The sequence below is a fragment of the Somniosus microcephalus genome, chromosome 3, assembly GCF_052327205.1.
Source record: "Somniosus microcephalus isolate GS21.2 chromosome 3, FLI_Smic_1.0, whole genome shotgun sequence".
NCBI lineage: Eukaryota > Metazoa > Chordata > Chondrichthyes > Squaliformes > Somniosidae > Somniosus > Somniosus microcephalus.
In genome coordinates this window covers 50,315,923-50,388,011 of record NC_140989.1, presented here as the reverse complement: position 1 = coordinate 50,388,011, position 72,089 = coordinate 50,315,923, and the positions used below count along the sequence as shown (strand labels likewise).

The 72,089-nt window shown below is 45.6% G+C and overlaps 2 protein-coding genes across 2 annotated transcripts; both read right to left on the bottom strand.

The window, feature by feature from the left end:
- Positions 1–21,954: 21,954 nt before the first annotated feature.
- Positions 21,955–25,389, bottom strand: LOC147121046 (uncharacterized). Its single transcript, XM_085980373.1, has one exon. It carries the CDS (start codon positions 24,547–24,549, stop codon positions 21,961–21,963), a length of 2,589 nt encoding a protein of 862 aa, XP_085836499.1. The 5' UTR covers positions 24,550–25,389; the 3' UTR covers positions 21,955–21,960.
- Positions 25,390–37,747: 12,358 nt separating this feature from the next.
- On the bottom strand, positions 37,748–39,798 carry LOC147121045 (uncharacterized). Its single transcript, XM_085980374.1, has one exon. It carries the CDS (start codon positions 39,791–39,793, stop codon positions 37,748–37,750), a length of 2,046 nt encoding a protein of 681 aa, XP_085836500.1. The 5' UTR covers positions 39,794–39,798.
- Positions 39,799–72,089: the final 32,291 nt, after the last annotated feature.

Here is a 72,089-nt window from a genome sequence, read left to right as displayed (position 1 = left end):
CCTTCCTAAAGTGCGGTGCCCAGAATTGGACACAATACTCCAGTTGTGGCCGAACCAGTGTTTTATACAAGTTCATCATAATTTCCTTGCTTTTGTACTCAATGCCGCTATTTATAAAGCCCAGGATCCCGTATGCTTTTTTTAACCGTTTTTTCAACCTGCCCTGCCACCTTCAACGATTTGTGCGCATACACCCCTAGGTCTCTCTGTTCCTGCACCCCCTTTAGAATTGTATCCTTCAGTTTATATTGCCTCTCATCATTCTTCCTACCAAAATGTATCACTTCGCACATTTCTGCGTTAAACTTCATCTGCCACGTGTCCGCCCATTCTACCAGCCTGTCTGTGTCCTCTTGAAGTCTATCCCTATCCTCCTCACTGTTCACTATACGTCCAAGTTTTGTGTCATCCGCAAATTTTGAAATAATGCCCTGTACACCTAGGTCCAAATCATTAATATATATCAAGAAAAGCAGTGGTCCTAGTATGGGGAACACCACTGTGTACCTTCCTCCAGTCTGAAAAACAACTGTTCACCACTACTCTCTGTTTCCTGTCACTTAGCCAATTTCGTATCCATGCTGCCACTGTCCCTTTAATTCCATGGGCTTCAGCTTTGCTGGCAAGTCTATTGACGTAATAAAACTCACTACGCACTTGGTTTGAGTATAAAGCAAGGCTTTAATCAACTTGTTTCAGAACATGGAGGTCTAGTTGTGCTTCACTGGTTCCTGTCTTATAAAATGTCCCAGGGGCCCACGCCCGAGTATTTATACTTCTTGGACAGCGCCACCAGCTGGCTGCCCAGTGTTATTTCATGAGTAGTTTCTTTATAATGATGAGATTTATAACACCTATTATGTGGCATTTTATCTAATGCCTTTTGGAAGTCCGTGTACACCACATCAACAGCATTGCCCTCATCAACCCTCTCTGTTACCTCATCAAAAAATTCGATCAAGTTAGTTAAACACGATTTGCCTTTAACAAATCCATGCTGGCTTCCCTTAAATATATACTATGCTAACAGGTGTCTCAGTAAATTAAAATGCGCTGTTTAATAAACACAGAAGTGTTATACCACGTAATGCTGAGTATATTATTCTGCCAGTATGGTAAAAATGTTAATTTAAGGCCACCAAGTCTAATTGTGAAGTAAACAGAGTCTTAGGTCATTCAGAGTTTAATTGTTGTTTTGTCAGGGAACCTTGTAAATTAGAATACAGACCCTCACGTCATTCTGAGTTTAACTGTTATTTGATCAGGGATCTTTGCAACTAGAATGTGTTTGTCAGTTGAAAAGCACACAGCATTTTAGGATTGTTTTGCACCTGTCATAAAGTGCGACATCTGAAGCGTGGCATTTTTACGTGCTTACATACAGTTTTTATTATATCTGTATCTATTATAGAATATTAAAAATAATATATCTGTGTGCGCAGAGAAACTTTGTTATAAAACAAAATAATCATAAAATGTAAAATAACAACAGAAAATGCTGCAAATACTCAGCAGGCCAGGCAGCATCCGTGGAGAGAGAAACAGAGTTAACGTTTCAGGTCTGGGACCCTCATCAGAACTGGAAAAAGCTGGAAATGTAACAGATACTAAGCAGGTGCAGAGACGGGGTGGGGGGGTGGGGGGTTTAGGAGGGGAGGAAGGAATTGAAAAAACATACTATGAAAATGTTGCAGATGGGAATGGCAAAATCATACTGCATGAAAAATGGGGGCAGGGATTATTATCTGAAATTGTTGAACTCGATATTGAGTCTGGAAGGCTGTAAAGTGCCTAATCGAAAGATGAGGTGCTGTTCCTCGAGCTTACGTTGAGCTTCATTGGAACAATGCAATAAGCCGAGGACAGAGAGATCAGAGTGGGAGTGAAGCAGAGAATTAAAGTGACAGGCGACCGGATGATCCGTTGAATGTGGAGGCTGGTGGGGTGAAAGGTGAGGACAAGGGGAACCCTATTGTGGTTCTGGGAGGGAGGGGAAGGGGTGACAGCAGAAGTGCGGGAAATAAAACAGACACGGTCAAGGGCCGTGTCAACCACAGTAGAGGGGAATCCTCGGTTGAGGAAAAAGGAAGACATGTCGGAAGCACTGGTATGGAAGGTGGCATCGTCAGAACAGACGCGGCGGAGTCGGAGAAACTGGGAGAATGGAATAGCGTCCTTACAGGAAGCGGGATGGGAGGAAGTGTAGTCCAGGTAGCTGTGGGAATCGGTGGGCTTGTAGTGGATGTTTGTCGAAAGCCGATTGCCAGAAATGGAGACAGAGAAGTCAAGGAAGGGAAGGGAAGAGTCAGAGATGGACCATGTGAAGGTGAGGGAAGGGTGGAAATTGGAAGTAAAGTGAATGAACTTATCTAGTTCAGGGCGAGAACAGGAAACGGCACCAATACAGTCATCGATGTACCGGAAAAAGAGGTGAGGGAGGGGACCTAATTAGGACTGGAACAAAGAGTGTTCCTCATATCCCATGAACAGGCAGGCATAGCTAGGGCCCATGCAGGTTCCCATAGCAACACCTTTAATTTGGAGGAAGTGAGTGGAGTCAGAGGAGAAGTTGTTCAATGTGAGAACAAGTTCAGCCAGGCGGAGGAGGGTGGTGGTGGATGGGGACTGGTTGGGCCTCTGTTCAAGGAAGAAACAGAGCGCCCGAAGGTCGTCCTGGTGGGGGATGGAGGTGTAGAGGGATTGGACATCCATAGTGAAAAGGAGACGGTTGGGGCCAGGAAACTGGAAACTGTTAAAGTGACGGAGGGCGTCGGAAGAGTCGCGAATGTAGGTGGGAAGAGACTGGACAAGAGGAGAAAAAATAGTCGAGATATGAAGAGATAAGTTCCGTAGGGCAAGAACAGGCTGAAACGATGGGTCTACCAGGGCAGTCCTGTTTGTGGATCTTGGGAAGGAGGTAGAAGCGGGCTGTGCAGGGTTGGGAGACTATGAGGTTGCCGGCCATGGAGGGAAGATCTCCAGAGGAGATGAGGTCAGTCCCTCCCAGAACCACGATAGGGTTCCCCTTGTCCTCACCTTTCACCCCACCAGCCTCCACATTCAACGGCTCATCCTCCGCCATTTCCGCCACCTCCAACGTGATCCCACCACCAAACACATCTTCCCCTCACCTCCCCTTTCAGCATTCCGAAGGGACCACTCCCTCCGTGACACACTGGTCCACTCCTCAATTACCCCCAACAGCCCTTCTCCTTCACCTGGCACCTTCCCGTGCAAGCGCAGGAGATGCAATACATGCCCTTTTACCTCCTCCCTTCCGACTGTCCAGGGCCCCAAACACCCCTTCCATGTGAAACAGTGATTTACTTGTACTTCTTGCAATTTAATATACTGTATTCGCTGCTCACGATGCGGTCTCCTCTACATTGGGGAGACCAAATGCAGATTGGGCGACTGCTTTGTGGAACACCTCCATTCAGTCCGTAAGGGTAACCCTGAGCTTCCGGTCGCCTGTCACTTTAATTCTCTGCTTCACTCCCACTCTGATCTCTCTGTCCTCGGCCTATTACATTGTTCCAATGAAGCTCAACGTAAGCTCGAGGAACAGCACCTCATCTTTCGATTAGGCACTTTACAGCCTTCCGGACTCAATATCGAGTTCAACAATTTCAGATAATAATCCCTGCCCCCATTTTTCATGCAGTATGATTTTGCCATTCCCATTTGCAACATTTTCACAGTATGTTTTTTCAATTCCTTCCTCCCCTCCTAAACCCCCTCACCCCCACCCCGCCCCCTCCCCCCACCCCCCCATCTCTGCGCCTGCTTAGTATCTGTGACATTTCCAGCTTTTTCCAGTTCTGATGAAGGGTCCCAGACCTGAAACGTTAACTCTGTTTCTCTCTCCACGGATGCTGCCTGGCCTGCTGAGTATTTCCAGCATTATCTGTTGTTATTTCAGAATTTCCAGCATCCGCAGTATTTTGCTATTATAATCATAAAATCTATGCAGTTTCCTTTTAAGGACTTAGGGGCTAGAAATTTGGCTGCTTTGCACCTCCTGTTAGTGCCTGCAGGGGGCGGTAATGGGACGCTAAGGGGTTACCGACTGGGCAACGCCCGCAAACTTTCCTGGCGGTTTTGTGCTGGCACTAACACTTACCGCCTCAGTCTCTAGCACCCCGTAGATCATGATGTCATCAAGGGCGCAGCGCCCCGTTACTGCCCCGGATGTGAAATTCACTCCCACCCACTGCTGCATCGCCAGGCATCAACAAAGGCAGCAACAGGAGGCATTGTCACCTCGGCTGACCACTGGAGGAGCGATAATTAAAGGCAGTGGTGGTCAGATAGGACAAACTTTATTCTTCGCACCAGTCTGGTGCCTGCTGAAAGTTTTTGAAGCCTCATTGCTGTGCGATGACTAAGCCCTCCACTCTTTGAGAGTAATTGGGGCTCTAATGGAAGTCGCGCCGGTCCCCTGGTCCCACAGAACTAAGAAGAAGAATGTTGCAAACCATCATTGGCCCTTCCCTTTAAGCGATGGAAGGAGCCTCTGAGGCCGGTAGCACTGCACTGCACATTCTTCAGCGCTCTGCCGCTACCGCCCCACTCACACACTTTAGCACCCTAAGAGAAGTGGTTAGCGTTTGATTTAGCGCTCCACTTCTCTCTTGGAGCGCTAAAACTGAATTTCGTGGGAGGCGAGAATGGTTAGCGCCCAAACGGGGCTATACCGAATTTCTCCCGCTTAGAACTTTAAAGTCAACAGTTGTAAACTAGGTACATACCAGTTAAGTTTATTAGTTAGGTAATCTCTCCAATATCAGCATTTGCTTCCTTTACCTTTATTTTTTGGCCCTAGTTTGATCTGGTTTCCAGCATTAGCACCTTAAATACAGAAACAGTCTTGTGTTTATAAGAATCTCTGAGTATCAAAACATTGGCACGGAATTCCAAGGGCCCAGCACTCCACCAGTGTATGTGTGGCAGAGGGATCCATTGTCCAAGGCCAGAAGCCCTGTCCAAAATTCCAGGAACAGGGTCAATTGCAAAGCCAGGACAGGGCATTGGCGTCCGCAACGGCATATCAGCGGCAGCCACCCCAGTTCAACCTGCTCTATCACTCCAAGAATACTCCTGAGGCCCAAATGGGCCAAAGACATTTTTGTTATTATTGAAGTTTTCGTTTCCCACTGCAGCCATTCCAACTCCAGGATTGATTATCTTACTGTAGTGAAGGTTCAGGACCTTTAGAAGGCATTGAAGAGATTTATGCCAGGTCTCCACTGGCATGCGTTCCACTTAGATCTTTTAAGGGCATACGGCAGGAATTTCTTGGGGAAGTCCAGGAACTCCCCTCCCAATACACCCCTTGACGTAGGGGGCTGTGGATGGAAGATATACTTATTCCTCCACCTTCTAGCCAGAATTTCCAGGTCTAGTCAAAATCCTGGTGAAGCGGGATCCGGCTCATGCTTTACTCCCCTCCTCCACCAAGCGTAACTGCCACTTACTATAGTCCCAGGAATTTTGGGCCATTGAGTTTTAACCCCATCCTATCAATTTCACTCCTAGGGGTAAAAATTGGGTAGCTTCGTCGGGGCGCTAATTTTAGCGCCCAGAAAAAGTTAGCACCCCTGCAGCCGATTTTCCCAGGTAGCACCATGAGAGGGAGGAGGGGCGCTACTGGAAGCGCCCCGTGTCCCTCTTGGGGCGCTGCGAGCCAAAACCGCGGCGCTATGTGCCGCAGCGCCACGAGCTGCGACATGTTGCACCGCGGTACTGCAGGCCTTCCTTCCCACCACTGCTAACCTCCCGCTGCATTTTGTGGGAGGCGTTAGCGGCGCCATGCCCAGGCGCTAGTTGATTTGCACCCCGTTAGCTCCCTCTTAGGGTGCTAATGGGAGGCACAAATCAAACGAACTTAGCCCCCCTAGAGTTTAATATTTCTACATACATTTTCCAACAATTGAATTTGTGGTCTTTACATGCACACTTTAGCAGCAGAATAATACCTCATAAATTATGTGGCATAACATTCCTGTCCTTATCAAGCAATGTATTTTCTGATTTACTATGAGCAACATCACAAGGGATTCATTCCTACCTTAAATCACTCATTTGATCACTGTTATGAACATGTATTTCTATGACTTAGGTGTGTCTTAATTACCTTGACCTGTAACAATAGTTTTCATGTGTTGACACACATTTTATTTCCCTGCCCTAGCAAAAATGATTTCAAGGTGAGGGAGTGAGGGAGTGAGGGGGGGGAAGGAGGAATCCTCATCACCTTTGTTATGTTGCTAAAAATACAATGGAATCATATTAGGCACTATAAGAGGTGACTACTGTAATTACATTAATTATACATTGCCCCTCTCCGTATGAGTGCTTTTGGACATCAGGTAGCAACTGCTTAGGCTTGGCTACACTTGTGCCATAGTCAAACAGCCTGCTAGCATTCATTGTCTTGGCTCACACATGAAAAATGGCCATTTGGCGAAGGTACTGGAGAGCCACTGGTGCCCATGGAGCTGTACCTCAGCAATCAAGAAAATGCTCCTAATCAGGAAGATGTGCATGGTTTTAAAAACAAACCTGATATAATAACTTCCCATCCCCAAGTGTGAGGTCAGCATCGTCCCAGAACACAGCCAACATAGGCACTGTTTCATTGCCTACGAATCCATTCTTAAATGGGTTTGGATATAAATACTTCTCATTTGACTGGAAATTCTGAAATTGAATCAGGCCGTTATCTGAAAACTAGAAGGGAAAAAAAGTGCAAGCAGGATTACAACATTTGCATTTCATCATATTGCATTCCTGATTACAGGCTGAATATAGAGAGTAAACTAGGATCTGACTGATATAGGTTAGTTCTTCATTCCCCAGTTTCTATATATTACACATATCTAAGGGGGCATCATAGGTTGCATAATTATAGAGACCATTCAACACAACTACTGTTTGTATCTTTCAACCTTTTTTCAAAAGTATTCACTTGATTATCAACAAATATTCTGTAACCAAATATAAATGATCCAAATTTAAATTAGTTGTATTTTTCACCTACATCTATGATAATTAAAGAAATATGGTAATGGGCGCCCTGGACTAGGGAAGGGAAAATTAGATAGAGTTCCTGCTCCTGATTCCTATCCAATGCCTCTTGCTGGAAAGTGGACATGTGTGGATATAAATGAGGACAGATTTGGGCTTAGTTGTTATGCCCTCACAGTCAAATAGGCTGTCAACACTCATCTGAACACATCTGAAGAATGTCCACTTAGAATAGATACCAGGAACCAGTGCCTGCAGAACTGTGTCCCAGCATGAGTCAACACCTTCAGAAGAGCAGAGGAGAATATATTCCTAAGGCATGGAGAAGGCATAAGCAGCAGAGGGGGAAATGGACTTTGGGTTGGGTCCAGGCACATTTCAACCCGACCTTGAAATTCTGGTCAGGGGAGCCATGAGTGAATTTTCCCACCTCTTCCCTTTGCGACAAGGGGGCATAGCATGGGAAGTTCCCGGGCTTCCCTGGGAAATTCCTCCCTTTATGTTTTTGAAAGGCCTAAGTAGAACTCCGTTCAGTGGAAACCTGGCGTAAGTCTCGTAAGTGAGGCCTTTTGAAGATCTCAAACCTTTACTTGAGTAAGGTAATCCACCCTGGAGGGAATCAATTGCCTGCACTTGTCAGTATGGCTACAGTGGAAGCCAAAGAATTTAGGCCTCTGGAGGACTCCATCCACTTTGGAAGGGCAGATCGGCTCGGGTCAGGTTTCCCTTGCTGTGCCAGCTATGCAAAAAACCCCACCGCTGAAATTTGAGATGGGGGGTCTCTGAGTTTAGATTGTTGTAGAACCTGCCCAATTTTCATTCCATTGAAATCAATACAATGAAAATTGAGCAGGTTCAATAACAGGAAGACCAAATGTTCCACCAGATATTTTGGGCGTGATTTCAAGGTTGTAATCTCAGATTATTAAAGTAAACTGGGGACTTTGTTCTTTTCATTTATGATATTATTTAAATCCCTCAATTAGATCACTGCCTTGTAATGAGAGATCTCCATGATTCTCTGTATAAATCCTTAAGTGGTTCAACAACACTAGCTGTGAATAATTGACACGTGTTTAATTACTGTCTGACACTGAAAAGCTTTAACACAAAATGCAGGTTCCTGCTGAGAATTACTCCCACTTTGATTAACTAATCTGTTTTTGTAAGTTACTGATTACAGTAAAATTTAAATTAACACTCCAAGACCTCTGTATTCTAAAATCAAAACATAATCAAATTTAGAAATTGCTTGATGTTTAACAAAGCAAAACCAAGTCTTACCACTTTACATCCCAATGCCCTGATCCACTGCTCTGTCAACGCCAAGCATTTCTGAAAATGTCAAAACCTCTATACCCATTCACTCAATTCAATTCAATTCAAATCGCTTTATTGGCATGACAAGTTACATCTTATGTTGCCAAAGCATCGGAAAACATTCATGTTTGTTCACAAAATTACAGATCTATCCATACAGTGTATAAACAGATATATCCCTGAGTGTATAAATATACTTTCATATAATTTATATATACTCTTATCTTATCTTTAGTGGTTGTCCCTCTGTTTATGGCAAGCTGTAACATAGTGTGCCGCTAGTGTTATGCAACTTCTCTCTTCCCCTAGTAGGTATGGGAGTTTTTGGTCGTCATTCAATTTTCTGAATTCCGGGCATATTTTTGTAAATTTTGGGTAGAAATTCTCCCTTATGCCCTGATATTTTCTACAAGCTGTGAGGAAGTGCATCTCTGTCTCCACCATTCCCTGACTGCAGTGAGAGCATATCCTGTCCTCTCTTGGTAGCCGGGTCTGCCTGTGTCTACCTTTTTCGATCGCCAGGGCTATGTTCACTAAGTCTGTACATTGTCAGGATTTTTCTCAGTTTGCTGTCCTTTACCATGGTCAGGTAATCAGCTATGTTGTATTGTCTGTTTAGGGCCAAGTAGCAATTGAGTTTGCTTTGGGTTTTTGTTGTTTCTGCCCAATATGTCAGATATTTTTCCTTTTGCTTAGCGACGATTGTGTTGGGTCGAATTCTTTGTGTTACGCTGTCACTGTCCTGGGGCTGGTTATTGTTAGTAGTGTTAGTAGTTACTTCACTGAGTCCCAGGACTAGTTGACTGAGGGTATTCTTCTTTATGGTCAGCTCTTGGCATTTCAGGGCGTCGTAGTGATAGCATTGGGGGTTGCTCATTTGTAGGTGATTCCAAAATTTGGTGGCTCTTTTTTGGATAGTGATTATTAATGGATATTGGCCTAGTTCCGCCCTGCATGCATTGTTTACTGTTTTCCTTTGAATAAGCTCACCAGACATAATAATTTTTCCAAAAGAAAAATGAATCATCTCGATTAGATTCTCTGACCTCAGATCATTATTAGGAAACTAATGAGAACAAATTTAACATTTTACATCTACTTACATATATCCTATCCCAAATTGAATCAAGGAATGGAAATCCCGTGGGAGGAACAATAAAAGGGGAGTTTACATCAGCACCTGAAGCAGATACCTTTATGTCTCCAACAGCCTCACCATGCAGATAAAGTACACTTTCTGTGGAAACAATTTAGATTAGATTGTTGATAAAATTGTCTTATATTAAAATAATAAATACTTCAATACTATATGATTTAATTCAATTATCTACTTGTCAAATAAATTTCACAGATTCAAAGTAGATGAAGCACTGAATCCTGAGGGTAAAATAATAAATATGTAACTGGAATAAAACTTAAATTCTACTTTACAAGGAAATAGTTTTGTCAATAGAAAATAAACATTTTTATGTATTGATTTCACCACCTCAAAGACTTTCACCTCCCCATAGACTTTCACCACTCCATAGACATTCACCTCCCTAGACTTTCACCTCCCCATAGACTTTCACTTCCCCATAGACTTTCACCTCCCCATAGACTTTCACCTCCCCATAGACATTCACCTCCCCATAGACTTTCACCTCCCCATAGACTTTCACCTCTCTATACACATTCAACTCTCCATAGACATTCACCTCCCCATAGACTTTCACTTCTCTATAGACTTTCACCTCTCTATAGACTTTCACCTCCCCATAGACTTTCACCTCTCCATAGACATTCACCTCCCCATAGACTTTCACCTCCCCATAGAGTTTCATCTCTCCATAGACATTCACCTCCCCATAGACTTTTACCTCTCCATAGACTTTCACCACTCCATAGACTTTCACCTCCCCATAGACTTTCACCTCCCCATACTTTCACCACCCCATACTTTCACCACTCCATAGACATTCACCTCCCCATAGACTTTCACCTCCCCATAGAGTTTCACCTCCCCATAGACTTTCATCTCCCCATAGACTTTCACCTCCCCATGGACTTTCACCTCCCCATAGACTTTCACATCTCTATAGACATTCACCTCCCCATAGACTTTCCCCACTCCATAGACTTCACCTCCCCATAGACTTTCACCTCCCCATAGAGTTTCACCTCTCCATAGACTTTCACCTCCCCATAGACTTTCACCTCCCCATAGACTTTCACCTTCCCATAGACTTTCACCTCCCCATAGAGTTTCACCTCCCCATAGACTTTCACCTCCCCATAGACTTTCACCTCCCCATGGACTTTCACCTCCCCGTAGACTTTCACCTCCCCGTAGACTTTCACCTCCCCATAGACTTTCACCTCCCCATAGACTTTCACCTCCCCATAGACATTCACTTCCCCATAGACTTTCATCTCCCCATAGACTTTCACCTCCCCATAGACTTTCACCTCCCCATAGACTTTCACCTCCCCATAGACTTTCACCTCCCCATAGACTTTCACCTCCCCATAGACTTTCACCTCCCCATAGACATTCACCACTCCATAGACTTTCACCTCCCCATAGACATTCACCTCCCCATAGACTTTCACCTCCCCATAGACTTTCACCTCCCCATAGACTTTCACCTCCCCATAGACTTTCACCTCCCCATAGACTTTCACCTCCCCATAGACTTTCACCTCTCTATAGACATTCACCTCTCCATAGACATTCACCTCCCCATAGACTTTCACTTCTCTATAGACTTTCACCTCTCTATAGACTTTTACCTCCCCATAGACTTTCACCTCCCCATAGACTTTCACCTCTCCATAGACATTCACCTCCTCATAGACTTTTACCTCCCCATAGACTTTCACCTCCCCATAGACTTTCATCTCTCCATAGACATTCACCTCCCCATAGACTTTTACCTCCCCATAGACTTTCACCTCCCCTTACACTTTCACCTCCCCATAGAGTTTCACCTCTCCATAGACTTTTACCTCCCCATAGACTTTCACCTCCCCATACTTTCACCACTCCATAGACATTCACCTCCCCATAGACTTTCACCTCCCCATAGAGTTTCACCTCCCCATAGACTTTCACCTCCCCATAGACTTTCACCTCCCCATAGACTTTCACCTCTCCATGGACTTTCACCTCCCCATAGACTTTCACATCTCTATAGACATTCACCTCCCCATAGACTTTCCCCACTCCATAGACTTCACCTCCCCATAGACTTTCACCTCCCCATAGAGTTTCACCTCTCCATAGACTTTCACCTCCCCATAGACTTTCACCTCCCCATAGACTTTCACCTCCCCATAGACTTTTACCTCCCCGTAGACTTTCACCTCCCCGCAGACTTTCACCTCCACGTAGACCTTTACCTCCCCCTAGACTTTCACCTCCCCATAGACTTTCACCTCTCCATAGACTTTCACCTCCCCATAGACTTTTACCTCCCCATAGACTTTCACCTCCCCATAGACTTTCACCTCCCCATAAACTTTTACCTCCCCATAGACTTTCACCTCCCCGTAGACTTTCAGCTCCCCGTAGACTTTCACCTCCCGTAGACTTTCAGCTCCCCGTAGACTTTCACCTCCCCGTAGACTTTCAGCTCCCCATAGACTTTCTCCTCCCCATAGACTTTCACCTCCTCATAGACTTTTACCTCTCCATAGACTTTCAGCTCCCTGTAGATTTTCACCTCCCCATAGACTTTCACCTCCCCATAGACTTTCTCCTCCCCATAGACTTTCACCTCCTCATAGACTTTTACCTCTCCATAGACTTTCACCTCCCCATAGACATTCACCTCTCCATAGACATTCACCTCTACATAGACTTTCACCTCCCCATAGACTTTCACCTCCCCATAGACATTCACCTCTCCATAGACTTTCACCTCCCCATTGTCAGGAATGACCCAGGCTCTACCTCGCCTCGCCACCAGAGGGCACCATGAACTCTTAATTGTTTCCTTCTTTCTTCCTAATCGTACTCACCTGTGCATGGTTATATGCCTGCTATTTAAGTGGTGCTTAGTTTTATGTCCGGTGCTCTGTCTTGAGTTTCACACTGCCTTGTGATCCTCTTGCCAGCCTGCTAGCCTGTATCTGTGCTGTTGTTATTTTGTTTGTTTCTAGTAAAGTCTATCTTTGTGTTTGCAACCTATCCTCTGCCTGAGTTTGCCTTCCTGCAGTTGGGTTCACCCAGTGCCACTCGTCACAGCAAGACTGAGCCAAACATGGACCCAGCAGAGAGGGACCAATGGCCACGACGAGTCTTTGAACATCTACAACTGATCTTGGATGAACTGCGGTGCTTCGCCACGTCGTTCTCCCGAAGCCAGAAACAGCTGGAGGCCCTCGTCATTGCTTTCCATCAGAGCCAGAGTCAGGCGACCCAAGCTACTCCAGCACCGTTACCCACTCCTTCGGTTTCGCTTCCCCCTCTGAAAGAACCCCGATTACCTGCACCCAAGCGCTATGACGGTAACCCGGGAGGATGTCGAGGCTTTCTAACCCAGTGTTCCCTGGCTTTCGAGCTGCAAGCTTCATTGTTTCCCACTGACCGTTCCCGAGTAGCTTACATCGTTTCGCTACTCACCAGCAAAGCACTTACCTGGGCTACGGCCGTCTGGGAACAGCAAACTCCGGCATGTTCAAACTACCAACTTTTCACTGAGGAAATGAGAAAGGTCTTTGATCATCCTGTCAGTGGGAGAGAGGCATCTAACAAACTGCTTTGGCTTCGCCAGGGGGCTCGTAGCGTTGCGGGCTTCGCCATTGAGTTTCGCACTCTCGCGGCGGAGAGCCAATGGAATTCGGAGGCGCTCATCGCCACTTTTCGCCACGGTCTCACGGATGAAGTCAAGGACGAACTGGCTTCCAGAGATTCGGTGAGTGATTTGGAGTCTCTCTTTGATATGTCCATTCGAGTGGATAATCGTCTCCGTGAGAGGCGAAGAGAACGCCGCTCCTTTTTCACCCCACTTCCGGAAACAAGAGCCTTCCCTGCTTCGAAGACATCCGAGAGCCTCCGAGCCATCCCAAGTCCATCTTTGACTGCTCCAGAGGAGCCCATGCAGTTGGGAGTAGCTCGTCTCTCGCAGCCTGAACGTGATCGCCGAATGAGAGAGGGATCTTACCTCTATTGTGGGGAACTGGGCCACTTTCGCTCTTCTTGTCCAGAGTTGGTGGGAAAAGCCAGGGCTCGTCCAGGACGGAGGGCCCTGAGATGAGCGTAGCCATCCCTCCTGGCCCCACTGTTTCTAGGGTCCTGCTGGCATCTTCCCTTTTCTGGGGCAATCAACAACATGATCTTAAGGCCCTGGTGGATTCTGGGGCCGATGGTAACTTCATGGATCTGGGTTTAGCTAAACAGCTCAAGATTCCCCTGACCCATCCAGATCACCCCCTCACTGTTATCGCCCTGGATGGAAGACCCCTGGGCTCTGGAACTATTCACCATCTTACTGCCCCCCTGTGTTTGGGCATGGAAGGACAACATTTTGAGACCATCCAATTCTCCCTTATCCACTCTCCCGAGTTTCCATTAGTTCTGGGTTACCCTTGGTTGGCCTGCCATAATCCACGCATGGATTGGGCTGCCGGCCGGCTTACGGAATGGGGCTCCGCCTGCCACACCACCTGTCTTCGCTCCAAGCCTCCTTCCCAGCCCCAGGAGCCCCCATCTCACTCTGAATTGTCCCGAGTGCCTCCTGAGTATGAGGATTTAAGAGAGGTTTTTAGTAAGGTTCGAGCCACATCACTTCCCCCTCATAGGCCATATGACTGTGCCATTGACCTCCTGCCTGGGACATGCCCACCTAGGGGTAGGATCTTCTCTCTTTCTGCTCCAGAGACCGCCGCCATGGAGGATTACATCCGTGACGCCCTCGCCGCTGGCTTCATCCGTCCGTCCACCTCTCCTGCTGGTGCCAGTTTTTTCTTCGTGAGTAAGAAAGATGGAGGTCTCCGCCCCTGCATCAACTACCGTGGCCTTAACAAGATTACTATAAAGAACCGTTATCCTCTTCCGCTCATGTCGACGGCCTTCGAGCTACTACAGGGAGCCACAGTCTTCACAAAATTGGATCTCCGCAATGCCTACAACCTCATCCGTGTCCGCGAAGGGGACGAGTGGAAGACGGCATTCAACACACCTACTGGGCACTATGAGAACCTGGTCATGCCCTTTGGATTGACCAACACCCCTGCTGTGTTCCAGGCGCTCATCAACGACGTCCTCCGAGACATGCTGAATTGCTTTGTCTTTGTCTACCTGGATGACATTCTCATTTTCTCCAAAACTCTTCACGATCATGTCCAGCATGTAAGGCAAGTCCTGCAACGTCTGCTTAACAACCTCTTGTTTGTCAAGGCTGAGAAGTGTGAGTTTCACGTTTCCACGGTTTCATTCCTGGGCTTCATCATCTCCAGCGGCAATATCCAAATGGATCCTGGCAAGACCCAAGCTGTCCGAGATTGGCCACCACCCACCTCTCTCAAACAGGTGCAACGCTTCTTGGGGTTTGCTCATTTCTATCGGAGATTCATCAGGAACTTGGGCACCATTGCTGCCCCTCTCAACGCCCTCACCAAAACCGCTTCCACCCGGTTCAGTTGGTCCGCTGAGGCTGCACAGGCTTTCGAGGATCTCAAGCGCCACTTCACGTCTGCTCCTGTCCTCGTGATTCCGGATCCCTCGCTCCCCTTCATTGTCGAGGTGGATGCCTCTGATATAGGAGTGGGTGCCATTTTGTCCCAGCGGTCTAACAACAACAAACTGCACCCTTGCGCCTTCTTTTCTCGCCGACTCACTCCTGCAGAGCGAAACTATGATATTGGAAACAGGGAACTACTAGCAATTAAATTGGCACTGGAGGAGTGGAGACATTGGTTGGAGGGGTCTAAACACCCGTTCATTGTCTGGACAGGCCATAAGAATCTGGCCTATATCCAAGAGGCCAAATGGCTTAACTCCCGTCAAGCTCGCTGGGCACTGTTTTTCAATCATTTCGACTTTGTCCTGTCATATCGTCCAGGATCCAAGAATCTCAAGCTTGATGCTCTCTCCAGGCAATTTGATCCACCTGAGCGGGAGAGACAACCAGAACCTATTCTTCCAACTTCTCGAATTGTAGCACCGGTTCGCTGGGGGATTGAGACGCTGGTCAGAAAGGCGCAACAGAGGGAGGCAGACCCTGGCAACAGCCCACCAGGTCGCCTTTTTGTTCCCAACACGGCACGCTCACAAGTTCTGCAGTGGGGGCATTCGTCTCGACTCACCGGTCATCCAGGCACATCCAGGACGCTGGAGTTTCTTCGCAGAAGGTTCTGGTGGCCCACCATGGAGAGGGACGTAAAGGCGTTCGTGGCAGCTTGTGCTACTTGTGCACGAAACAAGAACCCTCGATCCCGCCCCCAGGGTTTGCTGCATCCTCTCCCCATTCCCACCCGCCCCTGGTCACACCTCTCTGTGGATTTCATCACAGGCCTTCCACCATCTCTAGGCAACACTGTCATTCTGGTCATCGTGGATCACTTCTCCAAAGCCTGTCGCTTTCTGCCCTTGCCCAAGCTTCCCTCAGCCCAAGAGACAGCCGAGCTCATGGTCCAGCATGTTTTCAGGTTGTTCGGTTTGCCTCTTGACATCGTCTCTGACCGTGGTCCACATATTCACCTCCCGGTTTTGGAGAGCTTTCTATAAGCTCATTGGAGCTACTGTCAGCCTTTCCTCGGGTTTCCACCCTCAGTCTAACGGTCAAACGGAATGGATCAATCAAGACCTGGAGACGACCCTGAGGTGTCTCGTGTCCGCTAACCCTGCGACCTGGAGCTGTCACATCGTCTGGGCTGAGTACGCGCACAACACCTTGCGCTGCTCCTCCACAGGAATATCGCCATTCGAGTGCCAGTTCGGGTTTCAGCTTCCACTGTTCCAGGAGCAGGAGCTCGAGGTGGGGGTTCCCTCTGCAGAGAAGTTTGTCCAGCGCTGTCGACAGACCTGGAGGAGAGCGCGGCTGGCTTTACAACGAGCTTCTCGGCAACGACGGATCCAGGCCAACAAGCGGCGCAGGCCAGCTCCTTCATTCCATCCTGGTCAGAGGGTCTGGCTTTCTACTCAGGATCTCCTGCTGCGGGTGGAGTCCCGCAAGCTGGCGCCCCGTTTCATCGGTCCCTTCACGGTGTTGAGGAAGGTCAACCTGGTGTCCTACCGTCTCCAGCTGCCTCGCTCCATGCGGATTCATCCCACCTTCCACATGCTCCGGCCAGTGGCCATCAGTTCCTTGGCGCCCGCCACGAGGCCTCCCCCTGCTCCGCATCATCGACGGCCAGCCTGCCTACATGGTCCGTCGCCTGATGGACTCTCACCGGGTTCACGGGGGCCTCCAGTTCCTGGTGGACTGGGAGGGATATGGTCCGGAGGAACGCTCCTGGGTCCCGGACCGGAACATCCTGGATCGCGACTTGGTGCAGGACTTTCTTCGTCGTCGCCATGGACCTTCTGGGGGCACGTCAGGGGCCGTTCCTGCGGGGGGGGTCCTGTCAGGAATGACCCAGGCTCTGCCTTGCCTCGCCACCAGAGGGCACCATGAACTCTTAATTGTTTCCTTCTTTCTTCCTAATCGTACTCACCTGTGCATGGTTATATGCCTGCTATTTAAGTGGTGCTTAGTTTTATGTCCGGTGCTCAGTCTTGAGTTTCACACTGCCTTGTGATCCTCTTGCCGGCCTGCTAGCCTGTATCTGTGCTGTTGTTATTTTGTTTGTTTCCAGTAAAGTCTATCTTTGTGTTTGCAACCTATCCTCTGCCTGAGTTTGCCTTCCTGCAGTTGGGTTCACCCACTGCCACTCGTCACACCCATAGACTTTCACCTCTCCGTAGACATTCACCTCCCCATAGACTTTCACCTCCCCACAGACTTTCACCTTCCCATAGACTTTTACCTCCCCATAGACTTTCACCTCCCCATAGACTTTCACCTCCCCATAGACTTTCACCTTCCCATAGACATTCACCTCCCCATAGAGCTTCACCTCCCCATAGGCTTTCACCTCCCCATAGGCTTTCACCTCCCCATAGGCTTTCACCTCCCCATAGGCTTTCACCTCCCCATAGGCTTTCACCTCCCCATAGAGCTTCACCTCTCCGTAGGGGAGTGCTGGGATGCCCGATCGCGGCCGGGACCCCGCAGCAGGAGGTGAGAGGGGGCAGGTGCTGGCAGGCGGCCCAAAAAAATGGCCGCCCGGCAGCTGCCCTTTAACTATCGCCACCTCCGCCGCAAAAATGCCACCCTGACCCTTTTGGACCTAGCGTTCAGTGGTTGGTCGGGGGCGCAAACCAAGTTTGCGGCCGGGGCACGAGCGGGGCACTGCCCACAGCGATGATGTTATCACTGGAGGCGCAGCACTGTAGGGCGCTAGCAGCTACCGCCGCTGCTAACCTCCCATTGAATTTCCTGGGAGGCATTAGTGGCACCGTGGCCGGGGGGCTAACGGGAGGCGCAAAGCAACCGAATTTTTCCCCCTGAATGTTAAGTGGAGAGACTAGATAAATGGGGGTTGTTCTCCTTGGAGCAGAGAAAGTTTTATGGAGAGATTTGATAGAGATGTTCAAAATCATGAAGGCTTTTGATAGAATAAATAAGGAGAAACTGTTTCCAGTGGCAGAAGGGTCGGTAACGAGAGGACACAGATTTAAAGTAATTGGCAAAAGAACCAGAGGCGACATGAGGAAAAAAAATTACAAGGCAAGTTATTATGATCTGGAATGCACTGCCTGAAAGGGTGGTGGAAGGAGATTCAATAATAACTTACAAAAGGGATTTGGATAAATACTTGAAGGGGGAAAATTTGCAAGGCTATGGGGAAAGAGCAGGGGAGTGAGACTAATGGGAGAGCTCTTTCAAGGAGCCGGCACAGGCACGATGGGCTGAATGGCCTCCTTCTGTGCTGTATCATTCTATGATTCTATAAAATGTACTTAAAAAAATTAAATGTCATTAATTATAGTAGTTTAGTGGTTATGTTATTGAACTATTAATCCAGAGAATGGAGTTCAATCTCACCAGGGCAGCTTGAGAATTTGAATTCAATGGTGAGATGGTATCAGTAAAAAAGTGACCATGAAGCTGTCGAATTGTCGTTAAAAACTCAATTAGCTCCCTAATGTCCTTTAGGGAAGGAAACTTGCTGTCCTTACCTGATCTGACAGAAATGTGACTCCAGTTCCACACCAGCGTGGTTGAGTCTTAACTGCCCTTTGAAGTGCCTAGCAAACCACTTAGTTGTAGCAAACCATTACACTCAAAAAGAAGGCTCGCCTTCTCAGGGAAACTAGGGATGGGCAATAAATGATTGCCACATCCCAAGAATGAATTTTAAAAATTGGATACATTATTGAGCCATTGATGATTACGGTTCCAATCCACTGCTACTTAATTTACCACGTGCCATAAGTTACGACAGCTAATAGAATATTAGCTGAAATCAGTTAAATATACTCCTCTAACAAGTAGAAATTAGATTTAACTTTAACTTCAAATTAAAACACACTTACAATGTCAACAAAACAATCTCCTGTCATTAAAAAACAGAAATCAAAATCATATTTTAAAAAATTCACTACTTCTGTATGGGCTAGAAATTCATCTCCTTACCTACACTCCATAGTGCCATCAAATGGCGATAAAATGGCGGCCGCTGCACTTTCACCAGCTGGTGGCAGGTCCCACAGCGGCCGCCATATTGCTTTCCCCTTTTGCGCTGCCGCTAACTGGCAGCGCCCTAGAAAAAAAATGGCGGCGTGGTGACATCAATCAGTGTGCAACGCCGACTTAACGTCACCAACGCGAACTTCGACCCTAGTGTTGGGTCCTAAGCACGCCAGGTTAACCTGGCGTACAAGCAAGCTGACAGTGGCGATGTCTGCAGCTCTTAAAGGGACATACACATCATTCAGGTAAGTTTGAATTTAAGGGTTTGGACTGTTTTTTTTATTTTATTGAAGTGGTGGCTTGCTGCAATAAATGTGAAAAGTTTTTTAAGTGTGTAGGGAGTGCTGCTGGACGCTTGCAAGGGCTTGGATGGTAAATGAAGGCCTTTGAGAAGACAGAACGTGCTGTGAATACTTAGCAGGTCACACAACATCCATGGAGAGAAAAACAGAGTTCACGTCTCAGGTCGGCATGCTGCCTGACCAACTGAGTATTTCCAGCATTTTATGCTGTCATTTCACATTTACAGCATTCGCTTGCAGAGGAGGAAGACGCAGAAGAGGAAGCCGAAGAGGAGGAATCAGACGGAAGGATGCATCACAGACAGCCCCTCTGTGTCTGGGATACCCGGGATGGAGTCATCTGCCTGCAGTCCCACTGGCTGGGCAGGCTGCCTCTTCTTGTTGACCCACTGGCTGAGCAGGCTATATTTTTTGGGTGTGTGAAATGAGGAACGCACAAGGGTGGAGTTGTGCTGACGGGAGGGCATGAAAGCAAGAGATGCATGCCAGAAGGAGGATAACATACAAGGATACCAGCATCTTGTATCCTTTCAGCCCTGCCGCTGGCCAAAGGCTCAAGCATGCCCCTGCCAAGAATGTTGTGCAGATTGTTGGTAGGTGAGTAATTGGGGGTTGTGCATTGAGCAGTGTGTGAGGCTAGTGGCGCAGTTGGTAGGAGACGGCTTTTAAAGATGCATTCACTGACCTTGACCACTGGTCTGAGCTCATGAAGCTTCTTTGGGCACTGGAGCCAGGTGGTGGGGGCTGGCAGTGATGGCCTTAGTGATGTACTCCCACATCGTGCTTTCTGGAGGGCCTCCTGGCCCCTGTGGGTAGAGAGCCACTCTTGCAGTGTTGACCCCCTGCACAAAGCTGGAGTGCTGCATGTGAGACCCTGGGTGCCCCTTCCCTGGCAGTTTTCCCATTTGTTGAGGTTAGGAAGGTAATTCAGCTTTAACAGCTGAATATTCAAATTTGGAACTTGTGTTAAATGTTAAATTTTTTTTAAAAGGCAGAAAGGGCTGTTAACTGCAGTTGCCGGTAACACCAGCAACTTTGCTGGCGAATACCAACTTTTTCCCCTATGTTACAAATAATATCAGATAAATACTTTTGACAGTAATCCAAACTCAAGGCTTAGATACCGAACATAAACTACTTAAACTTCACGCTCATAGCTTATGTCTCTTGAACTGCTGCTAGATTACTTGAACTAATCCAGTGCCTTGTACTTAATAGAATGTGGATGTTAAGGCTGAGCTTTCGTGCTATCCTAACTTCACGTTTTCCCAAAGTGTGAAGCTGATCCCATAATGCAAACCAGTGGTCATGCATCTCCAGAGCACCAGAGAACATCCCCGTTCCATTAGACAGCCAGTGTTATACATGCCATGGGATAACAAAGTATTACAAAGAACATAAAAGTACCAAAAAAACACTATTATTGTTGATGTGACACCAGCAATAGATTAGGAGTTCAGAATGCGTGTGAACATCAGATGCTATCCTGAAATCTCAGTTTGTACTAAGGAATACAGAGCAGAGAAGTTATAATTTCAAATAACAACAGAAAATGCTGGAAATACTCAGCAGGCCAGGCAGCATCCGTGGAGAGAGAAACAGAGTTAACGTTTCGGGTCTGGGACCCTTCGTCAGTTCTGATGAAGGGTCCCAGACCTGAAACGTTAACTCTGTTTCTCTCTCCACAGATGCTGCCTGGCCTGCTGAGTATTTCCAGCGTTTTCTGTTGTTATTTCAGATTTCCAGCATCTGCAGTATTTTGCTATAGTTATAATTTCAATCTCTATTATATCCTATTCAATGGAAACTAATTTCAATTTTTTTGAAAATTCATTTCATGAAAATATTTAACTCTCCTGATGGCTTAGTGCTTGGCCAATCATTGTGGTTAAAAAGCCATACAGTCTGGGAAGGCTCAAGCTTGATCTCTGGTCTGTCCTCAGATGTCAGCTGGGGTGGCAGCAGGATTGGTACAAGTGCTTTCAGAGCCCCAAAACACTTAAGTAGGATTTCTGCTCCTGACTGCTGTCAAGTGACTGCTGTTGAAAACTGCACTCATAGGGACGTCATGTGAGGATAGGATCTGGCTTGGCGTTGGTTACCCCAAGGGTGAACAGCCTGCCAACTGTCTAGGCTTATGCATGAAGAATGCATGGGTGAGGGCTGCCTGTGCCCATGGTACAATACTCTAACATGAGTTGACATTTTCAAGAAATGAGAGAAAATTGGAAAAGGAATGAATATTCAGAACACTGACATTTTCAATCCATGTCACATAACAATAAATGAATTAACATCATGCTGCATCTAGATGACAGTAAAATCTACATTTTTCCAATTCACAATGGCTTAACATTCTCCATACAGTTTGCTTTCATAATTCATTTTTATGACTAAAAAATTATGAAGACCCATGATATATTTATATCCCATTCATAGCTTTGACAAAACTCATTCACAAGTTTGCCTTTCAAAGACTATTTAGTCAGTTGGCTTGTGGGATACAAACCTTACACCACATGATCTTTATAATGCTTCATCTAAACATTAATAATCAACACTATTTTATTTGACAAAATACACTCAGACTATAACACACCGTTTGCTGCTTGTGGATCACAAGTATCATTGGATGAGCAAATGCAATTGTATCTCCCCTGCACATTTGTGCATTTGCTATTTGCTTGGCATGAACTAGACATAGAACATTCATCAATAGCAGTGCAAGTTTGGCCAGTGCCGGTGAATCCTTGGTTGCACAAGCAATAGAAACTCCCTATGGTGTTGATACATGAAGCTTCTAAATGGCATCCTTGATCGCTCAGCTGACATTCATTGATATCGGTGCATATCTGTCCAATTCCTAGAAATCCTTTCTCACAAGAGCACAGGTAGGAGCCTGGAGTGTTTATACAGTGAGCAAGCCGGTGGCAAGCCCTTTTCATAGCCGAACACTCATCAATATCTGTACAGTTGAATCCATCTCCAACAAAACCTGATTTGCAGGTGCAGGAGAACAAGCCAGGTTGGTTAATACAAAAAGCATCTGAGTGGCAAAGAATGTTATCCATCAAGCATTCGTCAGTATCTACGCACAATGCTCCATTATCTGAAAATCCACTGGTACAGGCACACTGAAAAGAGCCAGCCATATTAATGCATACCTGATTTTCCCGACAAATTGTATTGTTTGAACATTCATCAACATCACTACAGTTATGTCCATCTCCAGTAAAACCAGAAACACACAGACACTGATAGGAGCCCTGTGTATTCAGGCAAGAGGCGTTGTTGTGGCACATGTTGCTAGCTGCACTGCATTCGTTAATGTCCACACACTCTGTTCCGTTTCCAGTAAATCCATCCAAGCATTGACAATCAAACCAACCCCAAAAATTGATGCAGGTAGCATATAGGTGGCAGTCAGATGCATTTGTCATACATTCATCAATATCAATACAGTCAGTCTCATTGCTTTCAAAACCAGCCTCACAATGGCATTCAAATGAGCCCAACGTATTAATGCAATATGAGTCAAAATGACATGAGAAAGGTACATTAGACAGAATGCATTCATTTATGTCTTCACAGTATAGCCCATTTCCTACAAATCCTTCATTGCACTGGCATGTATGAGAGGCTTCAGTGTTAACACAGGTACTGTATATGTGGCACATGGTCTGGTTTTGAACGCACTCATCAATGTCAGAGCATGTAGTCCCATTTCCTTCAAATCCTTCCCTGCACTCACAATGGTAAGTTCCAATAGTGTTGGTGCAAGTTGCCTTTTCATGGCAAATTGAATACTCCAGAGCACACTCGTCAATATCCATGCATTCTGTTCCATTTCCTGAACACGCTTCAATATCTGTACAGTTGTATTCATCAGCAACAAAGCCAATTTTACAGGTACAAAGGAATGAACCAGGTTGGTTAATGCAAAGAGCATTTGAGTGGCAAAGGAACCTATTGACCAAGCATTCGTCAATATCGACACATACTGCTCCACTTTCTGAAAATCCACTGGTACAGGCACACTGAAAAGAGCCGGCTGTATTAATGCATACCCGATGTTCCCAACAAATTGTATTGTTTGAACATTCATCAACATCACTACAGTTATGTCCATCTCCAGTAAAACCAGAAACACACAGACACTGATAGGAGCCCTGTGTATTCAGGCAAGAGGCGTTGTTGTGGCACATGTTGCTAGCTGCACTGCATTCGTTAATGTCCACACACTCTGTTCCGTTTCCAGTAAATCCATCCAAGCATTGACAATCAAACCAACCCCAAAAATTGATGCAGGTAGCATATAGGTGGCAGTCAGATGCATTTGTCATACATTCATCAATATCAATACAGTCAGTCTCATTGCTTTCAAAACCAGCCTCACAATGGCATTCAAATGAGCCCAACGTATTAATGCAATATGAGTCAAAATGACATTGGAAAGATACATTAGACAAAATGCATTCATTTATGTCTTCACAGTATGACCCATTTCCTACAAATCCTTCATTGCACTGGCATGTATGAGAGGCTTCAGTGTTAACACAGGTACTGTATATGTGGCATATGGTGTCATTTTTAACACATTCATTTATTTCATAACACAGAGTTCCATTTCCTTCATATCCTGCCCAGCACGCACAATGGTAGGCCCCGATGGTGTTGTTGCAGGTTGCCTTTTCATGGCAAACTGAATGGTTCAGAGCACAATCATCAATGTCTATGCAATCTGTTCCATTTCCTGAAAAGCCAGATTTACAACTGCAATAGAACGAACCTTGAACATTGATGCAGTTTGCATTCTGATGACAAACAGTCTGGTTGTGACACTCATTAATGTCCAAGCACAGCCCATCAGCATTTACGAATCCTTGTCTACAGGTACATAAATAAGACCCAAGGGTATTGTCACAATCTGCATTTTTGTCACATATAGAGGGTGTCTCACATTCGTTAATATCCACACAACTGAATCCGTCTCCGTAGAACCCTATGTGGCACTCACACTGGAATGAGCCCTCTATATTCTTGCATGTGGCAGAATCATTGCAGGAGTGGGTCATATTGCCAAAGGCACATTCATCGATATCCCAGCATTCAGTTCCATTGCCAGAGAACCCGTGGGGACAGATGCAGTAGAAAGACCCAGCTGTATTGTTGCACATAGCATAGGGATGGCATCCTCCATTGTGACTTTGGCATTCATCAATGTCTATAATTTATTATTGAAATGGATAGTATGAGGTACAAAGAACACAAAGTGAACAACAATTATTTTAGATTTTTGATTAAAAATAAAAAGATCTTCTGTAATCAAACACCATGGAAATATTTCAGAGACTGTTATTTAGGCAAGTGTGAATAAATCATAAATTACATAAACAACTTGAATGCAAAGTTTACATTTGCGAGTGCGTGTGTAATTACTACTGTGACTTATTCTATTATTTGCTTTTTGAGTCTGTAAATAATATAGCTCTCTAACCCATGGTGTGCATCTGTAATCACCTTGGTGTCCTATTCTAGTGTGTGTGCGCATGCGCACGTGCATTTGTGTATGTAAACAATGATACGCTGTGTATATATGAGATGATGTATGGGTAACTTTTACGATTAGACCTCCAATCAGGCATTAGCCAGGTGCTGCGTTACCAGCACTCACTTGACTGTTAATGTGCTGACTCATTTTGCAGGTATATAATGTGTATGAACTCCCAGCCCATACAAGGGACGATGGGTAAATTTAAAAGTATTTGGTCACTTAAAGGTAAGTGGCCACAGATGAGGATATAACGTTTGTTTTCCTTTACAAAATCTGCTAATATTTGAATGCATAGTTCAGCTTTTGGAAAGACTATTTGGATAATAGGATTTCTTGTAGCAGATGGCATAGTTCTGCATGTGGCTAGGTACGTGCACTTCTAACCACAGATGTGGTGTCAGGCTACCAGCAGGTGGGCACAGTCCTCTGGTGCATCCTGACCTGCATTGCATCCTTCAATTGCTCTTCCTCTTCTTCCTCCAAAAAATATAAGTAAAAGGGGAAGGGGGTTACCATTGGGAAACCCACTGTTCCAATATCATGAACATAGCAAAAAACTGCAGTGCCAGAAAACTTGGCATAAAGCCTTCTGACTAACTAAATGACAAAACAATCAGAAGTAGCCACAACATGCTGTTACAAATTTATTATAGCTCTCTCTAAATTCACTTCCTTAACTAGCAGCCTTGGTTTACCATTTTTTTGACTGTGTTACACAGATATAAACAGTAGGAAGTTGCATAGATTTCTAAGTCATTGGGACCTAATTTAATAAAACTGCAAATTGGCAGACACTTCTGGCACCAGTACAAACTTGATCACAGAAGTGGATGGGGTGCTAATTGGCGCAAGCCAGTTTAACAGATTTGCTCCTATTTTTCCAATCATTTGTAGCCACTTTATGGTTGTTTTATCAGGCACAACTGATTGGAAATTTGCATGTAATGTTCTATCCTATTGAACATGTGTGGCTGGTGATGTAGTGTGCATTTACACTAGGGTCCGAGTTTTGGACTAAATATTCACAATGGCACAGTAGAGACATATGTTCCCTTTGATGCTGTAGAACTGGAGGTGCTGCTGCAGGATGCGTACTAAGAAGGGTGGCCTATTTGGGGCAGAAGGACACCTCCAGTAAAATCACATATAATTGCTGCATGGAGGAAGGTCACTGATCGAATCAATGGAGTCACCAAAGTCCTTTGTACCTAGCTGCAAATGAGGAAGTTTACTGGTATCACACACAAAGTAAAGTTAAGTGTGCCCAGCATGTATGCACAATAATGGTTTGGGGTCCCATCAATCATGGCACAAACCTAAGCTGGGAACTGCCACTCACTCTGGGAGGTACCATTTGAAGCAGGTACCATTTGAAGCACTGCGCACAACTATTGCTCTTCTGCAAACTGCATGACACACTTTTCCTGGATGTAGATGGTATAACTTTGTCACAGCCTGTCTTGTGAAGCGGAGATTGTGAGAATTGTCTCTTCCGACATGTTCAGGTATACATAACACAATGTATAAATGTGGGTCCCAGGGTAGTGACAGGTGTGAACAAAATGCCTCAGATGTTGCACCTATAGTTGTTGCCACCATCCCCTCAAACTTCTCCCTGTATTTTCAATTATGCACACATTAGGAACCCTCAAAGAAATACGCAGCCCCGCCATTTTGTATGGTGCAATTTAAATGGATGCACCAACCAAGAGTAATGAATGAAAATATTGGACAGAAAAGAATCCTAAAATAGTGATCCACCCAGCAAAACCAACTAATGCAAAATGCACTAAAATGTACTTGAAAATATCATCTGCCCTTAAGAAGCATACTCGAGAAGCCACTAGTGAGACTTCACAATATCAGCAGACAAGATCTGTGGCTTTACACAGTTCAGCAGAGCAAAATTCCCCTGACTCTGGATTTAGACTGTAATTTCAGTATCCTGTTTAGAGTAGATGGAAAGGACACCACCACAGCCTGGTTGCACATTGCACAGGAGGGCACAAGCAAGGATGTCATCAGGAGGACCAGGCTGCAGTGGCGCAAACCCTTCAATGATCTCAGTAGATCACGAAACGTTACTGCAAAGCCACACTCAACCTCATCCTGCTGTGCCACTCATCACATCCCCATCACTCTGCCTTCCCTACCCTACTCCTGCACATCTTTACTCACACCAATTTACCTTGCACCTCCACCCATCCCTCTCTATCTACATTATCACTTCCCCATCTCACTAGCCACCCCTCACACTCACCCTCATCCTACTGCAAGCATACCAACTAACAACACACAAGGGTAGGCACTTGGGTGGTTTAGCCAATGTTCATGTGAAGTTTCTGGTAATGTGCTGTCAAACATTAAAATCTTTATTTTCAACACTTTGCGTTCTTGGACAGATTTGTATGTACCTTTGAAAGTGTCTTAGTGAGTTGCAGTGAATGATGAGACATAACGTTCCCCCCCCACCGGCAATGGTGAAAGGAATGGCTTGGACATTGTAGGGATGATGATGCCTTGTGTCCAGTGCATCAGTTGATTGCGGAGAAGGGTGGTGTGGTTGTTAGTGATGCTGGTGTGCCCGGGTGATGCTGGTGTTGGGGCTGATCATTTTGGGATTCTGAGGACCAAGATGAGATTTTTTCAAGGGCACCGATGCTGATGGAATAGATGGCAGGTGAGGTTGAGATGACAGAAGTAATCTGTCAATGTTGAGATAGGTTGTTCCAAGGAGGTGACAGTAGATAGAGAGATTACTCCAAACTCTTTAAAAGTGCATAAAGCTCAAAAGTGGGTTCTAAATACTGAAGGCTGAAGCTTCTGAGATTGGAAACTGACCAGCTGTAAAATGGCAGGTTTTAAACCATTTTTGCAGCTGTCACTTATTGATAAAAACGGAGAGTTGTTCAGAACCTGACATACTTACCTGGCGTGATCCCCGAGCGACAGGAACCTCGTGGAAAACTTGACAAAATGCTTTGATCCTGGGAAAATGGGGATTTAATTACTTTAAACACCCTCCTAATAAGCACAATTGAATGACCCACCGCTTAGTGCTGTGTCTGCAAAGCATAGGCAGCAACGGGCACTTGGGAAACTGACAAGAAGGCGGGTTCCGAGTGGGATACCGGACCACTGTCAATCTTTTTGATTTTGACAGCGGACCCGCCTCCAAACCCACCCTCTGAGCGCCGGCAAAATTCAGCCCGATGTGTGTGACATGATGTAGGATCCCAATTCATTATGTATGTGCAAGATTATGTTGTGTTCTATCTTATTTTGTATGTGTTAGATGTTCTCAGGTCCTATTGTATGTGTGTGTAAGTGTGAGAAAAAGGCCGCGATTTCCCCAACCTTGGCGGGTCCGGTGCGGGCGACTTCAGTGGCGGGTCCCGACCCCGCTGCTGGCTCCAGCCCGCTCTGTGAAATGATTTTACGATGATTGGGCTTGTTAAGCCCGCCCAGCCCGTTTGCAGGCCAATTGAAGGAAGCAGTTCTGATGACGTCATTTGATGACGTGTCATCAGCTGGTTTCCTTAAAGGGACCATACGCAAATTGATTTTGACAGTTGTGCTGTCAGTATTCTGCAGCATTGAGGTGCTGCAAACACTGACAAGCACTGCACAGAGGTGCACAGCTGCACCCAGGCTCTGCCATGACTCCCTCCATATGCATATGCTTATGGAGGGAGTCACAGCACGCAGGGAGGTTCTCTTCCCTTCCAATGGGCAGAAGAGGCCTCCCCAGGACATCAACGCAGACAGGAGGGCACAAGCAGGGATGTTGTCAGGAGGACCAGGCTGCAGTGGTGCAAACCTTTCAATGATCTCAGTAGATCACGAAACGTTACTGTAAAGCCACACTCAACTTCATCCTGCTGTGCCAATCACATCCCCATGACTCTGCCTTCCCTACCCTACTCCTGCACATCCTTAGGCACACCAACTTACCTTGCACCTCCACCCATCCCTCTCTATCTACATTATCACTTCCCCATCTCTCTAGCCACCCCTCACACTCACCCTCATCCTGATGCAATCATACCAACTAACAACACAAAAGGATAGACACTTGGGTGCTTTATCCAATGTTCATGTAAAGTTTCTGTTAATGTGGTGTCAAACAGTGAAGCTTTTATTTTCAACGCTTTGTGTTCTTGGACAGATTTGTGTGCACCTTTGGAAGTGGCTTAGTGAATTGCAGTGAATGGTGAGACATAATGGCACCCCCAGCAATGGTCATGAGTGTGAAAGGAATGGCTTGGGCATTGTTGGGATACTTTATAGTGTTGGTGTGGGGTGGTGCCAACCTAGCGCATTATGTGGCAGGCAGAGTGTACAGTGTCAAGTGAAGTAAATCTGGCCATGGTGAGGCCATCCCTGGCCTCCTGGGCAGTATTGTGGTCGGGTGCTGATGCCCTTTGTCCTGTGCAGCATCAATTGATTGCGGAGAAAGTTGGTGTTGTTGTTGGTGCTGCTGGTGTTAGGGCTGATCGTGGTGGGATTCTGAGGACCAAGGTAAGATAGTTTCAATGGCACCGATGCTGATGTAATAGATGGCAGGTGAACTTGAAATGACAGAAGGGATCTGTCAATGGTGAGAGAGGTTGTTCCAATGAGGTGGCACTGGATACAGAGTTTACTTCAAACACTTGCAGCCTGCATAAAGCTCAATCTGTCTTCCAAATGCAGTAAGCAACAGCTTTTGAGCTTGGAAAGTGAACCAATCTGAGATGGGAGCTTGTATAGCACATTTGCAGCTGTCAAGTAATGAGATGATCCCATGGTAATACAACTCCCAACCTCCTTACCTGACGTGATCCCCGAGCAGCATGGACCCCCATGGGCGACTTCGTAAAATGGTAGGTTGAGCTCAAAATACTTTTTAAGGGGCTGTTAACAAGGTCATAATGACTTGAATTGCCTCCCCCGCTGCTGCGTGTGGGGTCTGTTCAGTGTTGACAGACCCGACATTTGGGAAGGTGCCGTGGTGGCAGGTTGACAGCGGGTTTCTGACCCGCTATCAAAAATAACATTTCCCACCCGACCCGCCACCGATCGCGCCCGCTGTCCCCCCCGAAAAATTCCCCCCAAAGAAAGATAACGTAGGGCCCATTCTTATGTGTGTGTGTATGTGTAGTAAAACGTCCCAAGGCACTTCACAGGAGCATTATCAGGCAAAATTTGACACCGAGCCACATAAGGAGATATTAGGAAAGGTGACCGAAAGCTTGAAGGTACGTGAGTGGAGGTATATATGGAGGGAGAGGAGGCCTCTGCTAGGCCCTCTCCCTTCATTCCTTGACCTTGGGGCCACTACACTGGAACTACCGTCACCTTCCACGTGGCGGTCCTGGGAAGCAGTGGTTATTAGGGCAGCCGGGAGGAAAAGGGCCAGGGAACAGGCTCCATCCACACGACATTTGCCAGTGGCACGCAGGGAAGAGGTGGTCCTGATAAGGACCAGAGGAGGGAAATTGAAGTAGCGACAGTGAGGCCTCACCACCCGAATTTGCTTCATTCTACGCCACAATCCCATTGTATTTTGAGGAGTATTTTTTGGTATTCTGTGTGCATATGTGAGGTGATGCAATGTGCTATGATATTCTGTATGTATGTGTGAGGTGATGTAGTGTGCTATGATATTCTGTATGTATATGTGAGGTGATGTAGTGTGCTATGATATTCTGTATGTATGTGTGAGGTGATGCAATGTGCTATGGTATTCTGTATGTATATGTGAGGTGATGCAATGTGCTATGATATTCTGTATGTATGTGTGAGGTGATGTAGTGTGCTATGATATTCTGTATGTATGTGTGAGGTGATGCAATGTGCTATGATATTCTGTATGTATGTGTGAGGTGATGTAGTGTGCTATGATATTCTGTATGTATGTGTGAGGTGATGCAATGTGCTATGGTATTCTGTATGTATATGTGAGGTGATGTAGTGTGCTGTGATATTCTGTATGTATATGTGAGGTGATGTAGTGTGCTGTGATATTCTGTATGTATGTGTGAGGTGATGTAGTGTGCTGTGATATTCTGTATGTATATGTGAGGTGATGTAGTGTGCTGTGATATTCTGTATGTATGTGTGAGGTGATGTAGTGTGCTGTGATATTCTGTATGTATGTGTGAGGTGATGTAGTGTGCTGTGATATTCTGTATGTATATGTGAGGTGATGTAGTGTGCTGTGATATTCTGTATGTATGTGTGAGGTGATGTAGTGTGCTGTGATATTCTGTATGTATGTGTGAGGTGATGTAGTGTGCTATGATATTCTGTATGTATGTGTGAGGTGATGCAATGTGCTATGGTATTCTGTATGTATGTGTGAGGTGATGCAATGTGCTATGGTATTCTGTATGTATATGTGAGGTGATGTAGTGTGCTGTGATATTCTGTATGTATGTGTGAGGTGATGTAGTGTGCTATGATATTTTGGCTGGAATTCTCCTCTGTGAGCCTGCCCAGAATTCAGTAGGATTGTGGCAGAGATAAAGGAAAATGCAGGCCTCACTGCCCGACCTATACCCCCCACTCAGAGTGCTGCTGGTCTCTCCTAGCCCACCTGCCACATGAAAGGGAAATAGCCTTTCGGCAGCCTCCTCTCCTTCCAGTCTGGCCCCCAACACTTACCTGCTAAAGGCCCCGGTTTTGGTCAAGCCCTTCAATGGGATAGCTGATCTGATCTTCTGAGGTCTTCGGGGGTCTGCTCTCTCACCGGCTCTTCTGGTGCTGCAGCATTGTCATCACTGCAGCAATGTCAATATTTCCCACTTCACACTGGAGAACTCCTTCTTGGCAGTGGGAATCCCCCGGGGCCCATTGTGCATTGATATTAAGACTGAGTTGGGGTCGATTTGGAGGAGCAGACTGAAATCCTGAAGAGGATTATCCAGGCCTCAGTGTATGTAGGAAGTGTTGAAGTGTTTTATCATTGTGTGCGCGCGCGTGTGTATATAAAACAACAACAACTTGCATTTATATAGCGCCTTTAACGAAGTAAAACGTCCCAAGGCGCTTCACAAGTGCGTTATCGAACAAACTTTGACACCGAGCCACATAAGGAGATATCAGGACAAATGACCAAAAACTTGGTCTAAGAGGTAGGTTTTAAGGAGTGTCTTAAAGGAGGAAAAAGAGGTAGAGAGGCAGAGAGGATTAGGGAGGGAATTCCAGAGCTTAGGGCCTAGGCAGCTAAAGGCACAGCCGCCAATGGTGGAGCGACTAAAATAGGGGATGCACATGAGGCCAGAATTGGAGGAGCGCAGAGATCTCAAAGGCTTGTAGGGCTCGAGGAGGTTACAGAGATAGGGAAGAGCAAGACCATGGAGGGTGTTATAAATCTCATCATTATAAAGAAACTACTCATGAAATAACACTGGACGGCCAGCTGGTGGCGCCGTCCAAGGAGTATAAATACGCGGGCGTGGGCCCAGCTTGCCCAGGGACATTTTGTAAGACAGGAACTAGTGAAGTACAACTAGACCTCCATGTTCTGAGACAAGTTGATTAAAGCCTTGCTTTATACTCAAACCAAGTGCGTAGTGAGTTTTATTACGTCAGAGGGATTTGAAAACAAGGATGAGAATTTTTAAAAGTGAGGCATTGCTTAACCAGGATCTAATGTAGGTCAGAAAGCACAGGGATCATGGGTGAACAGGACTTGGTGTGAGTTAGGATATGGGAAGCAGAGTTTTGGATGAGCTTAAGTTTATGGAAGGTGGAAGATGGGAGGCCGGCCAATGATATGGTGTTCTATCCAATCATGTGTATATGTGTCAGGTTTTGTAAATGTGCGTGTGTGTGTGTGCATGCGTGTGTGTGTATGTGCCTGTGTGTATGTGCCTGTGTGTATGTATGTGAGATTGATGTGAAGACCTATGATGACCATTGTGTATCTGTAGTCACTGCAATGTCCTATCATACTGTGAATATCCATAATCATTACCCTTCCCTACCTAAAGATGGATATACTTGCCATAGAGGGAGTACAACGAAGGTTCACCAGACTGATTCCTGCGATAGGGGTTTGCCCTTTGAGGAGAGATTGAGTAGACTAGGCCTATATTCTCTAGAGTTTAGAAGAATGAGAGGTGATCTCATTGAAACATACAAAATTCTTACAGGGCTTGACAGGGTAGATGCAGGGAGGATGTTTCCCCTCATTGGGGAGTCTAGAACCAGGGGTCACAGTCTCAGAATAAGGGGTCGGCCATTTAGGACTGAGATGAGGAGAAATTTCTTCACTCAGAGGGTGGTGAATCTTTGGAATTCTCTACCCCAGAGGGTTGTGGAGGCTCAGTCGTTGAGTATATTCAAGGCAGAGATCGATAGATGTTTGAATATTAAGGGAATCAAGGGATATGGGGATAGTTCAGGAAAGTGGAGATGAGGTAGAAGATCAGCCATGATCTTATTGAATGGCAGAGCAGGCTCGAAGGGCCAAATGGCCTACTCCTGCTCTTATTTCTTATGTTCTTATGTCCCAACCTATCCGTGTGTGTCTGTGTGAGAAATCCATGAAATGTCCTGTCCAATTTGCATGTGAGTTTGAGAGATCATCCTATGCTACATTGCAAATGTCTATAATCACTGCAGCACCCTATACTACTATGTATACTTGCGAATACTATTGGAGCAGAGGATTAGTAATATTCCTACACTATGTTGGCATTTGTCAACATCTGTGCATATCTGTTCACAACCTAGTAATCCCTTCTCACAACAGCACATTTTTTGGTCCTGGCACTCTTCAATGTCTATACAACTGAATCTCTAATAATTTTAATTTAAAAAACTGTTTATATGTATACTTCTAAGACATTATACAGATTGTTGGATACCCAACAATAAGCTATGCATATACCAGTTACTGTTTTGGTACAAGGTGCATCTAATATTACAAATAATTATAGCATGGTACTGCTTGCTATTAGATCCCAAGGCCTCTTTATATTCATTTTGCTATTTTTAAAGTGCATGAATAAACTATAGTTAATACTAAAATGGTAGTTAATCATACCACTAGCGAAGACAAGTGGCAAGTGGAAGAATCAACAAAAAGTCAAAATGAATGTTTTCAACATTCTGAGCTGAGTGAGTGGACCTGGTTAACCAAATGCAGCATTTCTACTGCTTCTGCAGTGATTTGATGCAGCATTCTGAACCACAACACTAGGGCTGGCACATGCAGCCAGCCATTAACCACATGTGGAGATATCAAAGGGCAGAAACGGCTCAACATAATAACAGTGCAATGCAAAACAAGGTGATGGAAAAACATAAACCACACAATTAATTCACAATCCAATAATGCACAATGTCACTCTTAGAATAGTTACTAACAGCCAATGTAAAACCATAACCATGTTCACCTGAAAGCTGCCAAGACCGACGTTGCTTATATTATCAGAATCTGGCATCTGCAGGAATCTTTTGACATAATGACTTTGTGACTGAAGCAAACTTACCAGAGCAATTTTTCCCATCACCATTAAAACCATTCAAACAGTCGCACTGATAACTGCCTACATTGTTGATGCAATGGGCGAATTGGTGACACTTCTGTCCGGCTGTGGAGCATTCATCAATATCTGTTGGTCCAAAGAAAGTTAGAAAGTTATCAAAAGAATAAATTCACAATGATATTATGCAACACTTTGTACCAGTATCCACAAATACGCCACCAAAAACACTGAATTTACTCACCGTTTTTGCCATTTCAGTGGCGCAGAATTGGTGCAACCTGATTTTAAGGCCTGCAAATCAGGGTGGTGGCCATTTTTATTCATTTTCCGCTCCAAAATCTATGTGCCTGAGTTCCCAATGCTTGTTTGGGATTCCCTACGAACCGCCGGCTGAGCCCCCATAGAGCTCATTTACATTTGTTTAAATAAAGGCCAGTGATGTTGGGGTACTGGAATCCTTTAATCTACATTTGCAATGCACTGGGGTAACTTAGAATGGGATAAATAAGGCATACATGTATCCAGGAACAGCTGAGACTGACAGAAATCAGAAGCTTCTGAGCCTGACGTATGCAGGAATTTGACTACAGATTACTGGGAAAGTGCTTTTGGAGCTGCTTTTCATTTGGCTTTTCATCCAGATAGCATTTGACGTCTCCAATTTGCCTGTGGAATTGAGACCATTTCTGCCTGGACCCACAGTGAGCAGTTCTGAGGACCAGGTACAGGATTCCCAATGGGCGTTTCTTTGCCACTTCTTTTCCTAACTTGGCCTAAATCTTTCTTCCTCTGCCAGGAGAATGCACGGCTGCTTAGAAGGAGGGTATGGGCATGACAGTGTGCAGAAGTTACACCATGGTGGGATGGGTTAAACCCAAAATAACCTAATCGCCAAACTTGCCGGCTCTATCTGGGGAGCAACTGCCTCTATTTTATGTTTATCTACACTTTACACTTCAGTTGCGGAATATCGCCCACCCGTTTGGACTCGCTCACCACACACTAAGCTGGTGAATACTCAATTGCATGCTGCTATGCGTCTTGTGTCAGGCATGTTGTGCCCAACTACCCTTCCATGGTTACCAGTCCTCTGCAACAGAGCTCCTCCACATCTTTGTTATTCAGGTGCAGTAACAAAATTGATGAATAGATTTTGTGACAAAATCATGTTGCCAATTCACTCTGATTTGTTCTATCCACCGACAGCATCTCTTTGAGACAACCCAATATGGTCAACCTTTCCTGATTCCTTTGACTTTTCCTTACCAACTCACTGGCGTGAAGATTGGACACCAGATGTTCCTATAAATTACCATATCATCTCTGACCCTAAAGACTGTCAACACGGATTCAACTGGCCACGTCGTAATTGGGCGCTTCTCAACCGCTTTTAAACTGGACAGGGAGAGTGGCCTAGACATTCGATCACGCCCAAAAATGGACAACGGGTTGCCAGTGGAGGAGGCTAAGCTCTACTTCAAGCCCCTTCACCTTTCGAAGAAAGCATGCTGGCCATCATGGGCAGTGGCAGAGTCATGATCGTGGCGACTGGCAACTCTGGAAGAGATATCGCGTAGGGTTTCTTCACACCTTATCTTCTATTTCCCATATTACTTCTATCTCACCCTACACATGCTACATGACAAACTGCAGATGCTTTCAGCAGCCGCTCGCTCTCTCTCTGCTCTCCCTTCACACTAAAGGCTAACCCTGGTCCCTTTCTTTTATTTCAGGTGCTGAAGACGTGGCCATACCTATGACATTGAGCAAGAAGAAGCCAGTCCTCCTGATAATGCAGTGTCACTAGATTTCACCCTCACAAGCACCAGCTCAGATACTGGCACTTCGCATACTTTAGAGGCTAGGCTAGAGGAGAGGTTTTCACATGATGAAGCACCCATCAAAAATGTGCAGGAGCTAGAGCAGGGGAATAGGACGCCACAGGCGCCAGCCCACCAGAGGGCAAGATCGCATACTAACTCTGCTGCAGAGGACTCAGATGCTGATTTTGAAGGCCTAGCCTACAAAAGAAGGCTCATGGGCATATACTAGGAAATGCTAGGTGCCCTGGGCAGCCTGCCAATGAGCTTGAGCACAGAATCGCAGAGCATGGAGGAGTCCTGCTCCAACTTGTTTCCGTGCTTCGCGCAGAGGATGGGGACCATTCTATCCAACATGGGCTGAGTGGTCAGCTCCATCAACACAACAGTGGCACCCACCATCGTGGAGCCTCTCCTAACAGCTCTCACAGTTGCCATGGAAACTCAGACGGCTGCTTCCTTGGCTCTGGGAGCCAGTGTTGACAGGGGCTTCCAGAACATCATGTCACTCCTGCACTCAGTTCTCACACATAGCCAGAGAAGTGTTGAGGTGCAGTCCCAAGAGAGTGTCCTTGGCTCCATGGGAGCAGTACCCGCTGTCCTCTCTCAGGACAAAAGCATGCCTGCTCCCCTACCACCCACTCCGCCTGTACCCTTGTTGGTGCCACTCAGCCAGCTGAGCTAGACTGCTCTGGCCCACGCCAAGATGCTGCAGCCGGGCCCTCAAGCCCCAGAGCTGCTTGAGGTCACCCACCATGGCCATGTGGTATCAATAGAAGCTCAGTAGCCTTATAAGCTGTAGTCACTGGTGAAACACTTCATAGGAGAACTAGGATAGGTAAACGAGCATATGACAGGCACGAAGGACTTGCACAAGGGTGATTCATAATTATTTCTGTTAGCTAGAGATGGTATAACATTTGACAGACTTTATGGCAGGTGAGCTCCCAAAATACCTGTAATGCCGGTGCCACGACATTTAATAAGAGTGTAAGGAATATTGCCAAGCTCTGTGGGCCAGCAGAGAATATCAGGACGCGTGTAAGCAACTTTGATTTGAAAGCTGCTGGTCAATTTCAAAGTTCCTGAACTGTTTGTGAATGTCTCAGAAATTAACATTTAATAAGGGGGTGATTCAAAGAAGGAAATATATCTGCTGAGTACAGTTGGTCTGAAAGTCTCGAGTTCTCTAAAGAAGATACTCAACGAGATTCCTTTTTTACCAATGTACATTAAAACAGTGCTGCAGGTCAAACAGCAGTGGATGGAGACAGATGGAAGATGACCCCCGAACTGCTGCTTGAACTGCCCGAAATAGCTGGCTTGCTGAATACGGTTTAAGCAGGGCCATTGTAATTGACGCCAATGGTAATGTCAAATGTTCAGTGCTATTTGCCCGATATAGGCAGCTGCCCGGGATAAGGGGGCACGGTGTAAGTGTTGGGGATTGTAGTTTTTTTTTAAGGCAGATCCCATCCTAAGAAATGACAAAAAGCAAAAAAAGAGCAATAAATAATAACTATATACCTGTGCATGAAGATCCATTCTTAATGAAGCCAATTTTGCAGACACAGTTATATGAGCCAGGTATGTTTACACAAGCTGTGGAATTGTCTGGGCAAATATCTTCCTCCCTACATTCATCTACATCAACACAGTTTGAATTACTGGCCTGAAATCCAACATCACACACGCATTGATAGATGTTGCCAGCACGATGGCACAGTGCCCGATCATGGCAAGGTGGTGCACAACTATTACTCGGTGTCACACAACTGTCATTGACTACAAGAGTACCATTGGTACAGGAGCAAACATATGATCCCAATGAATTGATGCAAATGGTGCCTGAGGGACACGTATTGTTTAGGCTACATTCATTTATATCTTCACAGTGCTGATCATCCTCTCTGAAGCCTTCTTGACAGTGACAGATGTAACTTCCTGCAGTATTAATGCACAAAGTATTTGCATGGCAGATGCTAGAGGAGTTGCATTCATCCGTGTCTTTGCAAATGAAGCCATTTCCTTCAAACCCCAAACTGCACTCACAGATGAATGAGCCAAAAGTATTAGAACACGTAGCATTCTGATCACATGGATTGTTGAGGCATTCATCAATGTCATTACAACTGATGCCATTTGCCTTTGAAAACCCAGATTTGCATTGACAACGATAAGATCCTAAAGTGTTGAAACACTGCTCATTTGACTGACAGAGTGCACTAATTATCTTGCATTCGTCAATGTCTATACAAATGGTGCTGTTTACAAGTTTGAATCCATCAGGACATACACAAAAGAAAGATCCCAGTGTGTTTGTACATGTTGCATTGTTCAAACAGCCACCATTGTTAACCTTGCATTCATCAATATCTTCACATTGTAAGTTTCCATCACCATTAAAACCTATTTTACAAGTGCATGTGTAGGTCCCAACTTGGTTTGTACAAATGCCGTTTGAGTGACACCCTCCATTGTTTATGAGGCATTCATCAATATCCTTGCACACAGTACCATTTCCGTTATAACCCCTATTGCAACTGCAAGAAAAGGATCCTTGGAGATTGGTGCAGATGGCATGACTGTCACAGACACCAGTAGAGCATTCATCAACATCAACACACTTGCTGCCATTCATGATGAAACCATTGCCACAATCGCAATCATAAGAACCTTCTGTATTAATGCAGGAAGACACAGCAGGGCAGTTTGCAATCCCATTGCACTCATCAATATCAGAACAAGTAGTCCCATCTCCTGTGAAGCCTGATTTACAGTTACAAATGTAGCTGCCCAAAAAGTTCTGACAGTTTGCTTGAGGATGGCAATCGTTTGTGCCGGCACACTCATTGATGTCTACACAAGTCAATCCATTTCCCGTAAATCCTGTCTTACATCTGCAGCTGTAAGAACCTGGTTGGTTGGTGCAGTTAGAAAATGGACTACAGAACTGATGAGCGCACTCATCAATGTCAGTACATTTGTTATCACGTGCATAAAAACCCGTGGAACATGTACACTGGTATGAGCCTGGTAGATTCTTGCATCCTTTCCATCCTTGTGCTGATGAACAGATTCCTGGTCTCTGCATGCATTCATCTATGTCCAAACACAAGTATATGCCATTTCCTTTATATCCTGGATTGCAAGTGCATATGTGCGAGCCATGAGTGTTGGTGCATGTTGCATTCCAGTGACAGATGCCAGGCTGTGTACACTCATCGACATCATTGCAAGTGAACCCATTGCCAGAGAACCCCACATTGCAATGACAATTCCAACGTCCAGCTGTGTTGAAGCAAGTGGCACTATTGTGACAACCACCATTGTTTGTAAAACATTCATCTACATCATTACAGTCAATTCCATCTCCTGTGTACCCAGGTTTGCACAGGCAGTTGTAAGCACCTGGATAATTCACACAAGCTGCCTTTGCATGACAATCATGTACATTTGCTGCACACTCATCAATATCAGTGCACTGTGTTCCATTTCCAAGGTAACCTGTTTTGCACACGCAGTAGTAGCTCCCATCAAAAGTATTCTGGCACTCTGCGTGCATATGGCACACAAGATCAGTGTTGCCACAGTTATTCACATCAGCTGAAAAATAATACAATATATTAAAACAAATTTGTTTTTATCTTTTACTGTGTAACATATAGCAATACAATATTGCCATACAGAAATCTATAACCATACAAAAGAGTTTATATTTAAGCAACAACAGTTAAGCATCCAATTACTTAATGTCACTCTCCAGATAGAATTACATTTAGCTCCATTTATAATGGATGTGCTTATAGCAGACAATCACATATATTGGACAAATTCAGAAAACCAAAGCCAATCTGTGTTGTGCTGATTTTAAATGTATTATTTTAAAGGCATATTAAAATCAGGTTAAAGAGTCAAAACATCTAATCATTACATTCCTTGCCCGTTCCCAATATATGCAGAAGTGCTGACTTAGAGGACCCAATATTCCTCTCTGTAGTGCCCAGGGAATGCTCATTTCCCAGGTGCTAAAGAAAGAGAAAACAGGAATGGAGACCCATTCCGCTAAATGGGCGGAGCAGGGCCTGTGCTTGAAATAGCAACAGGCCGAGTGTTGAAATGTTAATGAAGTGGGAGGGGGCATAACCAGTACTCCCGCCTCACATTCTTTGTCCTATGAGAAAGTGGCGCAATCTTCCAGTGGTGCCCAAGATGCTGGTGTTCCTCCAGGCCCCACAAAGAAAGTCACGATCTTCACTACCCTGAACTCTCCCCTTTCCTTCCCATGAGACCCTCCCAAAACCCCTTCCCAGGCCCTTTGGTCTTCCCCTGCTGGTACCACTCAGCACCTTCTTCCATTTGTTCCAGGTGGGAAGTGGATCAGCGGCATTTAAATGCGGCCTGGAAAGTAAAATACTCCAGGCCTGAAACCTGCCCACCTGACACTCACTCCATCTCCCGCACGCCTGAAACCCACTCCGAGTTAAAATCAACTGCCATGTTAGCATTTAAGAATAGATTATATATGTGGGTGAAGGAAAATGGAATAAAGGGATATGGAAATAGGACGGCACCTGGGATTAGGACTACTGCTCATATGGAGGATAAACACCAACACAGACTGGTTGGGCCAAACAGTTTATCTCCGTATTGTAATTTCTATGTAATCAGCTATTTTTTCTGGGCTATAACAGCAATCCATTCTTAAACAAAGTTTCCATCTAATATATGGAATTTCATCATTATGCTAACTGTAAATATGCTATCTCTGCTGCCTGTATCCACCTCACACCAAGTCCCATTGACCCATCACCACTGTGCTCACTGGCAACACCTCAATATTAAAATTCTCATCTTTGTTTTCAAATCTCTCATTGGCATCGCCCTTCCCTATCTCTATAACCTCCTCCAGCCATACAACCCTCCGAGATCTCTGCGCTCTTCCAATTCGAGCCGCTTACGCATCCCCGATTTTCATTGCTCCACCATTGGAGGCCATGCCTTCGGCTGCCCAGACCCTAAGTTCTGGAATTCCCTCCTAAGCCTCTCTGCTTGTCTACCTCTCTCTCCTCCTTTAAGACACTCCCTAAAACCTACCTCTTTGACAAAATTTATGGTCACCTATCCTAATATCGCCTAATGTGGCTGGGTGTCAAATTTTATTTGCTAACGCTACTGTGAAATGCCTTGGAAGGATTTACTATGTTAAGGCGCTATATAAATGCAAGTTGTTGTTGTATCTATTTGTAAATAAGATCTATTATAAAGTCAAACATGTCTTGTCTCTTACCTGCGAATACTGTGCATGTGCTCATCCAAATTAATATTCCGCATGATATAACAGTGCTGCAAAAGAGAAATATTGTAGATTTTAACATTACTTTTTTTGCAATCTGGAGAAATGTACAGAAGTTTACAGAGAAAAGCTGGGATTGTCAGACAATATATTGATCAATGCCATATGTTATCCATTACTATCACATAAATTTGTTGGCCCAGAAATTCGGGTCCCCACGGGTGAGTACGCGCTGGGTACTCACGTGTAGGCCCAACGAAAGTGCCGGTTTCGTGCATGCACTGCGCATGCGCGGGAAACCGGGACTTCCGTTCCCTTAAAGGAAGGGGTTCACAGGTCGAACGCGTGCGCCGGAGAGGCAGCGCGTACGCCTGGAACTTCCGTTTTTTTTGCAGCTTTCTCCGGGAGGGTAAGTCTCCAGGAGCAACGCTTGTAAAAAGCAGTCGCAAGGCCTGCTTTTAACAAGGTAAGTGGTGAATTAAGTAAAATTAAAACATTTTTTCCACAGGTTTATTATTTTTAAATACTTTAAATAAAGGTAAGTTTATTTTTAGCCCCGTTAGAAACTGTAATTAATTTTTTCAAAAATTTAAATTATTGTTTAAAATAGTTATTTTATGTAATTTATAGTTATTTTAAAAATGTGATTTAAAAAAAAAATTATTTGAAGTTTTAGTTATGTTTTGGGGCTGAATTGTATTTATAGTTTTGACAGCTCTTCCTGTCAAATTTATGAATGAAGCATTCCCTGCTACCATTGGCTCTCCATGGCCCACGTGATCCCAGGGGACGCTTCGAACTAACTGCGCCCCCGGGATACGCAAGCACTGTGCGCCAGCAGTTGGAGGAGGCCAAGGATCAGAATCCCACGCGGGCCCACAGCACAACGGCCGGCGAGCTAGGTAAGTGCAGGTCGGAGGCTTGCACCCGCGGGAAGCCTCCGACCTGAATTTCTGGGCCGTTATCTTACAAAATCATTGTAGGCTAAATTGGATAGCCACCAAAAATGGGCACAGGGATCGCGATGCACAATTACCCCGCGCCTGTTCAATGTAATGCAGGCAGCATGCCATCTTCGTGCTGCCTGCTTATTATAATAATTGCTGCATAGAGCCAGCACTAACTGCACTGTTCATTGGCTGCATGCATCAGCAGGAGGCCCAATATAGTTACTTGCTAGCTCTACTTAAAGCTAGCCTGCATCTTTTTAAGGACAGGTGCATTAGTGGCTGCTGGAGGTGCTGACATCATTCGGAATAGTGCTGTGCAACAAAGAACAATGGCTGACCATGGGAGAGAGCGTGCACCAAGGTTTGCTAATCCTACACTGGAGGTCTTGCTGGAGGAGATGGAGAGGAGAAGCAATGTCCTGTATCCACAGGGGGACAGAAGCCCCTCCAGACACACAATGAGAAGGCAGTGGGAACAGGAGGTAACTGCCAAGAGTTTAGCGCCGACGACCTAGACCAACATAAGGTCAGAAATGGGGATGTTCATTGATGACTGCACAGTGTTCAGCGCCATTCACAACTCCTCAGATAATAAAGCAGTCCATGCCCGCATGCAACAAGACCTGGATGACGTTCAGGCTTGGGCTGATAAGTGGCAGATAACATTTGCGCCACACAAGTGCCAGGCAATGACTATCTCCAACAAACAAGAGTCTAACCACCTCCCCTTGACATTCAACAGCATTTCCCTCGCCAAATCCCCCACCATCAACATCCTGGGGGTCACCATTCACCAGAAACTTAACTGGACCAGCCACATAAATACTGTGGCAACAAGAGCAAGTCAGAGGCTAGGTATTCTGCGGCGAGTGTCTCACCTCCTGACTCCCCAAAGCCTTTCCACCATCTATTGCTGCACATGGGGGCAGCTCGCCAGAGGGTGAGGTTGCACATGAGTTCTGCTGCAGAGGACTCAGATGAGGACCTTGATGGGCCAGGCTACAGAAGAAGGCTGGTGTACACAGCAAAATGCTTGGTGCATTGGGAAGCCTGTCAGAAAGCGTTCAATGTCAAGGAGCATGGAGGAGTACGGCACTAACCTGGTACAGGGTTTTGCGCAGTGCTTGGAGCCCATCCTTTCCAGCATGGAACTGGTGGCCAACTCCATCAACACACTTGTGGACCCAACCATGATGCAGCGTCTGATGGCCGATGTCTCAGCTTCCATTGCAGCACAAGCAGCTTCCACCAGTGGAAACTAAGACTGATGTCATGCAAGCTCAGACTGTTGTCATGCAAGGTCAGCTTGCTGCCATGCAAGCTCAGACTGTTGTCATGCAAGATCAGCTTGCTGCCATGCAAGCTCAGACTGTTGTCATGCAAGGTCAGGTTGCTGCCATGCAAGCTCAGACTGCTGCCATCGTGGCTGTGGACACCAATGCTCAAAGGGGCTTGCAGGGTGTCACAACAGGATTGCTGAGGCACCGCCTCGGGAGAGTGGCAGTGGCTCCATGGAGCACGAACCTGCTGTCCTCTCTCAGGAGTCAGCCCAGACTGCTGCCACACATGCCGAGATGGTGCAGTCTGAAGCTGGGCCTTCTAGGCCCAGAGCTGCTCAAGGTCATCCTCCAAGGCCATCTGCAGTCGCCTCCACTGAAAGACAGCAGCCCTCCACCAGCCATGCTGTAGCCACTGGGGTAGCACTTCGTAGGAGCACTGGACAGGCAAAGGCACACAGAAGACAGGCACTAACGGAATGCACAAGTGAATAGTTTTTAAGTTTGTATGCAATATGGCATGATTTAATTTATAAATTTGATTTGGAATGTATATTTTGTGTTGGCTTTTATTTTTGCATTGTGGCCAAGAGGATGATGTGATGGTCAGTGACAGAGGGAAGTTAAGGAGTGTGGGACTGTTGGTGAATGGGGAATTGGGGTTGAGGTTACTGGCATTGCACTTGAATTCGTTTTTCATGTACAGCCCGAGCAGAAAGGGGCAGTCTAATTTGCAGCCTCCCTTACTCTTTCTCCTCTTCTGCCTCCTCCTCCTCATCATCATCCTCCTCTTCCTCCCCCTCCTCCTCTTCCCTCTTCTAGCAGCTTGTCCTGCTCTGCGTGGCCTCTGCTCATTCTCACAGTCATGCTCAATTCCAAGAGGAAGGCCTACTAGTGCACCCATGTCTGAGAGCAACTGGTTTGTGCAGAAGCCTTGAAGTCAGCAAAAAGTATTTCAGCATCTGCCACACCACTTCCTGTAGACTTTTGAAACTTGAAACAACTGTGGAAAGCACCAGACTTGTAGAATTGTAGCAACAGCCAGAAGAAATCAACCAGCAGCTAACCTGTAAGTCGTGAAGATGATCCCTAAAGATGATCCCTTTAAATAGCGCTGGTGGGGGGTCCTTCAGGCTGCTTAATGCGTGTTCAGCTGTGCGAGGTTAAGAGAGGACATCAGTTGGAGCATGGAGCTCCAAAAAGGCAGCACTGGGGTCAAAGCTGCCTGCTCTGCATACTTCCGGCGGGCGTTAAGTGTGTGCACACTAACCCCTTTACCAAGATGGCATCCAACGCGCTTCGAGTCAGAAGTGCGCATGCGGCACAGACGCCATTTTGGAACCCTAAGGGCATTTGTAGCACCCATAAAATGGCTGCTACCGAGCCCAATTTCGCCCCCTAGTATCTGAGACTGTTTACTTGCTTTTATATTTTAAATTAGATGGTAAATACCATAGCCCCAAAATCCACCAGGTTCTTGGGGATTCCCACTGTATGTTCCTTGGGGGTCCAGCAGAATGGCCGCAATCCCAGTCATAGTTACAAGGATGACCTTTTGGCAACAGAGCCTCCGTCCGTTCCTACAAGATCAATGTTTTAAAGTGGCTCCTTGCACCACATTCAACAAATGTCTGGGGAGGTGTCTTGGCCCCTCTCCGCCGTCCCAGCTGGCCAGCTTCTGCCACCATTTCCAGCATGTTCGGCAGAAGGATGCTGCAGATGTATCCGCAACCCAAATATTTTTTCTCCATTCCTTGACATCCGTGAACCAACTTTTCCCAGATCTCACCCAATATTGTTTGGATCTAGTCTTTAGGAGCTGCACTATGGAGTTGTCAGATTGAGGCCATAGTGCTCTGGACAGGTCAGGTATTGAACCTGTGAACTTCCTACCATGTATTGCTCGTCATTATACTGGAGAAAGGCATTTACTCAGTGAGCCATGAGCCTTTATGTTTCATTTTAAAATGTATTTTCTTCCAATTCCTTGGGTTATTACATCACCCAAACCAGGCTATATTTATGGGGTGGAAATTAGCCTCCTTCCTGGCCTTTCCCAATGCTCTTTCGAACTGATTGTAAGAATTGCACATGAGCACACCAGTGACTCCCACCAGTTTTTCCTCCTTATGATGATGCGCCTGACCTTTCTGTAGAATTCAGCACTCGTGTTTCTTTAAATAGTTCAAATTGTTCTTTTTCTTATAATTCTGTGTCTGATATTACATATAGGGGGAAAAATTGGGTTGCTTTGCGCCTCCTGTTAGCGCCCAAGGGACCTAACGGGGCGTAAAGCAACTAACGCCCGGGCGCGGCACCAGCAACGCAATTCAGCGGGAGGTTAGCGGCAGCGCTAACCGGTAGCGCCCCGCGGCGCTACGCAGCCAGCAATGACGTCATCGCCATGCGCACGCCCCGCTCACGCCCCGGCCGCAATCTTCGGGAGCGCCCTCTGACTTACCGCCGGACACTATGTCCGACGAGGCCAGGGGGGCCTACCTGCGGCCAGGGAGGCGCAATTTAAAGGCGAGGTGCAGGGCGGCCATTTTTGTTGCTGGCTGCCTGCCAGCACCTGCCTGCGCTCCCGTCCCCGGCCTCCTGAACGCACCCCCCCCTCCACCCCCTCCACCCCCGCCGCGGAGTGCCGGCTGCACTCTAAGAGCCTGGCACTTCTCTTGAGTGCCGGGCTCTTTTGCCGGCACTCCCGATCCCCGGAGGGCCCCGGGTCGTGCTGCGCACAGCCCCTCCCCTTTAAGAAGCGGAGGAAGGCCTGCAATACCGCGGCGTGACGTGCGCTGCGGCACATCGCGCTGCGATATTGACTCGCAGTGCCCCAAGAGGGATGCAGGGTGCTTCCAGTAGTGCCTCGCTTCCCTCTTGTGGTGCAACCACTCAAGTTCCGGCGCGGGGGTGCTAATTTTTCCAGGGCGCTAAAAGTAGAGCTCAGGCGAAGTTAGCACCCCAAATGGGGCACTACTCACTTTTAGCCCATAATCACTTATTAGTGACTCACCGTGTTTTGTAAATTTGGGAATCCATCAGTTAAAAACTTTCAACATCTGTGCAGATTTTTAGTCCAATGCTTTGAGGTTTTCAGTACAGTTCCCAGTAATGTTAGAGATGCAGGATCCACCTATAAGTTGAGAGAAGGTCAGAGCTCATTAATTGCTTGGTATATTTCTTGGACTGTCTGATTAAAAAGGCATCAATTACATTGCTGAGGAACCCATTTTCTGTTTTTTCTGCTCCTAATTATCTTAACAGAACAGATTAGGGTGAAATGGGCTCTGTAGCACCCATTTTTTGGGTGCTACGAGGCCTCTTAAACTATCATAATGGTGTCTGCGACACAGACACTACCAACGGAAGTGCGCCAGCCGCCATATTTGTAAAGGGGTTAGCACGCGTGCACCTAACGGCCACCGGCAGCATGTAGAGCAGGCAGATCATGATGTCAATCAGCGTGTAACATTGATTTGACGCCAGCACTGCCGTGTTGGAGCTCCATGCTGCAGTCTACACACTCTCTTAACCTCACACAGCTGACCACTCATTCAACAGCATGAAGGACTCCTCACCAGCGCTATTTAAAGGAATCATCAACTACTTGCAGGTTAGTTGCTGGATTATTTCTTCTGGCTGTTGCTGCAATTCTACGCGTTTTGGGTGCTTTTCCATTCTTGTTTAAAGTTTCAATGGTCTACCGGCTGGTGTTGAAGTACTTTTAAAGGCTTTTGCACAAACCAGTTGCTTCCAGACATCTGTGGCCTAGTAGGGCTTTCTCTTGGTATTGAGCATGATTGGGAGAATGAGCAAAGCTGGACAAACTGCTCGAAGAGGGAGGAGGAGGATGGGAAGAAGGGCTCTCAGCAATGCCCATTCCCATAATGGCCAGTGCTGTCTCCTCCATGGGGGTTAAAACATGCAGGCATGCCTCTCGCCTTCCCGTTAATTCCTGCCGCCTCTTGTTGTGTGCCATCTTCTCCTGCAAGAAAGAGGGAAGTGTGTCAGTGAGTGTTGTTTGGGTGATGTGGCTGCCGTGGTTGAATAGCTACCAATGGGTGCAAGCTGTGAGATGTGGGTGCGAGGCTTGCAACAGTGTTAAGTATGTGAGGATGAGGTAAAGCATATGAATGTGAGGTATGACTCCTGATTGATAGAGATTGTTGGTAGGTGAGTGATGGGGGTGTAGTGAATTGAGCAATGGATAAGGCTAGTGGCGCAATTGGTAGGAGATGGCATTTAAAAATGCACTCCTGGCCGTGACAATTCATGTGAGATCATTAAACTTCTTCCTGCACTGCATCCAGGTCCTTGGAGCTACACTCCTGGCATTGACTTCTGCCGTTAACTCTTGTCTCTGCTTTCTGAGCATATGTCTGGAGGGCCTCCGGCCTCCCTGAGGATACAGGGCATCTCTCCTTATTTCCACCTCTTCCGCCAAGACCTCCAGTGCAGCATCTGAAAACCTTGGTACACGCTCTCTCCCATGGTCAGCCATTGTTGAATCTTCCACAGCACAATATTCTGAATGATCTCAGCACCACCAACAGCCACAATGCACCTCCCCTTTAAGAGGTGCAGGCTAGCTTTAAGTAGTGCTAGGCACTCATGATATTGAGCCCCCTGCTGATGTGTGCAGCCAATCAGTAGCGGGGGGAGCGCTGGCTGCACACAGCGATCATGGAAATGAGCAGGCAGCACAAAGTTGGCATCCTGCCTGCAGTGTAAAGAATCGCGCATCGCGATCCCTGCGCCCATTTTCGAGGGTTATCAAATTTAACCCACACTGACTTTCTTCAGGTTAGAAACCCTAGCTAGCAAAACAGAGGAAGCTCATATAAGCAAGTTCAGACTTTGAAGCAAGTGCTGATTTATGCTATTTATTTTCATGGCAGTAAATTCCTTCCTTGACTAATATTCTCCCAGTTTTCTTCTCTCTTCATAGAATCGTAAAATCATAGAAATTTACAGCACAGAAGGAGGACATTCGGCCCATGCTGTCTGCGTCGGTCGAAAAAGAGCTATCCAGCCTAATCCCACTTTCCAGCTCTTGGTCCATAGCCCTTGTAGGTTACAGCACTTCAAGTGCATAGCCAATTACTTTTTAAGTGTGATGAGGGTTTCTGCCTCTACCACCCTTTCAGGCAGTGCGTTCCAGACCCCCACCACCCTCTGGGTAAAAAAATCCTTCTACCAATTACTTTAAATCTATGCCCCCTGGTTATTGACCTCTCTGCTAACAGAAATAGGCCCTTCCTATCCACTCTATCTAGGCCCCTCATAATCTTATACACCTCAATTAAGTCTCCCCTCAGCCTCCTCTGTTCCAAAGAAAGAAAAAACAGCCTATCCAGTCTTTCCTCATAGCTAAAATTCTCTAGTCCTGGCAACATCCTCGTGAATCTCCTCTGTACCCTCTCTAGTGCAATCACATCTTCCCTGTAATGTGGTGATCAGAACTGTACGCAGTACTCTAGCTGTGGCCTAACTAGTGTTTTGTACAGTTCTAGCATAACCTCTCTGCTCTTACATTCTATGCCTCGGCTAATAAAGGAAAGTATCCCGTATGCCTTCTTAACCACTATCTGTCCTGCTACCTTCAGGGATCTGTGGACATGCACGCCAAGGTCCCTTTGTTCCTCTACATTTCTCAGTATCCTACTATTTATTGCGTATTCCCTTGCCTTGTTAGCCCTCCCCAAATGCATTACCTCATACTTCTCCGGATTGAATTCCATTTGCCACTTTTCTGCCCATCTGACCAGTCCATTGATATCTTCCTGCAGTCTGCAGCTATCTTCCTCACTATCAACAAGTCAATTTTTGTATCATCTGCAAACTTCTTAATCATGCACCCAACATTTAAGTCTAAATCATTGATATATACCACAAAAAACAAGGGACCTAGTACTGAGCCCTGTGGAACCCAACTGGAAACAGCCTTCCAGTCACAAAAACACTCGGCGACAATTACCCTTTGCTTCCTGCCACTGAGCCAATTTTGGATCCAACTTGCCACTTTCCCTTGGATCCCATAGGCTTTTACCTTTTTGACCAACCTGCCATGTGGGACCTTGTCAAAAGCCTTGCTGAAATACCTGTAGACTACATCAAATGCACTACCCTCATCGACCCTCCTCGTTACCGCCTCACAAAATTCAATTAAGTTAGTCAGACACGACCTTCCCTTAACAGTCGTGAATGGTGGTGGACCATTAAACAACTAACGGGAGGTGGAGGCTCCATGAATATCCCCATCCTCAATGATGGTGGAGCCCAGCACATGAGTGCAAAAGACAAGGCTGAAGCATTTGCAACCAACTTCAGCCAGAAGTGCCGAGTGGATGATCCATATTGGCCTACTCCCGAGGTCCCCACCATCACAGAAGCCAGTCTTCAGCCAATTCGATTCACTCCACGTGATATCAAGAAACGGCTGAGCACACTGGATACAGCAAAGACTATGAGCCCCGACAACATCCTGGCTATCGTGCTGAAGACTTGTGCTCCAGAACTAGCCGCGCCTCTAGCCAAGCTGTTCCAGTACAGCTACAACACTGGCATCTATCCGACAATGTGGAAAACTGCCCAGGTATGTCCTGTCCACAAATCCAACCCGGCCAATTACCGTCCCATCAGTCTACTCTCAATCATCAGCAAAGTGATGGAAGGTGTCATCGACAGTGCTATCAAGCGGCACTTACTCACTAATAACCTGCTCACTGATGCCCAGTTTGGGTTCCGCCAAGACCACTCGGCTCCCGACCTCATTACAGCCTTGGTCCAAACATGGACAAAGGAGCTGAATTCCAGAGGTGAGGTGAGAGTGACTGCCCTTGACATCAAGGCAGCATTTGACCGAGTCTGGCATCAAGGAGTCCTAGTAAAACTGAAGTCAATGGGAATCGGGGAAAATGCTGCACTGGCTGGAGTCATACCTAGCACAAAAGAAGATGGTTGTGGTGATTGAAGGTCAATCATCACAGCCCCAGGACATCGCTGCAGGAGTTCCGCAGGGCAGTGTCCTAGGCCCAACCATCTTCAGCTGCTTCATCAATGACCTTCCCTCCAACATAAGGTCAGATTTGGGGATGTTCGCTGATGACGGCACAGTGTTCAGCGCCATTCACAACTCCTCAGATAATGAAGCAATCCATGCCCACATGCAACAAGACCTGGACGACGTTCAGGCTTGGGCTGATAAGTGGCAGGTAACATTTGCGCCACAGAAGTGCCAGGCAATGACTATCTCCAACAAGCGAGAGTCTAACCACCTCCCCTTGACATTCAATGGCATTACCATTGCCGAATCCCCCACTATCAACATCCTGGGGGTCACCATTCACCAGAAACTTAACTGAACCAGCCACATAAATACTGTGGCAACAAGAGCAGGTCAGAAGCTAGGTATTCTGCGGCAAGGGTCTCACCTCCTGACTTCCCTAAGCCTTTCCACCATCTACAAGGCACAAGTAAGGAGTGTGATGGAATACTCTCCACTTGCCTGGATGAGTGCAGCTCCAACAACACTCAAGAAGCTCGACACCATCCAGGACAAAGCAGCCCGCTTGTTTGGCACCCCATCCACCACCTTAAACAATCACTCCCTCCACCACTGGCATACTGTGGCTGCAGTGTGTACTATTTACAAGATGCACTGCAGCAACTCACCAAGGTATCTTCGGCAGCACCTCCCAAACCTGCGACCTCTTCCACCTAGAAGGACAAGGCGCATGGGAACACCACCACCTCCAAGTTCCCCTCCAAATCGCACACCATCCTGACTTAGAAGTATATCGCCGATCCTTCATCGTCGCTGGGTCAAAATCCTGGAACTCCCTACCTAACAGCACTGTGTGAGTACCTTCACCACACGGACTGCAGCAGTTCAAGAAGGTGGCTCACCACCACCTTCTCAAGGGCAACTAGGGATGGCAATAAATGCTGGCCTTGCCAGCAACGCCCAGATCACACAAACTAATAAAAAAAGTTTAAAAAAATACATGCTGACTGTCCTTAATTAATCCATGACTTTCTAAATGACGATTTATACTGACCCTCAAAATTTTTTCCAATAGTTTTCCCACCACTGAGGTTAGGCTGACTGGCCTGTAATTACGTGGTCTATCCCCTTCTCCCTTTTTAAACAATGGCACAACCTTAGCAGTCCTCTGGCACCATGCCTGTAGCCAGAGAGGATTGGAAAATGATGGTCAGAGCCTCCGCTATTTCCTCCCTTGGCTCTCTTAATAGCCTGGGATATATTTCATTCGGGTCTGGCGATTTATCTACTTTCAAAAATGCTAAACATCTTAATACTTCCTCTCTCCCTATGTTTATCCCATCTAATATTTCACGCTCCTCCTCAGCTACAATATCAGCATCGTCCCTCTCTACTGTGAAGACTGACGCAAAGTATTCATTAAGAACCATACCCATGTCTTCTGCCTCCACACATAGGTTACCGTTTTGGTCTCTAATAGACCCTACTCTTTCTTTAGTTATCCTCTTGCTCTTTATGTATTTATAAAACATCTTTGGGTTTTCCTTGATTTCACTTGCCAATATTTTTTCATACCCTCTCTTTGCTTTCCTAATTTCCTTTTTAATTTCACCCCTGTACTTTCTATACTCCTCTGTGCTTTCTGTAGTATTGAGCTCTCGGTATCTGACAAAAGCTTCCCTTTTTTTCCCCTTATCCTACTCTGTATGCTCCTTGACATCCAGGAGGCTCTAGAATTGGGAGTCCCACCCTTTTTCTTTGTGGGAGCATATTTGCTCTGGACCCTCACTATCTCCTCCTTGAATGCCTCCCACTGCTCTAACACTGATTTACCTTCAAGTAGCTGATCCAGTGCACTTTTGCTAAATCACATCTCAGCTTAGTATAATTGGCCTTTCCCCAATTGTCAACTTTTACACCTAGTCTATCTTTGTCCTTTTTCATAACTACGCTAAATCTAACTGAATTAGGATCACTACCACCAAAATGCTCTCCTACTGATACCCCTTCCACCTGCCCAGCTTAATTCCCTAAATCTAAATCCAGAACTGCCCCCTCTTTTGTTGGTCTTGTTCTCCCTAAGACAGTGACTCGTGCTGGAGTATGATTCCACAGGTGCTAAAAAAATTTGATAACTCACTCAAGTGGCCATTCATAATGTGTGAATTAGACATTGAGTGCTGGCAGGCTATACTAACATGAGAGCATCACTGCCAAACTTGACCTGCCCTCAACTGATGCCAAACATACACATACACACACTTTTCAGCAGGAATCACAGGATAGTACTTAGGAGTGAGAACTCTAGCTGTAGTACTGCTTCATTTATAAGAACATAAGAAATAGGAGGAGTAGGCCATTCAGCCCCTCAAGCCTGCTCCGCCATTCAATAAGATCATGGTTTAAGGACAGAAAACAGCGAGTTGTGGTAAATGCTGTTTTTCAGACTGGAGGATGGTAGACAGTGGTGTTCCCCAAGGGTCAGTGCTGGGGCTACTGCTTTTTTTGATATAAATAAATGACCTGGATATTGGAATATAGATTAGAATTTCTAAATTTGCCAATGACACCAAACTTGGGGGGGTGACAAACAGTGATGATGATACCAATCGACTGCAACAGGACATAGAAAGGCTACCAGAATGGGCAGACAAGTGGCAGGTGGAATTTAATACAGAGAAGTGTGAGGAGATGCATTTTGGCAGAAGGAACAGGGAGAGGCAATGTACACTTAATGGCACAGTTTTAAAGAGTGTGCAGGGACAGAGAGACCTGGGAGTTAATGTGCATAGGTCCCTGAAGGTGGCAGGACATATTGAGAGAGTGGTTAGCAAAGCATATGGGATCTTGGGCTTCATAAATAGAGGTATTGAGTACAAAAGTAGAGAAGTTATGCTGATACTTTATAAAGCGCTGGTTGGGCCGCAACTGGAGTATTGCGTCCAGTTCTGGTCACCACACTTTAGGAAGGATGTGAAGGCCCTCGAGAGGGTGCAGAGGAGATTTACCAGAATGGTTCCGGAGATGGGGGATCTTAGCTACAAGGACAGGTTGGAGAAGCTGGATTTGTTTTCATTAGAGCAAAGGAGGTTGAGGGGTGATTTGATAGAGGTGTACAAGATTGTGACGGGTTTGGATAGGCTAGACTGGGAAAGGCTGGTCCCACTAGTTGATGGTACAAGGACTAGGGGACACAGATTTAAGGTTTTGGGCAAGAGATACAGGGGGGACGTGAGGAAAAACTTTTTTACACAGCGAATGGTGACGACCTGAAATTCGCTGCCGACGGAAGTGGTGGAAGCGGAGACACTCAATGTTTTCAAGGGGAGACTGGATAGGCACTTGAGGGAAATAAACTTGCAGGGCTACAGGGATAGAGCGGGGGAATGGGACTGACTGAATTGCTCTACAGAGAGCCGGCATGGACTCGATGGGCCGAATGGCCTCCTTCTGTGCCGTTATGACTCCTATGATCTGATCTTGGCCTCAACTCTACTTTGCTGCCCACTCCCCATAACCCTTGACTCCCTGTTTTTCAAAAATCTGTCTATCTCCGCCTTGAATATATTCATCAACTGCATCATTAATCAACCACTAATCTATAGCTATATAACAATGATCTTGGCGTGTGGACATTTTTTGAAGACTTAAGTGGCATTTAGGAACCAATTGTTTCTCTATGTAAAATTAATTTACATTAATACACAAATAGAACTTTGTACTAGATAAATGAAACATTTTTGTACTATATCTATCTAGACATCTTGGCACCCGTCCACTAGTCAGAGGTATTTATCAGCCTGGAAAAGGAGGCCATCAGTATTATTCTGGTATAGAAAGGTCCATCAACCCTGTCATAATGTGTGTCAGCCGTGGCTCCAAGTGAGGAAATATAGAAACATAGAAAAATAGGAGCAGGAGTAGGCCATTCGGCCCTTCGAGCCTGCTCCGCCATTCAACACAATCATGGCTGATCCTCTATCTCAATACCATATTCCCGCTCTCTCCCCATACCCCTTGATGCCTTTTGTGTCTAGAAATCTATCTATCTCCTTCCTAAATATATTCATTGACTTGGCCTCCACAGCCTTCTGTGGTAGAGAATTCCACAGGTTCACCACCCTCTGAGTGAAGAAATTTCTCCTCATCTCAGTCCTAAATGTCCTACCCCGTATCCTGAGACTGTGACCCCACGTTCTAGGCCCCCCAGCCAGGGGAAACATCCTCCCTGCATCCAGTCTGTCTAGCCCTGTCAGAATTTTATGCGTTTCAATGAGATCCCCTCTCATTCTTCTAAACTCTAATGAATACAGGCCTAGTTGACCCAATCTCTCCTTATTCGACAGTCCTGCCATCCCAGGAATCAGTCTGGTGAACCTTTGCTGCACTCCCTCTATGGCAAGTATATCCTTTCTTAGGTAAGGAGACCAAAACTGCACACAGTACTCTAGGTGTGGTCTCACCAAGGCCCTGTATAACTGTAGTAAGACAGTTGCTCCTGTACTCAAATCCTCTTGCAATGAAGGCCAACATACCATTTGCCTTCCTAACTGCTTGCTGCACCTGCATGTTTGCTTTCAGTGACTGCTGTACAAGGACACCCAGGTCCCTTTGTACATCAACATTTCCCAATCTATCACCATTTAAATAATACTCTACCTTTCTGTTTTTCCTACCGAAGTGGATAACTTCACATTTATCCACATTATAATGCATCTGATATGTATTTGCCCACTCGCTCAACTTGTCTAAATCGCCTTGAAGCCTCTTTGCATCCTCCTCACAACTCATAATCCCACCTAGTTTCGTGTTGTCAGCAAACTTGGAAATATTACATTTGATTCCCTCATCCAAATCATTGATATATATTGTGAATAGCTGGGGCCCAAGCACTGATCCCTGTGGTACTAGTCACCACCTGCCACCCTGAAAAAGACCCATTTATTCCTACTCTCTGTTTCCTGTCTGTTAACCAATTTTCAATCCATGCCAGTATATTACCCCCAATCCCATGTGCTTTAATTTTGCACACTAACCTCTTATGTGGGACTTTATCAAAGGCCTTCTGAAAATCCAAATACACCACATCCACTGGTTCTCCCTTATCTATTCTACCAGTTACATCCTCAAAAAACTCCAGTAGGTTTGTCAAACACGATTTCCCTTTCATAAATCCATGTTGACTTTGTCTAATCCCGTTGATATTTTCTAAGTGTCCTGTTATCACATCCTTTATAATAGACTCTAGCATTTTCCCTACTACTGATGTTAGGCTAATCGGTCTGTAGTTCCCTGTTTTCTCTCTCCCTCCTTTTTTAAATAGTGGGGTTACATTTGCCACCCTCCAATCTGCAGGAACTGTTCCATAATCTACAGAATTTTGGAAGATGACAGCCAATGCATCCACTATTTCCATGGCTACCTTTTTTAGTACTCTGGGACGCAGATTATCAGGCCCTGGGGATTTATCAGCTTTCAGTCCCATTAATTTCTCCAGCACTTTTTTTTACAAATACTAATTTCCTTTAATTCCTCCTTCTCCCTAGCATTTCTGGGAAGTTATTTGTGTCCTCTTCCGTGAAGACAGATCCAAAGTATTTGTTTAATTGCTCTGCCGTTTCCTTGTTCCCCATTATAAATTCCCCTGTCACTTGCAAACTACCAATGACAAACTCCTGAGTACTTCCGAAAACAACAAACCCTAAAAGACCAGTCAGGAAAACCTGACAAAAAGATGAACCCATCAAAATCTCTCAAAAAAATTCCCCCAATTCCTTTCATTTGCCAATTTTTCTCAGTAACTGGATATTTTAATGCCCAACATAAGGTTTTAAACAAAATAACACCATCAAAAAATGACATATTGCATTACAACATGGGTAAATTTACCCATAATTGTTTATTAATACTTACATTGCTTCAAGACAGTTGATATTTTTCACAGTTTGTAACTTTCACTTGCATTTCCCTAGATGCTGCAGTCTGAATTTGTGCAGTGTACAGAATTTCCTAGTAATGCAGCAGGATGATTTTCTCACCATACAACTTGAAAACTCTGGGGCTGAAATTCCACAGGGGTTCCACCAGTCTCCTGCCAAAACTCAGCTGGGATACAGACAGAACCCCTCGCAAAACGGCGACGACCCGGTTGTGCTGAGTCTCTGCCTTTTCCAAGAGTTTCCTCTTTGCCATGTAAGGATTGGAATCTCTGTCTGCCCCTTACAAGATAAATGATGGCAAGGCAGCAGAGCTAGGGCTGGGGACTCCCTATGCTGAGTTCACACTCCTTTGGCTCAGTCGGGACCCAGCGTCCCAGGGGAGGGCGGTATACCCAGTGAGGTGAAGTGTACTGGCTCTGCTTGGGCAGGTGTGGGCACCACCAGTGAGGTCCAGGCCAGAGAAATGGCTTGGATCCCTGAAGATCAGTACAGGTATTTTCTGAAACATTTTTTAGGATTTGCCCCTCACTCGTGGGTCAAAGAGCCCAGGACGGGGGGCTGGGCAACGCCACAGAAAGGGCAGGCGGGTGCCAGACTTTCCAGCCGCTATGGCAGGCGGGCACCGAAGATTCACCCAAAGTGGAGCTTGTGTCCACCTGCCATATGGTAATGAGGTGCTCTGCCGCTGATCCCATAAACTCAGGCAGAATCAGCGCTAATGGGGACTGGCATATGTAACCCCAGTGCAATGCCCAGGATCTTGGACAATGGATTTTTAGGCCATCTCTTCACTCATTCTGTAACATGATTCCTGGGTTCAATTTTTACCCAAATTATTTGAAAACCGTCTGAGGAATAAATTTTCACTGCTTTATTCAAATAGAGCTTCTCACTCAAATTATTAACAAGCCCTAAATTTTACTTGAAAGAGCAGTTTTTAAGTCCTATCCCTTGAAAACATTGGCATAATTATTGGCTAGGAATTTGCTAGACCATAGAGCCATAGTAATATCAACACTAAAGTCCCAGGAAATGACGGTGTTAGTGAATAACACAAATACAAAAAGAAAATATTGCAGATGCTGGAAATATGAAATAAAAACAGAAAATGCTGGAGATACTCAGCAGGTCAGGCAGCATCTGTGAAGAGAGAAACAGAGTTAACGTTTCAGGTCGATGACCTTTCCTCAGAACTGGAAAAAAGCAGGAAATGGAACAGATTTTTAAGCAAGTGTAGGGGCTGGGAAAGTGGGGAGAGGATGAAAGAACAAAAGGGAAGGTCTGCGATAGGATAGAAGGCAGGAGAGGTTAAGAGACATTAAGAGATATTCAAGGCAAGAGGAGATGGTAATGGGCCAGGTTAAGAAACGAAGGATGGCTCTAGATGAAGTGTAAATTGCGCCGGGAGAATGGAAGACAGCTGCCATGTGGGAGAGAAGAAAAGAAGATGGAAACAAAAAGTGTGGATAAAAATATATATATGATAGGGGCCGAGGTTATGATCTGAAATTGTTGAACTCTATGTTGAGTTCAGAAGGCTGTAAAGTGCCTAATCAAAAGATGAGGTGCTGTTCCTCGAGCTTACGCTGAGCTTCAGTGGAACAATGCAAGAGGCCGAGGACGGAGAGGTCAGAGTGGGAGTGGAGCGGAGAATTAAAGTGACAGGCGACCGGAAGCTTGGGGTCCCCCTTACAGACTGAATGGAGGTGTTCCGCAAAGCGGTCACCCAATCTGCGTTTGGTCTCCCCAGTGTAGAGGAGACCACATCGTGAGCAGCGAATACAGTATAATAAATTGCAAGAAGTACAAGTAAATCGCTGTTTCATCTGGAAAGGGTGTTTGGGTATTAGTGAATAAACCCACTGTTGTTACAACGTCATCATTTGTTGGGACTTAAGCGCTTCTCTGCATGAACCATCGCTGATACCGGGAAAGGATCATTAAGCTCCGCCTCCCGTTGAAAACAGCGGCGCTGGCCGATTTGCTGCATTACGGCCAGATTTATCACTACTTGTGGGAACACCATTTCAGAAAGGAGCCAGCGAGATGGGGTCAATAAATCTGTTACTATTGGGCTGATTATGAGATACTGACAGTTGTCGTTCCAATATCCAGGTAATAAATCAGATGTAGAAACAATTTATAAAACAGGTTATCGTATCATATGTTTGGATATCGGGACAACACTGCTTTTCAAAAGACAATTTGGATTTATAGGCAACTAATGAAACCTAACACGTAGCAATTCAATTGATGCCATAGCAATGCCATGCGGTTCTTTTAATGACAATATAGTGTATACATAATCTAAAGATTCAAAAATTATACACTCTCCATGGGCTGTTTTTAAAAGTAATAAATTACTTATTTAAGATGATGGCCAACCAAGTTATTACAAGCAGTGGATTTTGCTAGTAATTATTATTCAGGTTTCGGAATTAATCTCGGATTTACAATTAGAGATGTTAAACCAATAACAGAAATGTACAGATAAATTCTAATTATGCTTGTGATTTGGCCATGATCTTTGAGGATTTGTGCATTATCAATAACATCTTAGAGATAACTACAAGAATATATGGCAGTTTGGTGTGTTCATTTTGAAAGTCTGCTACATGTCTGAAAAAGAGGGTGTGTGAGGAGAAAGAGGTTGTGTGCTTGTGAAGGAGAAATAGTTTGTGTGTGGGGTGTGAGAAGAGTGTGTGCGAAGTTACCTATGTGAGGGTGAGGCAGGACTTACGCATATGAGAGAGTAAAAGGTGCACATGAAAGTGTATGAGAGGAAAAAACACATCCAGATGGAAAGCACGCAAGAGTACCAGATATAACCAGAGTGCAAGTTATATATACAAAAGAAAGAGAAGGAAAGTAACTTTGAGAGCGATATGTAAAAGAGAGGAGACAGAATCAAGGAGTGACTAACACAAAGGAAGAGAGCCATTCGCAACCCTAATTTAATCATGAGCATGTTTTACAATCCGCATGCTATGCCTCTCAGCCTGCTTAACACTGAAGTACGCTTCCAGCCTGTTACTATAACAGCTGGCCACTGGTATCACAATTGGAAAACGCTCAACTCACTGGTACTGTTTAAAATTAAAGTTAGGATTAAATTGCAAGTAAATGGAGCATGAGTTAACTATATGACCAGCCGTTACAGTAAACATTGGAGACTTTGTTCATTCTCAGGCAGGTTGACAGAGGGAGAACATAACATCTTAAAACACTGTGCTAATTAAAAATATAATTTTATAGTTTAATACTCCTGTTATTATCAAAAACAGAATCTCCTCTGAGTACCATGAGCAATGCCATGACACCAGTTATACACGATCTTACATTTTTGTATCAACACATGCAGATATCACACTCCAGATGCAAATCAATCTCAAATCCTGGGTGCTTCTGAGCTGCACTTTTGGCCTGCAACCTGAAACAGACATTCCAATCTGCAAAGCTTCCTGATTAAGCGGGCTGAGAGGCATAGCATGCAGATTGTAAAACATGCTCATGACTAAATTGGGGTTGCCACTGGCTTTTAAGACCACTTGTTCTACCAAGAAAATGTGGTCTCTCAAAACAGATGGTTCCTCACAGAGGGTATTGCATGAAGTGATCCTGAAAATGAGTGCACAAAAATATACACAATGTTTGTTGTTCAAACACTTCATGGACTCTAACAGAAGTTGGTTACTGAAAGGGTACACAATCTCGCTACTGGAACCATCATCTAAATCAGTGGCATTCAGTGTGATCACCAAGATTGCTTTGGATGGATTTTCTATCATGCTAATCCTATACACTGACCACAATTGTTGCCAGCATCCTGTACTATGATTATTATTTCAAACCTATAAAGGAACCTTCTGTCCTTGGCAGCTAGCACTATCTTAGGAGTCGATTGCCCTTCTCTGTACTGGCAACTTTTCATCCTCAGTTGGTTTCTCAATATTTAGACTGAAAGAATTATCAGCAACCAGCTTGTAAGTTGGTTGGGAGTTGATTCCAATGTTTAGATCATGCATGCACTACAACACGAAACACATTCCCAGTGACAAAACCTCTGAGGTTTCAAGGCAGAACTGGCTCTTTGGAAAATTGAGAGCATTGTCATTTACATTCAGAATCTCCACTTTAACATAATACAGACTGAAAGATCTTTACGTGGGATTACATAGGATATACGGCCAGAAACAGGCCATTCAGCCCAACCAGTCCATGTCGGCGTTTATGTTCCTCCCGTCTTTCCTCACCTAAATCTATCAGTGTAACCCTCTATTCCCTTCTCCCTCATATGCTTGTCCAACTTCCCCTTAAAAGACAATCTTGAAAGACAATTTGCAAGTAAGACTCTGTCCTCAAAACTGTTTCGTCATTTTTTTCCTTTACAATGTAAATCCCATTGTCCAAATTTACATTCAAATTTGCTTCCAGTATGGTCATTAATCAGAGGTGAAACAACTAGACATGGGCATATGGAGCCAGGGTGCTGGTTCCATTCAGCAGGTGGTCTCTCATTGGACGTTAATTACAACGGAAAGACCTTCCAGCAAATACTGCAGTCGATACGACAGGTGGCCTCTCATTAGAGTGGTCCTAAAAAACTGCTTTCACTGTAACAATTAAACTCTGAATGACCCTAGCTTTTGTTTACATAAGAACTATGAGACATTGTGGCCTTAAAAGAATGGAGCACCAACTTAACATAATAATGCAAAATAACAACAGAAAATGCTGGAAAAACTCAGCAGGCCAGGCAACATCCGTGGAGAGAAAAGAGAGTCGACGTTTCGGGTTTAACCCTTTTTCAAAACTGGAAAGTGTTGTGTCCGGGAATAATAAGACACAGACTGCGGAGAACGGTACAACAGGTGTTTACTCAACGTGGCTCACAGTGGAACTGATCTGTACAGATTACTACTCAGGGCTATATACAGGTGTGGTCACTGCCGGTACTGCAGTATACATGAGCTGCAAAAGATATTTCCCCCTTTAAAGGTATATACATTACAATTCCTCCCCTTTTAGATTAACAGTACCATAACACTCATTTAACAATTAAATATCAAACTAATTACAATTAACACTTTTAACATGCAACATTAGCTGAAAATAGTCTATTTATATATTCAGTCTTTGGGGAGGCTTCCTGATCCTTTCTGGATAGCGCCTTTCCCGAGTGTCTTGCTCTTGGTGCGGAGGCGATTCTGGCCCCCTGTCGTCGGTTGGTTCATCAGCTTCCGATGCTACTGTTTCTGGGGTAGATGCGACCTGTACGTCGGGTTCTTCACCAGGTACGTATGGGCGAGGCATGGGGTTGACTTGTTCCTGTGACTCTAGGATCTGGTCAGCATGGCGTCTCACGATGCTCTCCCCAACGTCCACTGTGTACATTAGTGGGCCCTGCCGTGTGCATATCGTTCCTGGCTGCCATTTTTCTGTTCAGTAGTCGCGGGCCAAGACTGGTTGCCCTACATTGAAGCTCCTTGTTGGCTTCTCATGGATGTGCTGGAATTGCTTACTCTCAACATCTCTTCGTACGTTTGGTCTGAGCAAATCCAGGCGAGATCTTAACCTTCGGTTAAAGAACATCATGGCTGGGGCCTGGTTGGTGACTGCATATGTCGCATTCCGGTAGGCGAACAGGAAATTGTCCACCTTGTGCTGCAGCGGAATGTTGTCATTGTACATAGCCTTTATTGCCTTCTTAAAGGTTTGTACGAACCTCTCAGCCAATCCATTTGTGGCTGGATGATACGGGGCGGATGTGTAATGCCTTACCCCATTCTTTTTCAAGAACCTCTGGAACTCTTCGGACACAAACTGTGGTCCGTTGTCGGAGCAAATCTGTTCTGGCAAGCCATTCCTGGCAAAAATGGTCCGTAGGACTGCAATAGTTTTCTCTGTGGTGGTGGAGGACATTTTGATGACCTCAGGCCATTTCGAGTGCGCATCCACGGCTATTAAAAACATTGAGTCCATGAATGGACCAGCAAAATCAATATGCACCCGTTGCCATGGAGATGAGGGCCACTCCCATGGGTGTAGAGGGGCCTGTGGTGGTGCATTTTGGACTTTCTGGCATCCTGAGCAACTCTTGGTCAGGTCCTCGATTTGTTTATCGATTCCCGGCCACCACACATAAGCCCTGGCTAGGCTTTTCATTTTTACCCCTCCCAGATGACCCTCATGAAGCTCATTGAGCACTCTATCCCTTAACTTGGGTGGAATTACCACTCGGGATCCACACATCAAGGTCCCCCGGCACACTGACAGCTGTTCTCTCCTTGTCGAGAATGCTGGCAACAGTGAGTCGCCATGTGCTGGCCATCCCTTCACCATCAAATCATATACCCGAGACAGTGTCGGGTCATTTTGGGTTTCCTTTTCGATACAAGCGTTAGTTACCGGTAGGTATTCAACTATAGTCGAATGGAATATTTCGACAGGATCCACTGCTGGTGCTTCCTCCACAGTAGGCAGTGGCAGGCGTGATAGCCCATCAGCATTTCCATGCTGTTTCGTGCCCTTATATTCAATCTCATAGTGGTGCGCCCCTAGAAAAAGTGACCATCTTTGTAGTCGTTGCGCAGTCATCACCGGAACGCCCTTCTTCGGATTAAAAATGGAGACAAGGGGCTGGTGATCCGTCAGCAAGGTGAATTTCTGCCCGTGCAGATAGTGATTGAACTTTTTCACTCCCCACACTAGGCTGAGGGCCTCCCTGTCAATCTGGGCGTAGTTACGCTCGGCTGAGGTTAGTGATCGTGACGCAAAGGCTATTGGCCTCTCTGAGCCGTCCGAGAATTTGTGTGACAGCACCGCTCGAATGTCGTAGGGTGACGCATCACATGCCAACCGAATTGGTAATGCTGGGTTGTAATGGGCCAATACCTCTTTCGATGTGATTAGTGTTTTGCTCTTCTGGAAAGCGCGTTTACATTCGTCACTCCACTTCCATGGCACCCCAGTTTGCAGTAGGGTGTTCAGTGGGTGTAGTATTGTAGACAAATTTGGCAAGAACTTATGGTAGTAGTTTACCAGCCCGAGGAACGACCTCAGTTGTGACACATTTTCCGGTGCTGGAGCCTTGACTACTGCCTCAATCTTCTCTGGGGACTTATGTAACCCCTCTTTATCGATAACGTGGCCACAATACGAGATCTGTTTTCTAAAAAACTCGCATTTGGGGCGGTTAGCTCGGAGCCCATATTCCTGCAATCTAGTGAGCACCTGCTCCAGGTTGGCAAGGTGATCACTGTCATTTTCGCCCGTGACCAGGATGTCGTCCAAATAACACTGGGTCCCTGGGATCCCTTGCAGGACTTGTTCCATTGCCCTCTGCCAAATAGCCGGAGCTGATGCTACCCCGAATACCAGCCGGTTGTATTGGTAGAGACCTTTATGGGTGTTGATTGTGAGGTATTTTTTTGATGCTTCTTCTACCTCCATTTGCAGATACGCCTGGGCCAGATCAATCTTAGTGAAGCGTTTCCCTCCAGGTAGCGAGGCGAAAATATCTTCAATCCGCAGAAGTGGATATTGTACGGTGTGAAGGACCGGGTTCACTGCTACCTTAAAGTCCCCACAGATGCGAACCTTCCTTGGTTCCCCAGGCGTGCTGCTCAATGACTTTTTCATCACAGGGACAATGGGTGTAGCCCACTCGCTCCAGTCTACCTTGGCCAGTACACCTGAACGTTCCAGGCTCTCCAGCTCTGCTTCGACGGCTGGGCGGATCGCATAAGGCACCGGTCTGGCCTTAAAAAATTTTGGGCTTGCGTTTTCTTCAATTTTAATCATCGCTGTCATGCCTTTTAGTGTTCCGAGTCCTTGCTGGAACACTTCTTTCGCATCAGTTAGGATCTTTGACAGTCACCCAGGTGTGACGTCATCATCCTTTTTGTCAGCCACAGTCAGTGCCTGTATGGAATGCCAATCCAGTTGTATTTTCCGGATCCATTCACGTCCCAGTAATGGTGGCCCTCCATCTTATAATACATACAGGTCTAGTTTTGGTGTTTCCTTACCATTATATATAACGGTCACCCTTATTTTTCCTTTGGGGTAGACTTTTTGCCCCGTGTACGTCTTCAAAATAATTTTTGTGTCTCTCAAGGGTATGTGTGAGAATAGCCGCTCGTAGTCCCGTCGGTTTATGACTGTTAGGGCTGATCCTGTGTCCGATTCCATCTTTACCTGGACTCCTGCTATCTTGAGAGTGACCCAAATGGTTCGGTGATCCTCCGTTGTGATCACATTATGTAGTTTCAGACAACTCAGTTCCCTGCTTTCGGAGTCGTTATCACTCTTTTGTTCGTCTGAACTATTCTCCGTCATCTTATGTACCTTCTTGTACTTTTCTTTGGTAGGTTTCTTATTGCCGGTTTTCTTTCCCGACCTGCAGACTCGTGCTATGTGTCCTACTTTTCCACACTGTCTGCACACTTTGTCTTTGAACCAGCAATCATTCTGGTCGTGTGTTGTTCTGCCGCAGCGATAGCACTTCTCTGTTCCATATGACATTTCGTTTGTGCCATATTCTTGCGGTCTCTGTTGTATCTCTGCAGCGCCCCGTGCTGCTGCTTCATATGATACCGCAATGCTGAAAGCCTTTTCCAGTGTACGGTCCTTTTCAGATAAAAGCCGTTTCTGGGTTCCTTCACTTTGAAGCCCACACACAAACTTGTCCCTTAAGGTATCTGCCAGTCCCGTTCCAAACTGGCAGTGTTTCGATAGTTTGCGCAGTTCTGTTAAATAATCAGCATTGCTTTCATCCTTATGCTGGTTCCGTTTGTGAAACTTGAATCTTTCTGCTATCGGCAGCGGTGTGGGGTTTAAATGTTCCTTTAGTATCGTTACTATGTCTTCAAAACTCTTTTCCATTGGCTTCGTTGGGGTTACTAGATGTCGTAATAAACCATACGTCTTTGCACCCATTAAATTTAACAATAGCAACGCTTTCTTGTCATCTGACACCTCATTTGCCTTGCAGTACACCTCTATTCGTTCAACATATGTAGTCCAATCTTCGACTTCATTGTCAAATGCGGTGATACTGCCACTCTTCGGCATTTTGGGTGTGGTTTAAAATGGCGTCTCCCAATGGCTTAAAATGGCATCTCCCGTGCTTTCCTTCCTCCCCCGCTGCTGCCAACGCCGCTCCCGGCGGTTCTCGTGGCAATGGCGGCGCCCTGTAGGTTTCGCGCGCTTCTCCTGCGCTGCTGCCAACGCCACTCTCGGCGGTCCTCGTGGCAATGGCGGCGCCTCGCGGGTTTCTGCACGTCTCTCTCTCCCTCTCTCCGACGCTGCTCGGCCCCTGAACACCGGCTGCGCCCTGTGCGCTCTGCCCTCTCTCTCTCTCCCCCATCGACGCTGCTCGGCCCTTTGCTGTGCCGCTCGGTCGGGCTCAAGCCCGCCGCTGTCCGGGAAGGGTCTGCGCACTACCTGTTGCCAGCCTGTTTCGCTGGACCACCTCGACTGGAAAGCCAAGCCTGGCTCTCGACAGCCTCCCCCGCAATTCTCGAGTCTCTGCTGGATGACTGGGCGGTTGCCCGTGGTCGACGCCCGAGTCTCTGGCCTTGACCTCCAATCCACTGATCTCCAGGAACGAATCCCTGGGAGGTGATGCAGAGTTGCAGGTAGGTTCTAACTTGCCTCGTCGCCAATGTTCTGTCCGGGAATAATAAGACACACACTGTGGAGAACGGCACAGCAGGTGTTTACTCAATGTGGCTCACAGTGGAACTGATCTGTACAGATTACTACTCAGGGCTATATACAGGTGTGGTCACTGCCGGTACTGCAGTATACATGAGCTGTAAAAGATAGTTCCCCACTTAAAGGTATATACATTACAGAAAGGAAATGAAATAGATCGAAAGGCAGGGCTGGGAGAGAACAAAAGAAGTGAAGAGACATTAAGAGGTATTCAAAACGAGACGAGATGGTGATAGGACTAGTGGAGACAAAAGACGGCTCTAGATTAGGTGTGAAGTGTTCTGGCAGAATGAGAGACAGCTGCCATGTGGGAGAGAAGAAAAAAAGGGGGGGGGGGAAAGGGCCAAAACAAAGATGTGGATAAAATATAAGCAAAAAAGTAATGGGGGCCGAGGTTATGATAATGCATTGTACACTACATGGTATAACACTCCTGTCCTGAGAAAACAGCATATCTTTGGACTTACCATGAGCAATTCAAGGGGAGTTCCTCTAGCACATAATTAAGAGTCTTGCATATAGTGAGTATTACACTTTAAATGCGTCTGTAACACAAGGAATCTTTCAAGCTTTTCTGATTGGCTTGAATCAACATCAAATTGGAGACCTCTCCATTCACTTCCTGCATGCCACTCTCCCAGCAGCTACTCCTTGGCTTAGAGCCCCATGACTCCCACCTAGCAGGCCTGCTTAAAATTATTCTGGCTCTGTTGCTTCCAATCATAGGAACAGTAGTAGGTCATTCAGCCCCTCGAGCCTGATCCGCCATTCAATTAGATTATGACTGATCTGTATCTTAACTCCATGATTCCGTAACCCCTAATACCCTTGCCTAACAAAAATCTATCAATCTCAATTTTGAAATTTTCAAATGACCTAGCCTCAACAGCTTTTTTGTGGAAAGAGTTCCAGATTTACACTACCCTCTGTGTGAAGAAGTACATTCTGACGGCAGCCCTGAACGGCCTAGCTCTAATTTTAAGGTTATGCCCCCTTGTTCTGGACTCCCCCACCACTCTCTATCTACTCTATCAATTCCTTTAATCATCAACCTGCATCAATAAGCAATACCAGGAGAGATTCATTAGTGTTTTGCAGTTTGTTACAATACTATCTTGGTGTGATATTTTATTAATTACAGTTTAGTTATACCTTGTAGCATTCTACATTATTAGTGTATAAGTTCCAGCATGTTGGGGCTGAATTGGCTGTGCCATAGGGTGATACAATGTGAATTCAGATTCACAACAGGAAGTTTTTAATCTGGCTATACTATCAATGGGATGGGCTGAGTGGGGGGTTTGCAACTTCTGCACTGGGAGGTAAAAAAAACACCAGATGAGTCAGCCTAGACCATTCCAAGTAGCCAATTTAGGGGTATACTTTACAAATCATCTGGGTGGTTTCCAATAACCTGTGCCAGCCCCCGACGCCCAATGTTGCAGATAAGCATCACACTTGCATTCTCCCAACAGGGCAGCAAAGCAGTTCAGTTGGGAAGTTTACCTGCAATATTTTGGGGTCAGGTATTGGTACAGATATGAGATTCTCCCACATCAATCAGGAGCCTCATACAATATACAAAAGGAGCATAAACAATACCCTTTCCATACCATGGTTCTCAGTACAGCTGACATCTCTGTGTTGTGTATACAGGTTTCTGTACTTTAAAAATGAAAGACTAGCATATTGGAGGTTTGAGTACTTCTAATTTTATTATTATATGAGCCACAACCCTGTGTCTCATATAATTATAATTCAGCTCTTTGGGTTGGACTGGTTTATAGACATCTTTACAGATGTCAAACTCTCTCTCCACACTATTTTTGTGGTAAAGTTGATCAACTAAATCCTTGCCTTCCTGCCAAATTAATTGTGACATCGCGAAAAATTTTAAACATTAGACAGGAATTGACCCAGTTTGGATTTTAAAAAGGGTCAATGGAGCTAAATTGGGTAAATTGAGGTGCCATGATCTAATTGAATGGCGGAGCAGGCTCGAGGTGCTGAATGGCCTACTCCTGTTCCTATGTCAAATAATAGCTTCAAAGTTTTTGAATTTCTGAAAAAAGTAATTTACTTCATGAACATTTTTGTCGCCAAATTGTGCTTCCTCTCAAAGAAAACAAATTATCAATACCTATGATTGCTGTGTGTGAACCTACATTCTAGATAATAACCACACAAATATTACAGTTAAGAATTGGAAGGGTGAGATATTTTCTTCTGACCTTTCATGTAACCAAGGACATGTAAAAAGTTCTAACTCTGAGAGTGCTGAGTCCAAGCGCATGAAATAGGATTATAGCTGGAATTGCCTGTTCTCTCCAGAGCTGCTGAGCGTTTCAGATTTCCAGCACCTGCCGTTTTTACTTTGCTTTTTGTCACCTGTCTGGTTTTAGAAATTTCCAAAAAAACGCAAACCAGATCGGGAAAAAAAATCAAAATAGGAGTAAAATTCCCTTCAATAATTATGTGCCTTATGTCGGTTGGGGGAGAGCTTCCTCCGGCCTGTATTGAATCTCACCGCGGATCACAATGTCACTGTTTGTCCAACCCCCACCCCCACCACATTTGGGCGCGAATGAGCTCCGCCCGATAGGCATTCCAGGCACGAGCTGCTGGCCAGTAACGGGGCGCGCGGGGTCAACCGCAAGGAACTTCCCAAAAATCCACAGCCAAACAGTGGAGTCAGGTAGTATCCTTATGGGCACAGCTTATTCTATAGAAGGAAACTGAACCTTGCCTTCAGTCAGCTGGTCCATTAAACAAATCAAAGCACTGTAGATGCTGGAAATCTGACTTGCTGAGTGTTTGCAGCAGTTTTTGTTTCAGTTGTTCCAGGTATCCTCCTTCAGTGGACGGATGGACTGCTCGTTTTCATTGTCAGGATTAAAATCAGTGCTAACTTTGGTACGTAGTCCCCTTCATGACCAATCCACAGAAAAGGTAACGGTTACATTCAAGCATGGGGAAAACAAGGTCAGGCCGTATCAACAATACGTGGCCTTTGAAGAGGTTTCACACTCCATGACTATTCGCACATGGGGTTTTTATTAAATCTTTGAACTGCGCATCTTCAAAATGTTTATTTACACTGTTTATATTCAAGCAGGAAGATCTTTCTACAAATTAATTACTTAAACATTAGCTCAGTTGGCCCATTTCAAGGTGGAGTCACTTTTAAAGATCGAAAGCAATACAGATAAATTAGAACCTATACTTCCCCCACCCAAAAGAAACAAAGCAACATATAATTCACATTATATTTACACTAAATATGTGTTGTTTCCGTTTAAGAACATAAGAAATAGGAGCAGGAGTAGGCCAATTGGCCCCTCGAGCCTGCTCTGCCATTCAATAAGATCATGGCTGATGTGTACAACACATTTTTAAATGCATTTTCTTTTTTCTCCAACCTCTACTGCATTTCAAATTAATTTATTGGCCCTGATTTTCCTGGGGACTTGTGCCATTTTGATGCCACATCTACGTCAAAAAAGCTCAATTTATGGCTCAAAAATCCCAAGACATTATGGCATGTTTTACACCATTACCTACAGCATGCCATATTTTCCTTGAAATTTTGCGCTGGACATCTTGCAACATGCACCATGAGTTGGATATTTCCCCTCATCCTCCAGCTGCAATTATTTTTGTGCCTCATATTGCTGGAAATGGTCAACGAGGTATCTAGGACCTCACGAATGTCAAGTCTAATGGTCTATCTCCTTAACCAATTAAGTTTAAGGCTAAAGAAATCGAGAACAACGGAGAAGGAAATAGGGTGAATAGGAGTTAAATTATATACAGAAAGAGGAATAAAGAGAGAGAAAGAAAGATTCGCTTAAGAGAGAGAAAAAATTAAAACTTTTAAAATATTAAAAACCTCTAGCAACAATTTACTCCCTGCAGGAGTGAGACTCCACAGTTTCAATTGTTCCTTTTCTGGGCCTCCGAGGCTGAGTGACATTGTAGGAATATAAATCTCATCATTAAAACGGACCTTACATCATGAAATGCTAGCTTTAACTTTCTGCGGTGAATTTAATTCGTATTTATGCTGCAAATTCAGCAATTTGTAGAGATTCATGGGGAATTAATGGCAAGATCCTGTTTTCGCAAGGCTAACGGCAGAGCGACGCAACTCATCCAGCAATTTGTGACGATTCGTAACTCACCCCGTATCTCTTCCTCACCACAAGTTGCCGGGTTTTTTTTACACAATAATAACAGTAAGCACCATGAACTCACCATTATTTTCCCAGTCAATTCTGGGGCACAAATTTGTGCCCACCCCCCATAAAAATCAAATTTGCAAAATGAACAGTACTAGATTGCCCACTGACACTTAGACTGTTAAAGAATGGTGTTGGTGGGATTTCTAATTATCTACAATAGGTCCTGTAAAACCATTGATGATAACCATGGAAAAACATTTCCACATTCATTAAATGATCTATATTTTGGCCCACACAAACAAGAACTGCAGTGTCAAATTTTGTCTGATAATGCTCCTGTGAAGTGCCTTGGGACATTTTACAACATTGAAGGCACTATATAAATGCAAGTTGCTGTTGTTGTAAAATAGCATCTAATTATGTCTCATTAAAACTAGTAGAAATCAAAACAGCAGCTTAGTTCCATGCATGTATACCATGAGATGATGGGAGAAAAATTGGGTTGATTTGCGCCTCTCGTTAGCACCCCCCAGGGGGCGCTAACAGGGCGCAAATCCCCTAACGCCCGGGTGTGGCACCGCTAACGCCTCCTGCGAAATTCAGCAGGAGGTTAGCGATGGCAGTGGCCAGTATCGCCCCATGGCACTGTGCTGCCGGTGATGACGTCATCGCCGTGCGCAGTGCCCCGCCCGCAAACTCCAGTTGCGCCCCCTGACCTATCGGCGGACGATATGTCCGACAGGGTCGGGGGGGGGGGGGTTTCCTCAGGGTGCCGGCTGCAATCGCTCAGCCCAGCACTCCTCTTGAGTGGCGGGCTGTTTCCACGGCACCCCACTCCCCGGTGGTCCAGCAGGGCCCCGGTGCGTGCAGCGCTAGGCCCCTCCCCTTTAATCAGGGGAGGAGGCCTGCAATGACATGGCGCTACGTGCCGACACGCATGGTGCTGTTGCACGTAGCACCGCAATATTCAGCTGTAGCGCCCCAAGAAGGAGGTGGAGGGCTTCCAGTAGCACCCCACCTCCTGCTTGGGATGCTACAACTGATTTTCAGACAGATGGGCGCTAATTTTTTCAGGGCGACACCAAATTTTTCCCCCGATGTCTTTTTACTGAGCTTTGCCGGTTTATTTAGCTAATCAAAAATAATTGGCTTTCAGACATACTAGCTGGCTGGAAAGTTTCCTGTTAAATGGAATTGAATTTTTGAAAGCCATTTAATGTTTTTATCGATTCACTGTTGTCTGGTCCCTTAATAGTGTCAATCGCTAAGTTTAACAGAGAATATCAATCCAATTCCATTTTTCTTTCGTAATTCATATTTATAAATGCATTCAATTGCGCATCAATGGGAAATTGTATCAGTACATATTTTGTTGAGAGAAACAATTTAACGAGTTAAGACGACTATTAGAGACCATATAGCTGCTGCTCAGAATTTAAATGCAGGGGTATCTGAGCAATGAATTATTAAATAACTACTTCATACAGATCTT

Bases quoted from the DNA above. Each gene is read 5' to 3' on its own strand.
- LOC147121046 (XM_085980373.1), bottom strand. From the start codon at position 24,549: ATGTGCAACAATACAGCTGGGTCTTTCTACTGCATCTGTCCCCACGGG.
- LOC147121045 (XM_085980374.1), bottom strand. From the start codon at position 39,793: ATGCACGCAGAGTGCCAGAATACTTTTGATGGGAGCTACTACTGCGTG.